General features: G+C 38.3%; 2 protein-coding genes, 1 long non-coding RNA gene and 1 pseudogene across 3 annotated transcripts; 2 read left to right on the top strand and 2 right to left on the bottom strand.

The window, feature by feature from the left end:
• The first annotated feature begins 27,345 nt into the window (after window positions 1-27,345).
• On the top strand, window positions 27,346-27,786 carry LOC143613225 (uncharacterized). Its single transcript, XM_077086993.1, has one exon. It carries the CDS (start codon window positions 27,346-27,348, stop codon window positions 27,784-27,786), a length of 441 nt encoding a protein of 146 aa, XP_076943108.1.
• A 16,699-nt stretch (window positions 27,787-44,485) lies between these two features.
• Window positions 44,486-55,100, bottom strand: LOC143613229 (putative glycosyltransferase 7; annotated as a pseudogene).
• A 6,090-nt stretch (window positions 55,101-61,190) lies between these two features.
• On the top strand, window positions 61,191-61,737 carry LOC143613227 (uncharacterized). Its single transcript, XR_013150077.1, has 3 exons — window positions 61,191-61,342; window positions 61,419-61,507; window positions 61,569-61,737. It is a non-coding gene; the product is annotated as an uncharacterized LOC143613227 (long non-coding RNA).
• Window positions 61,738-63,571: 1,834 nt separating this feature from the next.
• Window positions 63,572-65,795, bottom strand: LOC143613230 (NADH dehydrogenase [ubiquinone] iron-sulfur protein 4, mitochondrial-like). The gene is made up of 5 exons (XM_077086995.1): window positions 65,656-65,795; window positions 65,358-65,438; window positions 65,134-65,263; window positions 65,007-65,036; window positions 63,572-63,625 (listed from the first exon to the last, which is right to left on the bottom strand). The coding sequence occupies exons 1-5, from the start codon at window positions 65,793-65,795 to the stop codon at window positions 63,572-63,574; spliced, it is 435 nt and encodes a 144-aa protein (XP_076943110.1).
• Between the last annotated feature and the right edge of the window lie 6,294 nt (window positions 65,796-72,089).

Raw genomic sequence — 72,089 nt, 5'->3', positions numbered from 1 at the left:
TCTACGTCCCCACTTTTTATTACCAAATCGTCTACATATATTTTATGTTTCACCCCCTTTGGTGATTAAATAATTGATCCATGAACCGCTGGTAAGTTTCCCCAGCGTTCTTTAAAGTTTAAACCAAAAGGCAATTTAGTGTAGCAGAAGGTACATACATTAGTGTAAAATGCCATTTTATTTCTTCGTCTTTAGGATCCATTTGATATGATGATATCCCTTGTACGCATCCAAGAAGCATCTTAGGGGAAACTGGGATAAGGACTCGATTTTCTTTTCTACTTCCGGCAGAGGGTATGAGTCCTTAGGGTAAACTGTCATACCCCAACCTAATGCGGAAATGCCGGGTGCGAACTGATTTTTCACATCTCACAAGGTACTATCATGCAAATTTTAAAGGTGGCAATTAAATAATCTAAACAACCACAATACATAATCTTTAAAATGAAAGCAAACAAATTCAAGTTCAAATTTAATATAAGTCTTGATAAATTCTTCTAATCATAATTCATCAACTTGCAATCAATTCAATCGAAAACATGCATATGCTTATAAAATAGAGTATATTTGTCAACACAAGTTTGAGTGAGTAAACATCAGTTAATTTAAATATAATAATAAAAAAATGCAAAACTATCCTTTGTGAGATAAGCAATAAAGTCAATGAGCAAATAATGAGTGTCGATAAAACCATTGCCTTGCGAAGTGGGCTTTGGCTGCTACAGCGGTCGTATGATCATACAATTAATGTGATTATGATGGACATCTCCGAATGCGATCAACTAAACAATTAGACATGTAGAAAATTAGGCAATTAATGAATATACAGACAAGATTAACAATTTGCTAATGTGAATACTAAATAGTATGTAAATATAATACAACACGCATATGTCCCTAAAATAAGTAAAAAGGGGAATGAGCTACTCACTTTAACAAGTAAGCAAAAAGAGAAACGATTTGATAAAAAAAATAAGATGTCACGCTCTTCGAGAATTACCAAAGGAAAATCCTAATTAAGAATGATTATGGCAAGATAAATATAGATTAAAATGAATTCTATACTTGGTGGAGATTCAGGATTTGATGATGATCGGGTGTGTTTGTGAAATCATAAATTATTTAATTTATTATTATTATTATAAGAAACCAATTATTTACCAAAAGTTAAGATTACTTAATATAAATAATATAATCTAAATAAAATATATTTATAATTAAAATACTTAAACCAAAAATCATAATTTGATACTTTACGTAATAATATTTGTTTAAATATTTATTTTAAATTAAGGAAACATCTACTTTATTATAATTTTTATTTGTTAAAACCTTTATTATTTTAAAATACATTATGTACATATATATATATACTTACATATATTTATACATATATATAGTTTAAATGAAAAGAAGCTGAAAACGACAATCTAAATGAGCCTGCTATATAAAAAAATATTAATTAATTATCCTTTCTGTATAATTTATAATGTATTTTATTGATCAAACATAATTAAAATAATAAAATTCAAAAGAAAACGGACTAAGGGACTCGAACCCGCGCCTCCAGCCGTTCACAAGAACCAAGCCAACATGCACCAGCCAACTGGGCTGGTGTCTAACCCATTTTGTTGGTTAGAAACGATAATTTATATACATATAATCCAATCATCCCCAAATCACATAAACCTTAACAACTACAATCGGCCGAAACGTTTGATGTTTAGCCGATTGGTCATGGGGTTGTTATTAATGGTGTAAAGACGACTCAGAAACATAACTTAATTACCTACAACGATGATTAACTGATGGTTATATTGAACAAAATAGAGTCGGCTTAAACTTGAACTAGGAACGATACTGGCAGACTGGTATAATGCAATTAACCTTAGGGTTTTGATTCGCGAGGTATGCAGGAACGAGTATATGTGTTTAATTAAGTTATTATGATTTCTAAATGGTATAATTCTATATTGGCTTATACCGGTTCGTTAATAATGTAAACCAAATCGTTGTTGATCTTATTCTTCAATTAGAACGTCGGTGTGAGTTAGTTGAGGAAAAATAAACGACTTACAATGATTAATTCCAACTTTAAAACGAAGATCAAGGTGCACGCAATCAAAAGGGTTAGGGGTTAGCAACTGTAGTACGGGTTACAGATCTAGGTTTGGGTTAATAATATATCAGATTTGCAAACAGGTCCCTAAACTTTAGGTATGGGTACAAAAAGGGTTACATCAAATCTTTAGGGTGGAAATTGTATATAATTCAAAGTTATTTTTGATAATTAATTAAATACGATAACAATAATGATAATAATAATAATAATAATAATAATAATACTCGACAAATGTGATATTTTATTGATTAATTTACCCGATCATAGAAAAAGGTCGGGTAACGGCTAACAAAACAAATAAACGAAAAATTCTGATTTTTACACAAACCTTGTTTAAATCCTTAAAATCGATCCACATACGCCAACAGTGGTCGGCTTTTGCTATCATCACTGGATTAAAGATCCACTCGGGGTATCTCACCTCCCGTATGATCCCTACGTGCAGTAGCTTCCAGGTTTCTTCTAGTACAGCCTTGCTTTTGCTTGCAATCTGCCTTCAACTTGATCCTCTTCTCTCATATAAAGAGGAAGAGGATATCCCATCTACCCAATGTACTTCTCTCTTCATTATCTATCGAGTATTGTCCTCGGATTATGTCCTCCTTCATTGTGTCTTCACCTCCCCTTTCTTTATCCAGTGGGCCTTAGTTCGTATCTAGAGACATGTTTGTCTTTGAGCCTCACCCTTTGGTCAGGGGAACAATACCTCATGAAAACCTCCAGACTTGATCTCTCTTTCTTGACTTGTTCAACCATTATTTCATTCTTATTTTTCTTTCTTGGGCTTTCTTTCTTAGGCTTTTGTTGGGCCTACCTTAGTCTTCACCATTTGCTTGGTCATGAGGCTGCCTCGGAAGCCCGGTTACGAATTAGGATCTTCAATCCTCAATAGATGTATGCCTTTAGATATGGTATATGTATTAGCGATATTTGAAGATACTTTTGTGGAAAGGAAAACAATTATTTGTAAAGATCAATACACAAAAATGATGACCATCGTCATGCTTCAATAACTCAAGAATGATGAGATCAGGATCCAAGTCATTTTCAAGCTTATTAGATGACGAAGATCCAAAATGTTAAAGCTTTAAAGCTTTATATACATTCGAGCAAAATATATGAGCTTTAAAGATAAAGAAAAAAACACTAGCGATTACTATTAGGAATGCATTTCATTCTATATAGTCGAATAGAATGTTGTATATTAGGCGTCGTCCCGTTAAGGGCTCTCATTAAGTGGGAGTGTATGGTTTCCTTCATCCCAAGGGGGTTTTCAGTTTTTTCCATGTGAAGAAATCTGTTAGGTTTAATACAATTTCATTTCACATAAAAGGAATGGATGCGGGTGTTTTCCCATTAAAGGGTGAGTAGCTAGTTCTTGTGAAGAACAACTCACGGTTTCAACTCTGAGGATGAATGGATTAAGCCTGTAAACAAATTTTTTTATAAAATCTATAGCTGCAAAATTTCATCATATTAGGTGTTAAAAAAATGATCCAGTTTTCTAAGTTAAGTGAACTTTTTAAATGTTCTTTCTATTTTTTTTTCTGTAGATGACGGCATTTATCATCCAAATATTAAATTTATTAAAAAGATTTTATATTCTCAAAAATCAAACTTGGTTGTACCTAACTGCGTACAGATCCCCAAGTCCACAACTAAGAATAGCACATGTTCAAAACTAAGAGAACACATATACAAAGGGACAAAATAGAAGAATGGGAATCTTATTATAACGGTTTGGTTTCTATCGTATGCTGTTCCAATTTAATATTATCAAAATACCAAAATAGACAAAGAAAAGTTTGCTTGGTCTTAAACTGCGAGCGGAATGAATCTTGATCCGTTAAATATATTTAACTTTTTAGCTAACACATATATTTAGATATATATGTTACTAAAATATAAGAAGGTTTAAATTCTAGATTAGAATTACGAGCCGCTAAAAAGTATACTTAGAATATATTATATTAATGAGAAAACTTCAAGATAACCACTTTTAAATAGCCCTCCCTGTCAATTTTGACCCAAAGGTTAAATGTTGGGTTGATATGGACTAAAAAAAAAAGGTGATCGGTTGTTTTGCGTTAACATATACATATCTAGGGGGTAGAGTGAGCATATAGAAAACTAAATGAAAAACATGCGGGTTAGGATGAGCTTAATCAAGATGGATAATTCTCAAAAAACATACGGTGTTGATGTGGGTTCCAAATAAAAGTTTAATTGAAGCAAAACCGGGGAGTGCACCAGTTCACAATCAGAGGATGCTTTCAATCTTTAATTATAAATCATACCAATCTCATATTCTAATCAACAATGTTATTTCTACTTCATCTTCCTTTTTTCACTTCCTCATAGATCAGCTACGTTTTGCATCTCGATGTCGGAAGTTGTGAGTCATCGGATTTTTAATCTACAAAAATGATTTGATTTATGCATGTATTTGTAGATCGTGGATTTTTAATCTACAAAAATTATTCGATTATGCATGTATTTGTAGATAGTTGGGCTCTTAACATGCAATAAAGGGTAAGCTTGTAAGAATGAGTAGAGAGGTTGATTATTAAACTTTAAACCTCAATTGTATTATTCTTAAAATAGGCACATCTCTTTTTCGTTGACATCAAATGCTTTTTCTTTGAATACCCATTTTAACATGCACCCATTCTAACTCTTTTTAACATGCACCCATTCTAACTCATACCAGCTCTTACGAGCCATGACACCCAACCCAACCCAACCCAATCCACTCGTTTTGCTGGGTTTACTTTTAAACAAGGTTTTTTAGAGCAAAGTGTTATTTTTGTCCTTAAGGTTTAGTCACTTACGCAACTTTAGTCCAAAAAGGTTTTATTTACACTTGGCTTTTTAAGGTTTCCGAATCTTGCATGTAAATCTTGACCAAAAACAATACTCTAAAACTTGCATTCGAATTTGGATTAAAAAAAAATGATGCAAGCTAATTTTCTAGATTTCTCTATAGAATTATCACGTTTTCTCTTTCTAAATTTCTTTTTCTAAATTTCTTGAAGAAAGTGAAATGATTTGGTGATGGTAGCAATTAGACGTGACAAAAAAACAGTTCCGTACCCGAACCGGTGGACTCAATACCCGGTTTGGGTATTTATATAGCCGAAAGTCCTACCCGATTTTACATTTTCCCTCAAAAATCGGGTAGTACCCGGAACCCGGTTCCGGTTCCTACCCGGAATAACCAGTTCCGCTGGGTATTTTGCATTTAAAGAACTGCAGCACAAATAGATCTGTTGGAACCGATTCCAATGGTAATATAGCTGTTTTATAGTTGTTGGAACTGGTTTTTGTTGTCCAAAAACTATATAAATTGATTTCTTATCCATTGTTTTACCAGCAAACTCAAAAACACTAAAAATACTTCTCGGCTTACACTCGTTTTACAACCCCGACCAATCTACGCCTTCGGTATTTTCACTTCCACCACTTGTTACTATGGAAGCACCAACAAGGCAAACAAGAAGGCTTCTACATCTGTTTTTATTGACCCGATTCGTGTTAAAGATGAACCCGAAGTTGTACAGGTCGTCTTGCATACCCACAACAAAGATTTACGGCGGAATTGGGATTTGGTTGAGTTGATCAATGGTGGCCTTAGGGCTCGTTGCAAATTTTGTGGCACTTACTTAAAGCATGGTTTTAACTCTACTTTAAAAAATAACATCGAAAAGAAATTTTGCAAGACGTTGAAAGAAGTTCCCGCAATGGACCAAGTCGAGATGGTACACTCTTTCGTTACAACATGAACGCGGTTCATGATAGAATGGCGAAGTTCGTTATTCAAAAAGGTTTGCCGTTTAACCACTTTGACAACCCTGATTTGACTGCCATGATTCGAGAAACTCTTCAACAGTGATACACCCATGTAAGTCGTACTACGCTTAGACGTCATTGTTTAAAATTGTGGGAGTGTGCAAAAAACGATTTAATCGAGTTTTTTCGAACTTTACAAATGAGTGTGAGTTTAACTAGTGATATTTGGTCGGCACCACACGGGTTACCGGAATCCTACGTTTGTGTCACCACTCATTGGGTCGATCCGGTGTCTTGGCAATTGATGAAAGCACCGTCGCTTTTGAAAACTTTTCGTATCCACATACCGCCGATAAATTGTTTGAAATTGTAGATGAGGTAATAACGACTTTTAACTTGAAAAAAAAATATTTTCTATGTCGTTTAATAACGCAACAAAAAATACAAAGGCGGTAGAAAAAATTATCATAAAAAATTCACCACCTTGTTACAGGAATTTTTTTCATGTTCGATGTGTTGCACATATTATCAATTTGGTTGTTGAACAAGGTCTCGGCAATGAAAACACGAAAGTCGGTTTCAGTTGCTTTAGATTTATGTTACAAGATGTTTTCAAAAGTGGTAAAAGAAGTCATCTTGAATACAAAAACTATTGCAAATCGATTGAAATAAAATATTTGGGGCCGAATTGGGACGTTCCGATCCGTTGGAACTCAACTTGTCAAATGCTCAAGTGTGCTTTTGCCCAACGAGAAACATTACAAAGTTTTCATAACACTCTTATTGATCGGTGCGAAGCCAATTTGGTTCCCGAACGTGTTTGGGTCAATGTTGGTTATTTCTTGGAGTATCTTGATGTTTCCAAAACTGCAACAACTAAATTATCGGGGGTTTATTATCCTACTAGTTGTTGGGTGTTGCAAGAATTATACACATCTCCTTGAATTTTAAAGAGTTTGAAGAGAATAATGATCTTTTCCGTCATATTGTTAAGGCAATGAAGGCCGAAAATATTATGAAAATATACCACCGATGTTTACTTGTGCCGCCGCTTTTAAACCCCTATTGAAATGTTGCCGGGGTTGAGGCATTGATTGAGAAAATTATGACAACATGGGTATGCATGAGATCGACCCGGGGTTGTCGACGGAAGCGAATGAATATTTCAACAAATCCCTTTCAAGAACTTTACGATCATCATTTTCAACTTTATGGTCCAAGCTCAAAGTTGTCTTTTGGGAGGCAATCAACAAAAAGTAAGCCATGCAAAGACAAGCTTATAAATTTTATGAATGTTATTCGTGAATCGGCGGCTAAGCGGCAAATGGGAAAGACACCAACAAGTGAAGATGTCACACCCCAACTTAAGGCGGAAATGTCGGGACGTGAGCTGATTACTCACAGCTCTCAAGGTACTATCATACAATAATTTGAAAATGACAATATCTATTGATTTCAATTAAATAGTACAACAAATTCAAGTAATCATAGTACATACAATTCATAAATAAACAAGTAAAATGTAACATCCTAAAATTTTTATATTGATAAATAAAAGAAAGTTATGTTTAGTAAATTCACGTTTTAGTTATTTAATGTCGAGTAAGGAACGGGTCTTGGGCTTAGTCATTTTATGAACTCGGCCTGTCTCGACCCGTAGGAAGCCAACCCGAGCCTAACCAAACCCGTAGTATATAAACGAAAGTTCTTGACACTTCCACCATTTCACCATCTTCCTTCACTTACACCCACCCAAACACTCTCATTTCTAGAGAGAGAAGCTAGAGAGAGAAAGTTCTCAAATCACAAATCCGAGTCCACAATCTTGTTCCTAATCGTTTTTGGTAAGTCCCTCTCGAAAATCATCCGTTTTCATAACCATTTCGGCCTCAAATCGAGCAAAAACGTAACTTGAGTTTTCGGGTCAAAAACCGCCTTGTTTTGGTGTCAAAATGCAAGCTTTTGTGTTTAAAAGTACTAGGAATCGATAGCCCTTTCAATCCCGAGCATTTCCATGTCAAAAACTTCGATTTTGGGTCAAAAATCTGGAAAATCTGGAAAACCCGTGGGTTTCTCCGTCGCCCAGCTTGAAGGAGTCGAATCAGACTCATTCGATCGAACCAGTCGATCGAATCAGTCCATTCGATCGAATGCGTAGATCGAACAAGTCCAGTCGACCGAATAGGGAAGCAACCGAATGGTCTCCAACTCATTCGATCGAATGAGTTTTGTATTCGATCGAATGAGTGTTGTATTCGATCGAACGTGTTCCTATTCGATCGAACGTGTTCCTGTTTGATCGAACGTGTTCCTATTCGATCGAACGTGTTGTATTCGATCGAACGTGTTCCTATTCGATCGAATCAAGCCAGAACCAAGTTGTTTCCAAGATTCGCCTGAAGTGAAGTTCGTTTATGAAATAAATTAAAAACCTAATGGAAAATGTGTTAAGGCGGTTATCGAAAATGAGTAGTAGTAATAGTAGTAGCAGTAATTGATATGTGTAAATATTATACAGTTAGCCGAGCCCAGTTAAAGAAAGGAATTACAATCAACGGCGAGCGTAACAGGATCCAGGTGAGTTTCTAGCCCCATTCCTTGTTATGTTTTCGGGGCTGTGTGCATACTTGATGTGTTGTTAATACATTTATCCAAAGTGATAAGTGTATGCCATAGGTGATATATGTGATATGTATGAATGATTGCTTGATGGTTCGTGAACGATCTTCGGATATTGCACGTACGGTCAGGTTGTAACGTTATAAATATGGCAAGTATGATATGTATGCTTATGTGTATGAACGTAAGAAAGTTAATAAAAGAAGGAAATGACGGTTGTATGGTTGTATGGTTACAAAAGGGGTACCGAGCCCTAATAATACTCGAGGTATGATGTATGGTTGTATGGTAACGAAGAGGGAATCGAACCCTACTAATATTCGAAAACATGGGACCAGACCCTAATAATATCTGTGATGTTAGGGACCAGACCCTAATAATATCTGTGATGTTAGGGACCAGACCCTAATAATATCTGTGATGTTAGGGACCAGACCCTCATAATATCTGTGATGATAGGGACCAGACCCTTATAATATCTGTGATGTTAGGGACCAGACCCTTATAATATCTGTGATGTTAGGGACCAGACCCTTATAATATCTGTGAGGTTATAGGGCGAAAGGCTCTTTAAAACGTATGATTATGAATGAAAAGAAAGTATGTAAGTAAGAAAGAAAGTATGTAAGTAAGAATGAAGGTATGAGTACTTATGTGTGTATGAAAGAAAGTTATGAGGTTAAGTACGTATGTATGTAACAAGGTATTGCATGGTAGTGTATGTTAACTAGAACTCACTCAGCGTAGCTGACTTTTAGTATGCACGCAGGTGAGTAGGTTGAGACAGCTGGCTTGAGTGGAGGACACATGGCAGAAGACTAAAGCCTGGCATCTGAAGATCCGATATGTTTTATAAGTTACGTTTTGATTTTGAAAGACAAGAGGAATGTTTAAAGACATGATTATGAATTGATATGTAATGTTTTATGAAAGTTTTATATTCCGCGTAAAGTTTTTAATTAACTCTGATATTTAGAACTGTGTTTATGAGTAAATCCAACACGAAAGTAGGGTTACCGGTAACGGGGCCTTACAAGTTGGTATCAGAGCAAAGTTCGAGAGATTTAAGCATCCTACATGCTTAGACTCGAACAGAGAATGGGATTTAAGTAAGAAAGGAAAGAAGATGCCAGTTCAAGAATGCCATGTGTCGCTCAAGCAAGATCTGTGAAGGTAAGGTGTATGATTAAATGATATATATTAATGAGAAAGGAAAGATATGTGAACGTCAGGGATAGGAATAATTGATTGTTTGATTTGACAAACTGCTTAAGTAGAACCAGCACAAATAGACTCATAAAGGGAAGTGTATAGGACACGGAAAGTAACGTGATCAGCTAAACACAACTGGCCACTGTTATTACCTGTTAGCCTTACTATCCTTGTACTAAATAGTTCCTTGAGTGATGATGTTTGTGTTTTCTCATATAGGATACTGATGGCTGGAGCTGGAGAATTTGTTGAAACTGGGGGTCGCACTGGGCGTCGTGGCAGGCCTCGTCTTGTCCGGCAACCCTCGGTGGAAGAAGCTTCCCACACCGAAGATGAGGGAAGCGCAGCTGGAGGAGACCAGAACAACAACGAAGAAGTTCAACTTAGCCCCGCAGTTCAAGCAGCCATCGTTCAGGCTGTAGTTGCTGCTGTGAAGAACCTGAATCCCGAAGGATCTGCTGGAAGCCGTGAGCGAACTGCTGACGGGGCGGGTGGTGATGGTAGAAGGGATGGGGAAGGTGAAAGAGGGGCCTCGAGTGGGGATAAGTCTGTGAAAGTCGATGATAGGAGAGGAGGACAAGGTGGGTGCAGCTATAAGTCCTTCAAAGGTTGTGACCCGCCTAAGCTGACTGGTTTAGGAGACGCAATCGCTACTCTCCAGTGGATAACCGCTATGGACAAGGTTATCCGCATTAGCGAATGCCGTCCCGACCAAGCTGTGGGTTATGCTACTCAGTCATTCGTAGATGAGGCTATGTATTGGTGGGAGAGTGTGGAGCAGAGGAAGACCCGTGAAGAGATCAAAGAGATGAAGTGGGAAGATTTGAAAGAGTTGGTAATGAAGAAGTTCTGTGCAGATGCCGAGGTTGAAAGAACGGAGATGAAGTTCCAGAATTTAAAAGCCGGTATGATGACGCATCGTGAGTATACCACGGAGTTCAACCGACTATCTAGGTTGGTGCCTGACATGGTTGACACTGAGGTCAAGAGAATCAAGTGTTATGTGAGGGGGTTGCCACAAAAGGTCCGCATGTTAGTCAGGGCGATTCAACCTGCTACTTTTGATTCGGCTGTTGGACTCGCGGAAATGGTCTATGCTGACGTGGCCGCGGATGATAGGGTGGAAAGGGACGAAGAGAAAGAGAAGAAAGGGGTCACTCCTGCTAAACGACCCGGTACTCAGTTATGGAACTCCAGGGATAAGAAACAGAAAGTGTGGGAGAAGAGATCGTGTAAGACCTGCGGAAAGAGGCATGGTGGTGAATGCAAGTGGGGTAAAAGTTCTAATGTTTGTCTCAAATGTGGAAAGGCTCATGGTGGAGAATGCAGAATGGGGTCGAATGCCTGTTATAAGTGCGGGAAGGTAGGGCATTATGCCAATGAGTGCAGTGCGAAGCCAACATGTTACAAATGTGGCAAGACAGGCCATATGTCAAGGGAGTGCACTGAAGGTGTAGCTGGAGGTAGTGGAAAGAAGGATGCCGATCAAGCTAGGCCCAGAACTAGAGCCTACATGCTGACCCAGGAACAAGCCAGGCAGATTCCGGATGTCGTCACAGGTACGTTTCTAGTGAACGATGTTTCCGCTTCTGTATTATTTGATTCTGGTGCGAATAGAAGTTTTGTAGCTACGACGTTTAGTAAACTAGCTAAAATGAAAGGCTGCCGAGTGTCTGAAACTTTTGTAGTAGAAACCGCAAGTGACACTTCGGTGAAAATAACAAAAATGGTGAAGAATTGTAAGATAGAGTTAGAGGGACATGAGTTCCCTGTTACTTTGTATGTTATGGCCTTAGGAGGGTTCGATGTAGTCTTGGGTATGGATTGGTTGTCTGAGTTTGAGGCTCAGATAGTATGTAAAAGTAAGATGATAAGGTTAAAGTCATTGGATGGTAGTGCGGTGACGGTTTATGGTGATAAGGAGAGTTATGGGCTTAATGTCATTTCGATGATAAAAGCCGAGGGTTTGTTAAGGCGAGGGTGCGGTGCCTACCTGGCGTATGTTGTCAACGCTACGGCCGAGACGAAAGAAATGAAGAATGTTCCTATTGTGCGCGACTACCCAGAAGTATTCCCTGAGGATCTTCCGGGGTTGCCACCTGAGCGAGAGATAGAATTTCAGATAGATCTAGTACCAGGAGCCCAGCCCGTCGCGAAGGCGCCTTACCGTCTAGCACCGTCCGAGATGAAGGAATTGATGTCCCAACTGCAAGAACTCCTCGACAAGGGTTTTATCAGACCGAGTGTTTCTCCGTGGGGCGCACCGGTTTTGTTTGTGAAGAAAAAGGATGGAAGTATGAGAATGTGCATAGACTATCGTGAGTTGAATAAGCTTACGGTAAAGAATAGATACCCCTTGCCTAGGATTGACGATCTGTTTGACCAACTGCAAGGTTCGAGTTGGTTCTCACGAATAGATCTCAGATCAGGCTACCATCAGCTGAAGGTGAAAGAGGTAGACATCCCTAAAACAGCGTTCCGAACGCGGTATGGACACTACGAGTTCCTTGTAATGTCATTCGGTCTAACAAATGCTCCTGCAGCATTTATGGACATGATGAATAGGGTGTGTCGACCGATGTTGGATAAGTCGGTTATCGTCTTCATCGATGATATATTGATTTATTCAAAGAGTGAGTCTGACCATGCCGAGCATCTGAGAGAGGTATTGGAAGTTCTGAAGAAAGAAAGGTTGTACGCCAAGTTTTCGAAGTGCGCGTTCTGGTTAAGGGAAGTGCAATTTTTAGGTCATGTGGTTAATCCGGAGGGGATTACCGTGGACCCAGCTAAGATTGAAGCGATAACGAATTGGAAGACTCCGCAGAATCCGACTGATATACGAAGCTTCCTAGGGTTAGCTGGCTACTATAGGAGATTCATCGAAGGTTTCTCCAAGATAGCCGCACCGCTGACCGGTATGACCCGTAAGACGATAGTATTCAATTGGGGAAAGTTTCAGGAGGAAGCCTTTGAAGAATTGAAGAAGAGACTCACGCAAGCTCCAATCCTTACTTTACCCGATGGTGATGAGGATTTTGTTGTTTGTGCTGATGCCTCGCATCAAGGGTTAGGTTGCGTGTTGATGCAACGAGGGAAGGTGATAGCCTACGCGTCTAGACAGTTGAAGGTCCATGAGAGTACTTACCCGACGCATGATTTGGAGTTAGCAGCTGTAGTGCATGCTCTTAAGATATGGAGGCATTATCTGTACGGCACTAAGTGTACTATCTATACAGATCATAAGAGTTTAAAGTACTTCTTCGAGCAGAAAGAACTGAACATGAGGCAGAGAAGATGGTTAGAATTGATAAAGGATTACGACTGTGAGATTAAGTATTACCCCGGTAAAGCTAACGTGGTCGCTGATGCGTTAAGTCGGAAGAATGAGGAAGTCCTTGCAACAGTGAAGTCATACAAGTTGATCATGAACTCAAGTCTTTTTGAAGAAATCATCAAAGTGCAGTCAGAAGTGTTAGTAGACGAAGGGTTAGTAAAGAAAGAAAGGATTTATGGCCAGCAAGATGAGTTGATGGAAAACACTCATGGAGTTAAAACTAGATTTGACCGTATGTGGATTCCACGCCATGGTGATCTTAGAAGTCGAATCTTAGATGAAGCTCATAAGTCAAGGTACTCAATCCATCCTGGAGCTACAAAGATGTACCAAGACTTGAAAAGAGATTACTGGTGGCCAGGAATGAAGAGTGATGTAGTGGATTATGTTAGTAAGTGCTTAACTTGCTTACAAGTCAAGGCCGAGCACCAAAAGCCTTATGGGAAGATGCAACCGCTAGAAATACCTGAGTGGAAATGGGAACACATCACCATGGATTTCATAACTAAGCTACCTCGTACAGCTAAGCATCATGATACCATCTGGGTGATTGTGGACCGTTTGACCAAGAGTGCTCATTTTCTGCCCATACGAGAGGCCATCTCGTCAGAAACGTTAGCAAGCTTGTTCATTAAAGAAATTGTAACCAAGCATGGAGTACCGTTATCGATCGTGTCTGATAGGGATACACGGTTTACTTCGAGGTTCTGGAAGAAATTTCATGAAGCTATGGGGACGAGGTTGAACATCAGTACGGCGTATCATCCTCAAACCGATGGACAGTCTGAAAGGACGATCCAAACCCTTGAGGATATGCTACGTGCTTGCGTTTTAGATTTTGGTGGAAGTTGGGATGATCATCTGCATCTGGCAGAGTTCTCCTATAACAACAGTTACCATTCGAGTATTGGTATGCCACCGTTTGAGATGCTGTACGGTAGACGATGTAGAACCCCGGTGTGTTGGGGTGAGATTGGTCAGAAGGAAATGGGAAGTATAGAAGTGGTTCAAGAAACGTCTTCAAAGTTCGATCAGATCAAAGCAAGAATGAAAGCCGCTCAAGACAGACAAAAGTCTTATGCGGATAAGCGGCGACGACCAATTGAGTTTAACGTTGGCGACTATGTGATGCTTAAGGTCTCGCCTTGGAAGGGGATTATCCGTTTTAGGAAAAGAGGAAAGTTGAGTCCGAGGTACATTGGACCGTTCAAGATTGTAAAACGTGTGGGTGAAGTAGCTTACAAACTGGATTTACCCGATGAGTTAGAAGGAATTCATTCAACCTTCCATGTTTCTCATCTGAGGAAGTGTCTAGCTGATGACACGTCTCACGTGCCATTAATGGACATTGAGGTTGATGAACAATTGAACTACATCGAGCAACCGATAAAGATCGTTGATCGCAAGGAGAAGCAGCTTCGTCACAAGATTATACCCTTGGTCAAAGTGATATGGAAACACCGCAAGGGATCTGATGCTACTTGGGAAGTCAAGGATGAGATGCGCAAGTTTTACCCTAGTTTGTTTATGTAATAGTTAGGTTTCGGGGACGAAACCTCTTTAAGGGAGGAAGACTTGTAACATCCTAAAATTTTTATATTGATAAATAAAAGAAAGTTATGTTTAGTAAATTCACGTTTTAGTTATTTAATGTCGAGTAAGGAACGGGTCTTGGGCTTAGTCATTTTATGAACTCGGCCTGTCTCGACCCGTAGGAAGCCAACCCGAGCCTAACCAAACCCGTAGTATATAAACGAAAGTTCTTGACACTTCCACCATTTCACCATCTTCCTTCACTTACACCCACCCAAACACTCTCATTTCTAGAGAGAGAAGCTAGAGAGAGAAAGTTCTCAAATCACAAATCCGAGTCCACAATCTTGTTCCTAATCGTTTTTGGTAAGTCCCTCTCGAAAATCATCCGTTTTCATAACCATTTCGGCCTCAAATCGAGCAAAAACGTAACTTGAGTTTTCGGGTCAAAAACCGCCTTGTTTTGGTGTCAAAATGCAAGCTTTTGTGTTTAAAAGTACTAGGAATCGATAGCCCTTTCAATCCCGAGCATTTCCATGTCAAAAACTTCGATTTTGGGTCAAAAATCTGGAAAATCTGGAAAACCAGTGGGTTTCTCCGTCGCCCAGCTTGAAGGAGTCGAATCAGACTCATTCGATCGAACCAGTCGATCGAATCAGTCCATTCGATCGAATGCGTAGATCGAACAAGTCCAGTCGACCGAATAGGGAAGCAACCGAATGGTCTCCAACTCATTCGATCGAATGAGTTTTGTATTCGATCGAATGAGTGTTGTATTCGATCGAACGTGTTCCTATTCGATCGAACGTGTTCCTGTTTGATCGAACGTGTTCCTATTCGATCGAACGTGTTGTATTCGATCGAACGTGTTCCTATTCGATCGAATCAAGCCAGAACCAAGTTGTTTCCAAGATTCGCCTGAAGTGAAGTTCGTTTATGAAATAAATTAAAAACCTAATGGAAAATGTGTTAAGGCGGTTATCGAAAATGAGTAGTAGTAATAGTAGTAGCAGTAATTGATATGTGTAAATATTATACAGTTAGCCGAGCCCAGTTAAAGAAAGGAATTACAATCAACGGCGAGCGTAACAGGATCCAGGTGAGTTTCTAGCCCCATTCCTTGTTATGTTTTCGGGGCTGTGTGCATACTTGATGTGTTGTTAATACATTTATCCAAAGTGATAAGTGTATGCCATAGGTGATATATGTGATATGTATGAATGATTGCTTGATGGTTCGTGAACGATCTTCGGATATTGCACGTACGGTCAGGTTGTAACGTTATAAATATGGCAAGTATGATATGTATGCTTATGTGTATGAACGTAAGAAAGTTAATAAAAGAAGGAAATGACGGTTGTATGGTTGTATGGTTACAAAAGGGGTACCGAGCCCTAATAATACTCGAGGTATGATGTATGGTTGTATGGTAACGAAGAGGGAATCGAACCCTACTAATATTCGAAAACATGGGACCAGACCCTAATAATATCTGTGATGTTAGGGACCAGACCCTAATAATATCTGTGATGTTAGGGACCAGACCCTAATAATATCTGTGATGTTAGGGACCAGACCCTCATAATATCTGTGATGATAGGGACCAGACCCTTATAATATCTGTGATGTTAGGGACCAGACCCTTATAATATCTGTGAGGTTATAGGGCGAAAGGCTCTTTAAAACGTATGATTATGAATGAAAAGAAAGTATGTAAGTAAGAAAGAAAGTATGTAAGTAAGAATGAAGGTATGAGTACTTATGTGTGTATGAAAGAAAGTTATGAGGTTAAGTACGTATGTATGTAACAAGGTATTGCATGGTAGTGTATGTTAACTAGAACTCACTCAGCGTAGCTGACTTTTAGTATGCACGCAGGTGAGTAGGTTGAGACAGCTGGCTTGAGTGGAGGACACATGGCAGAAGACTAAAGCCTGGCATCTGAAGATCCGATATGTTTTATAAGTTACGTTTTGATTTTGAAAGACAAGAGGAATGTTTAAAGACATGATTATGAATTGATATGTAATGTTTTATGAAAGTTTTATATTCCGCGTAAAGTTTTTAATTAACTCTGATATTTAGAACTGTGTTTATGAGTAAATCCAACACGAAAGTAGGGTTACCGGTAACGGGGCCTTACATAAAATAAACATCCAAAATTAAATGCTTGTATCTTCTTCTCTAATATGCATCCTAAGTTACTTCAAACAATCTTTATAATCATAACATGCGGTAACCTGCATATGCGTTAAAAATACAATAGGTTTTGTCAACACGAGGTTGAGTGAGTAAAACACCATATTTTCATGATTATATAATAATAAATAAGAGCGCAAACTGTGTCAACAATTTAACCAATGAGTTGTCAGTAAGCACGATGCCAGATAAACTGGACAATGACTATTACGATGGTCGTATGATCATATTGTACTGAGATTATGTTGGACCTCTCCGAATGCGATTCCATAAAGCATATAAGCACATAAAAAGTATAAATTGTTAAACACAAGTGACAACAGTTGCAATTTGCGTATTAGATAATAGGGAAATAAATAGTAACGCATACGTCCCCAAAATAGTATAAAATGAGTATAAAAGGGGGGAATGTGATACTCATCGGATGAACGAAATATAAGTGATGATGTGAGAAAGATAAATCCTTTGGGATATACCGTCAAGGATTCCTAGTTAAATATAATAATATAAATTAATTATAAATGGTATAACACGATTTAATAAATTAGGATTTCGATGTGATTTGAGTTATTAATTGTAGTTATAATATTTTAGATTGATCGATTAAATTCTATTGATAATAATCTTGCGATAACAATATTATTGCTTATCATTTGATTATAATAGTAATTACTTTTATATTTTATGATCACATTTATACTATCCATAACTAACATCTAATCCAATTTATAAATAATTAGTTTAAATATATATAAATATGAATTGAGCTATCCTATAACAATAATCTTTTAAATATATATAAAAATATATTTTGAAAATCTTTAACGAATATCTAATGATTTAAATATAGCTAATACGTTTAAAAATACAATTGTTACAACTTTTAAAGACTCACACACGTACATATAATGTATATTTTTATATATATGAACAAATTTATAATGACGTTCATCGACAAGAAAATACCAATAATGATGTCGGGTTTTAATAAAATAAAGTTCATTATTATTATGATTTACTTAATATACTTACATATATATACAAATATATGAAGCAAACTATGTTGAGGGTGCAACGGTCGACGAAATACCCAACATTGATATTTGGCTTGGTGAAAAGGAAAGCAAAACAAATTTCCTATTCTATCCGCCATGGCTCGTGACTTGCTTAGCATCCAAGCTTCAATGGTAGCTTCGGAATCGGTTTTTTCTCTTAGTGGCAGGATATTATCGATGCGAAGAAGAAAACTAACTCTGGAGTTTCTATAGGTGTGCATTTGCCTAAAGAATCATTTGGATACGGTGGATCGTATACAACACAAGACAAACTTTGAAGACGAAATACCACTAGAGCGTCCAATTCATGATGAGAAGGTGGAAGAAGGGATTTCTTCCGGGCTGTAGGGTGGTGAAGAAGACGAAGACTAAGAAGAAGAGTTAGAAGACTTGTAATTTTTATTTTTCTTAGTAATTTAATATGTAGCACGAACCAATCGATCAACTTTCAAGTAATTTTTAGTTTTATTATTCTTGCATTATTTATTACTAGTGGGAGAGCCCGCGCATTGCGATGGGATACAACAGAAATTCGGTCGATGCGTTTATACATCAAAGAAAACATTTTATATAAGAAACTGAACTAATGGAGGCAAACCCTAGAATCCGTAGATGTGATTTGGGAATTGAAGATGAGGTCTTAAAGTAGGCTTCAATTGAAACGGATCTGGGATTCAATAGCGGGTAGATGAAAAGGGTAAAGTATTCATGACTCAAGCAACGAATGTGATAATGACAAAGCAATGAATGGAATTAAAGGTAGCATTCAGTCCAACATTAAATATACACGCGTCTCATGAGAGAGAAAATGGGAGGTGAAAGGTTGTCTATATGTATTATAATGAATTTATTATTAGTCATGTTTTATTTCTTATTAATTATGCTTTATTTTTTATTACTCTTTTACTTGATTGCATTAACGACAAACATTTTATTATAAAAAACACAACATATTACAAACATTATTAAAACTATTACAAACAATATTAAACATAACAACTTAAAATAACAAACAAGGTTCGTTGTTTTAATCTCGCGCTCTACAACGATTAAGCGTTGTTGCCAGCAGCGTAGGTGCTTGAGTTGCAGAGCCGGACGACTCTTCGGCTTCCGCTTTCTTGGCATCCAAACTTTTTTTTCGCGAAAATACCAAATTGTATGTTTTCGGAGCGTTGAGTTTTACCCCGCTTTCAGAAACTTGGCACAATACTTGCACCGCGCCAGCTCCTGTGAGTCGGTCATAACACGCAGATCATAACAAACCCAAACCTCGGGGCATCGTGGTGTGTTGATGACCATAACAACATTCTCGTTAGTTGCCATTGATTGCCAATTTAAGCGTAATTAAGATTTAAAGTGTGTTTTAGAGTTGTAAAAGTGGTTTATCAAGTTTTACACCCAACCTAGCTATTTATAGTATGTGTGTAGTTGTTATATACTTAAAAACAGGTTCCAACGGCTATATTCTTTTAAAAACTTAAATACCCGGTGTACCCAGTTTTTGGGTATAAATCGGATCCGGTTCCTACCATATTCGGTTCCATGGTTCCCAAATTTACCGAGTCAGGTCCAGGTTTTACCTGGTTCTTGACTGGAACTGGTGCCATGTTGTACCCGATCTTAAAAAAAACCGGTTTCTATTTGGTTCTGGGTTTCAGTAATACCTGATTTGTGCTCGTCTAGTATCAATAGTCTTTAGTAGTGTTTCCTCATTAAGCTTTTAGGGTGTTTGTCCATTGACCACTCAAACGTTCATACATGCATTTTTATTACAAACATTTCGTAAAAATAAATACCTTTATTTATTATGAACTCTATAAAACTTCGGGATTTTACATTTTAATTTTTTAATGTGTACAAATTTATTTGAGTATCTTGATTATATTTAAATGTAGTTTCTTATTTTTAAAAATAATGGAAACAAATGAATGGCCTTAATTATAAAGAATGTGACTACTAAAAATAAATGAAAAAACGGTGATATGTGAAATGTAAGCAATTTTAAAATGTTTGTAGGGTAAGAAAAAATAGTGTTTTTAAGCATTTATGAGCATATGATGTAAAAGCTAATTGGATGCTTTAGCATGTTCAGCGGGTTAGGGATGAGCACAGTACCATATCGGTACCGGTATCGAAAATACCGATCTCGAAATTCGGAAATTCTTGAAACCGGTACCGAAATATTCGGTTCGGTACCGGGATAATACCGGTACAGAGGGTAAAATATCAGGAAATACCGGTACCGTACCAGTAATGGTACCGTACCGATCCCGAAACTTAAAACTTTGGTACCGATTCGGTACTGACGGTACCAAATCGGTTCCGATTTTGGTATCGGTACCGGTACCCATTTTGCTAATCCCTAGCGCAGGTGATGGTTAAATACGAACCAAATCATAACTATAAATACACTTCAACCAGATTAGCATTCATTCACTCTTCATTTATTATTTTTAACATGCACTATATTTATTCTCACGCCCGATGGTGGTCACATGATTAGTGGCGAAGCTTAGACATATACGTCGAGGGGCCAAACTCATTATTTATAAAAATTTCATAAATTAGAGGAGTCTGGTCTCAAAATGTTAGCTAAAAAGGGGTAAAATTACGCTATGTATAAAATTTTCGACCGACAAATATAAATTTACACTACTGATAAAAAACGTAGAAGGGCAGGGTGGACCTGGCCCCAACTAAGTTTAGAAAGACGTTCATCTTAGCAGTTCCAAGTTTAGAAACTCTCTCATCGCTCGACGTCCTTCCAAGTTGATCTGGAGTCTCCCTAACACCTAGCTTTAACACTTTCCTATATACTTGGTTATCAGTTTGGGGGACGAACGGGTATGAGTTTTCGAACCGTATTAATTAAGATTTGTGAAGACTTTTGGGCTTTCGATTTGGGTCGACAAGATGGAGCATTGGGCCAGGTTTAACTATTTTATTAAAGGCTCATTTATTGTTTTTGTTGACTAAGTTATTAACCTTAGTCCATCTCCATTTATGTTATTGCTATGTAATCGTATTATTTGTAGTATTTTATCAATGAAATAACCTAGTTGCAGCATATGGATGTAGGTCCCCCACTAGGACCATACCCCGTTAAATATCTTGTGTCATTTACGTTTTTTATTTTTCTGCGTGTATAATCGTTTGGGCATGTGTGGTGTTTCCATTGTGTACTGCTTTGTTCCTAACAATATCAATATTCAAATTTCCCATCACTTTGTTTTAATAGGAATCACAATATATATATATATATATATATATATATATATATATATATATATATTATAATAAAGTAAAATAAATGAGACACATGTCACTTAGAGATTTATTCCTAGCCTCAATTTCTCGCTCAAGTTAATTTCTAATTTTAATAAAATCATATTTATGTCAGTGTAATTAAAACATATCAGTTCATCTTTTAATTAAATAACTAATTACCTAAATTATAGAAATTATAAATATGCAGGTATTTATGTAAATATAATTAAATTATTTATCTCTTTAATGAAATCAAATATGGGTCTAAAATGATAGGAAATACATTTTAAATGAATAAAAGTTTTATTCTCACATATTTATTCAACCTAGGGGTGCTTCGAGTTTGCCTTTTGGGTTTATGGTTTCTCGGGTCGGGTTCTTCGACTTTCAAAGTTATAATTTAGAACCGAAACCCAACCCAAATATGTCACAGTTTTTCGGGTTCAGGTTGTTTGAGTTTGTGTTTTTCAAGTTGGGTTACTTGAGTTTCGAGTGTCTAACAAAACAAAATGTAAAAAAAGTAAATAAAAGCTACAACGTGAAAACTAAAGCAGCATACACTTTTTTTATTCTTATGTAAATAACCAAATAATAAATAAACATAACCGGGTAAAATAAACATTATGTTTTTGAACAATAAGTAGTCGACCAACCATAATAGATGGAATAAGAACAAGTGAAATGTGTAGAGTGTTCCATATACCTGTAGATACCTAATACTAATATTATGTTTTTAAACAAATGGTTTATTCGGGTTTTTAGGTTGACCCAAAACCTAGACATCAAACCCAAGAACCAACCCGGATTACTTAGGTTCCGGTTTGGTTGGCTTTTTCTCGGGTTCGAGTTTTTCGAGTCAGGTTAGTTTTGGTTCGGGCTCGGGTTTTATCGGGTCGGGTTTCAAGTAAAAGTGACAACTCTATTTCAACCTCCATGGATCCATGGAATTTTCATCTATCTATTTCGAAACTATAGTACAAGCGTGTTTTATTCATTCTAATTTTATATATGATGTTTTTTTATGTCATTATTAATGAAACATTTTATCATCTTTTGTTAGAATTTGTTATTTCATTAAAAAAATATAATTACAACTTATAAAATCACTATGTGCGTATTTGTTGTGATTACGAATGAACTGTGTAAAAGTCCACCACGTATTTATATGAATATTCAATTAGAAAATATAAATTTGTACTTATAAAACCATTTACTTGATAAAATATAGTTTTATTAGTTTAAATTTAATCATTTAATTTTATAGCTTAATAGTATTTCTTTTAAGCGTCACGTATGTCACACAGACTCTAAAACTAGTATATATATATATATATATATATAGAGAGAGAGAGAGAGAGAGCAAGGTTATTATAAGAAATAGATTTTTCCTAAAAAGTGTAGAAAGTGTGTTTTCACCGTTAGATCTAATAAAACACACTGCACAATAAACACACCACAACTAAAATAAAGCGCACTGCACAATAAACACACATTCCATATCCACCGTCTGATCAACATATCTAACGCATCGGATTACTTCTTACACTTCTTACACACACTTCATTTCTTATTTTAATCTCACCATATATATTTATATATCTATAATATATATAAACGAAGATATAAAAATCCTAAGTGTCGTGATGTAGTCGCTCCCCCTTTTTTTGGAGTCACCAGATTTGCTTGATTTTAAAATGGAGGCTTCTCATGCATTTGACCCGAATTCATGGGTATGAGTCTTACCAAACTCATATATTTCTTAAACGAGTTATAAAATCTAATGAAATTAAAAATTATTCTCACCAAATTATTGATGTAAAAATCCTATAAAATAAGATATAATAAAATTTAATATCTTATTTATTTTAAAAAGATATATATATTATTTAAATTAAAAAACCAATTTGATGGTAAAAAAAATATACGGGTCTTGGGTCTCATCAAACCATAAGTATATTATTAACTTTCATAAATATTATTTATAATTAAAAAAACAATTTTATAGTAAATAAAAATAAACGAGTCTTGGGTCTCATCAAAACCATATAGCTTTTAAACCGGGTTATCACATCTCATTTATTTGTGAAACAATTTATCACCAAACCATAAGTATATTATTAACTTTCATACAAAAAAAATATAAATTCAAAAAATAAATAAATATTAGAACAAACATTATAAAACAACCCCCGTAATTCGGGGGATAAAAACTAGTATATATATATTAATGTTTTATGCGAGAAATGATATTATAGTGAGAAGTACGAGAAGTCGATCTCAACCATTGATGTTGTTAATCAATTATTATTAACCAACATGACATCTTTGCAATTAAATAAGAATTTATCATAACGACTCTTTTTAACTAAAAATGATATAGCGGTAATTTGTTAGGCAAGTGTAATAAATGGGGGGTTATAACTCCTGTTCTCTATTTCACTTTTAATCTAAAGTTTTAAACAAATGGTAATCATTTTTGCCATCAAATTGATTTCCTTTAATTTCTATATATTTGTTGGTTTATATGCCAACCGAGAAATGATATGACAGTCTATTTCCTTGGTTCTTTTTTATATGTAATTTTCATACTAGTTTGTATATTTATGACTCCTTTTACAACTTTGTTGATGATGACTTTTTTTTTTAATTTTTATAGGTTACAATTTTCAAAATATTAATCTTATTGTTACAATTCAATCATTTGTGATGGGTATAACAATTTGTGTAGGATACATAATTGTTGTTTGTTTGTGTAGGATATATACTTGATTGTTTGTTTGTGTAGTATATTTAATTGGTGTGTAGTAATATTGTAAGACAATACTTTATTTGTGATACATAGAGTTTGTGTAGGATACATACATCCACGTTGTTTATGATATAATAATTTGTGTAGGATTCATAATTTTTTGTTTAGGAATGACATAGAATTTTCCTTTGTGTAGCATACAGTAACTGATGTGTAATAATGAAAGACACTATTTTGTTTGTGAAATATATAGCTTGTGTAAGATACATATATGTACGTTGTTTGTGATATAACAATTTGTACACTATGTTGTTTGTGATACATAGAGTTTGTGTTGGATACATACATCTACGTTGTTGTGATATAACAGTTTGTGTAGGATCCATAAACTGTTGTGTGAGAATAAAAAGTGATCTGAGTATTTACGAATTAATAACATAATCAAAATGTTTTTAATTTTAATTAACACATATATAAATTAATAAAGAATAAAAATTTAATAAGTATTTGAAACCTCCTACAATTAATAGTTACCAGAATATAAGATTAAGATAGGTTACCGATATACCATTACACATATAAAACGAAAATAAAAAAAAAATTCATGATTAGTTTTAATAATTTCTCAAACTAAAAACACTTTTGAAATTAATCTAATCATATACTCCATTTATTATACTTGCTAGACACAAGTTACCACTATATCCTTTTTAGTTAAAAGAGTCTTTATGATAAAGTCTTATTAATTGCAAAAATGTCATGTTGGTTAATAATCATTGATTAACAACATCAATAGTTGAGATCGATTTCTCCCACTTCTCACTATAATATCACTTCTCATATAAACCATTCATTATATAGGGGATGGCTCTTGCGAGAAGTGATTTTACAGCGAGAAGTGAATGTATAACTCATTAATTCCTAATTTCACTCCCTTTCTTATGAAGTTACATACATATATGTAGGTTGGTTGTATTTATGTCTTAATTACACATTCAAACCTATCCCTACACACATACAAACATACATACACATATACAAACATACGTACCTACACACATACATATGCACCTACACAACGCACCTACACATAAGAAATGGAGTGAAATTAGGGATTAATGGAGTTACACATTCACTTCTCGCACTTCTCGCTGTAAAAAAACTTTTGAAATGATCCAATATATATATATATATTAAAACTTTCTACTTTGACCGCAAATTCAAAAGTCAAATTAAGTAGTTTTAAACTTCTAATTTTGGCCATGTAAGTTATTTGTTTTCTAAATTATAGCCATCAAAGTTTTAAGCTTCTACACCTTTTTACACGAGACTTTTAGCATTTCAAATTTGGTCATAAATCTTTTTTTTTTTTTTGCATAAAACGTAAGACGCCGGGGTCGATACCAATTGATTTATTGTTTCGTCCCTTCCGCAACACGCAAGTTTAAAGCATCTATAGAGAGAGGGTTTCAATTCTTTCAGGTTTTCAGCGATTGAGTTATCGTCGTGTCCCCGCTGCATTGTGCCAGACCAAAGCAGTTATAGAGAGAGTGTTTGGATTTTTTCGAGTTTTCTGGCTAGGTAACCGGCAGGGCCGGCCCTATAGTGTAATCGAGTACAGCTAGTGCTTTAGGCTCCTAAATCGTTGCGGCCTCGTTTAAAAAAAACAAAATTGTATAGATAAATTATATTATTTGAAGTTTAATTCATTTAACATATCTCCTTGCTGTTGTGTAGTGGTAAGAGTGGTCAGTTGTGATTGTGAATGCCCAAGTTCGAAACCTAGGAGTATCTCATTTTTTTTTCCTTTTTTGCATTTACTTGGCAGTGTAAAGGCTCCTTTAAACTCAAGAAATATCTAATTTAATTACTTTTCAATTTTTAGGAGATTAATTATTTTGTTTCTTGTGGTCATTATCTTTTATTTTTTTCCCATGTCATGCATTTTTTTTACTTTTGTTGTTTGTGTTATGTGTAATTTTCTTTCTAACATTTACATTGTAATGGGATATTTTTTTTTGTTACTAACATTATTGTGTATTAATTAAGATATTGTTATATCAAAGTTACGGAACAAAACATGCTAGAACTTTTACCAACAAATTACTTATATTTTGTAGTTTGGCCTGAAAAAATAAAATTTAGATTGTGTTGTATAGCTAAGGATCAAATATTGTTAATGGATCTGAATAATTTTAAAGCTACTAATCAAACAAAGACAATACAAATGGCCTCTGATTTTCACTTCGCTTTAGGCCACCTAAATGGTTGGGCCATCACTGGTAACCGGTATAGGTTTTAAGGCTCACTCGCGAACCAAGTTCTAACCACCGCAACACGCAAGTTTTCTAACTTGTTATATAAAAAACTCGAAGGGATATGGCTTAAAGAAACTATTTAGACACAATCTATTTATGCATGGATACGTAATTAACACCGGCAAAACAACATATACATGATGTTCATTTCTAGAAATGGACTTCCAATTATCAATTATATAACCTCTCCACAAAAACAAACAAACCATCATCACATGAATAAAATATTAACTACATCGATATATATACTTAAAATTAATACCACTAGTTGCTAACGAATAACTCCAAATCATATTATAAGCTAACCTTACAATGATCTGGTTTATTATGCTTTAATTTGACATATGGGCAGCCGGAAAGACAGGAGAATCATATGATACTTCAAATGTGGGATGAAAACCATGGCTTCTATATAGAATGAAAGAGAAAAATGCAAAAAGATAGACCGACATCTATTTTATTAAAGAACCATTTAAAGGCTACGATCAGAGGGTTTTTTTTTTTTTTTTTTGCAACAAGGTATTAAGGTGTGCGAAAATATGATCCTCTTCAATTGATTATATATCGATTTAAGGGTATGTTAGACGAGTGAGCTTGCCTGTCTTAAAGATACAATGTCGTTTAAGTACATATGCTTATCACATAACGTGGAAGCATCTTTCATTACTAGAAAAAGAGATTTTTCTACAACTAAACTCGTAGGTGAAAAATTCAGTTTCTAACAGTTTTCTAATAAAAACTTACGTTGGAAAAACACATGCTTGAAAATCATTTTCATCCGTTTTTCAATAAATTTTCTTACAGAATTGCTACAAAAACATGTAGTTGTAAACTTCCTACAGCTTTCCTATTAAAATTGTTTTGACTTAACATAATGTTTATTAGATAATATTTTAAAAAAGTTAGAGCTTATTTTTTTTATACGGAACTTAAAAAATTAAGACATGTGATTATATGAGTTCTGCATCAATAATTCATCGGTTTGACCATTTCTATATATACCCTCTCATCACGGCAATTAATAATTTCCAATATTTTAATACGTTAGACTTTCAAATTCAATAAATCCCACCTATAAAAAAGCGATCTTTAACCAAACAGTTTCATAACCCAATAATCATTATTCAACAACTCATCTTCTTCAAGAAATGGATACCAAAAAATCCCAAAAATCCTCTTTTGCATCCAAGGTTCTAAAGGCACCAGTAAAAGTCGTATTCAAGATCCGTGAATTGTACATCTCCAGCATGTATTCATGTGCCTCGGGCGTGGGACGTGGTCCAACCGGTCCTTACACGTCTAGTCTGCCCAAGAGCTACAGCTCGGCATCTTCAAGAACGAATGATGATTATGCCGAGCTGATGCGAATTGCTTCAACCAGAAGTGCGGGTGGCCGGTTGGACCACCCAGACTCTCTTGGCAGGCAAAAGAGCCCGGTGGTGCCACGTAGTCAAAGCGCGGCGATTGGTAGAATCGATGAAGAGGGGAGTTTTCATTTCAATGATGATTTCAGAGTGGATACTTCGGAGAAGTTTCCGAGGAGTAGAAGTCATGCAGTTGTTTCAAGAGTATCTGCATTAGAATCATAGGTTTTCTCGATCTTTGTTTGTTTGGTACTTTTATTAATCTGAATGTTAAGAATCCTTCTTGTGTTTTTAATTTCATTTTGTACATTAAGAACTATTCATCATTGGCATACAAAAAACCGGTCTTTTCTATGTAGACCGGCGATTATGTGCTGTTGAAATGTGTTTTTCAAACTTGATAATTGGTTACATTAAGAACGATTAACAACCACCTTTTTGTCTATATTATCATTTTATAATTTATAGTTGAATGATTCATAGTCATACGTTTGTTAAGTGCTTATAATTCATACCTTCTTTGTCTGTAGTTGATTAATTTATAATACGTTTGATGGATATGTTTATAATTTTATAATTGAAATGTTAATGATAATGGACTTGGTCTTATCTCTTTACAGTCTTTGGCATCATAAACATAATTAAATATTGATGTCACATGTAATTATATTATAGATCATCCAATAACGAATTTTTTTTATTTAGGTAAAAAAACGGAACAAAGTCAAATGTTCTTATAAAAAATTTGAAAACACAAAATAATTTTCATATAAATTGAAGTTCTAGTCTTTTTTGAGCTTTCATAGTTATCTCTATAGTTTAATTAAAACACAATGATTAATTTTCAAATATCTTCTACATTCAATTCTCTATCTCAGTATTTATCTTAATAACAAACACTATAAGTTTCAATAAATTGTTCTATATTATAGAGAATTCAATGTAGTGATGTTTTAATTATTTTTTTTATTTTTACCTCTATATTATATAGAAAGTATAGATATAGAGGTTTCAATTTGAATTCTATAGTATAACTGGATGGTAATATTATTATTTCATGCGGGTTTTTTTTTCATGCTTAGCATACATAAAACTATATATACACATGGGTGATTTATAACTAATTTTTATATATATGACTTTAACTATAAAGTCCTGATTTATCGAGGACTTTTGTTTTAACCATAGACGCCGTTGGAGGAGAGATGTAAATGTGCAAAGGTCCTCTCATGTATCTTTGCCCCTAGCGATTATGTACACACTAGAGCAACGAGACAAGTCAAGCTAAAGGTCCAAGAAAATTAAACCCCAACTAGAAGACACTCCAAACATGGGACAAAAAGGCTCCAAACTAGCATACCTAAATGTCAGTATGGAACGAAGCCCAACTATGAGAATTATGTCTATATAGAACATGATTCATGTAATAACCCTTTTAAAAAGACAAGATAAACTCTTCTAACATTGGATCTTATGTAATATGATTGATTACTCAGTCTCCAAATGAGTAATTCAATAGGTACATGATTCATGTATGGGGGTGGAAAAACCAAATTAGGCACAAAGCTTGGTTAGCTATTTCCGTATATGCATTAAAAACTTTGGGCACAAGTCTAAGTCACACTACCTCCGAGTGGAGTTCTCCGTGTCACAAGGCACGGCAACCTGTCTTTGGACAAGCATTAAAATACTTTGGTTACAAAGCTAGGTCACTATCTTTGGGTGGAACGACTTACTTCGCAAGACTTGAGTATTATCTTTGTTTCCGAACAAATTTTAAAAAACTTATGCTTACAAGTTTGGGCCACTACCTACGTGTGGAATGGCCTTTAAGTCACTAGTCTAGATTCTAGAACACCAGTCTTCGAGTGTGTACTAAAAAAGATTTTGGGTACAAGTTTGAGCCACTACCTCCAGATGAGATGACCTCTAGATCCTAAGGCTTGCGCGTGTGACGCTTAGGATCCTCATGACCCTAAATTCTCTTCTTTTCTATCTTTTGCTAGTAGAAATTTCAATTAGCCCTCATTCTAAGTTACCTCTTATCAAATTATCAAAACGTCCAATAACTTTATACCTAGTATTGAGTACATATCTTTTGTTATCTATACATTCATTCACTTCAATACACATGCATTTTGTTTGTCGATGTATATTGTGATTTAATAGTTTTTTAATGGTACTAATTGCATATATTAACCTGATTATTACTAGATTTTTTAATCACTCTGTGGTGTTTGCCTGTTTGGTTAGTTTACTTGTAATTATGCGTTGGCATGTTTTGGTACTTTTGTTCTGCAAATATTTAAAGTAATTAATGAGTAGCTTGTGGAAAAAAGACGTTGATTAATGACAAGGCTGCCATTGAACGCCTTCTTTCCATCAAGTAGGTTAATTGAATTTAGTTTTACTTGAGCGTTGATAACTATAATAACATTCCGTTTCTAATTCTTTTTGCCAAAAAAAAAGTTAGCTAATCAGGTTGTAGAGTAGGTTTATTGGATTGGTTTGTGGGCTATTCGGGTTACTCGAACCAGTTTATTCAAATTTGAAGATTTTTTTAACTGAATTTGAGTTAATTAGAGTCTAGTGCCATCAGAGAAGACTTGTCAACCACTGGAAGGAACGTCGGTAATAATCACTAAGCTACCTGTCGTAAATATCCTTTATTAATCTATCGAAAACAAAATTACTTATACATACATAAATGGTGGAGATTAATCACAGCGGATTCTTGAGGGTAACAACTTTCGGCAACGGATTTTCGAATATTTGTTTGTATGTTATACTCATTTGTTTATTACTGTAGAATAATCAATTTAAATACGAAAATTCGAATTGGTCCAAATTCGGGTTGGCTAGAATAGTTATGATATAAAAACAAATAAATTAAATTTTATATATATATATATATAATAAATAATATAAATATATGTAATTTTTATGTTTAAAAATAAAAGTTATATAAACCAAATTCTAATAATAGGGTCGGTAGGATTGAAATTTATATATTCATATTCGATACGAAAACCAATACAAATTCAATTCGGTTTAGTACCCGATTCAAATAATCTTAATACAAATTTGAAATTCGATTCGAAGTTTAGTTATTTTAAGTCTGGTTAATTCGAATAATCAGTACACCTTCTACAGACACAACTCAGAGAATCAGTACACCTTCTACAGAACTCAGAGAGCAAGAGTTATCTCCAAGACTGTAGACTTGCAAACTCCAACATGTACATACGTGCCTCTGGAATGAGTGGTCCAAGGATCCTTACACCTGTGGTCTGCCCAAAAGCTACAGCACCGCTTCTTCAAGACCGGCAACAACGATTATGCAGAGCTAATTAGGACTGCTTCTACTAGAAGTTTGGGTAACAAGTTGATGCCTCGTAGTCAAAGCAGAAGGCTGGTCACACAATTTCTATAATATATGCATTAATTAATCAGTTATATCTTAATGATAAAATACGAAAGCGGGTTTCTTGACCGGCTGTTTTTTATACATGAGTTGACCATGAATTTGAAGTTGATAGTTCATAGTTGGTTACACGTAAAGCAGCCAACATATTTTTGGCTTTAGGGTCTAGTCATGAATGATTCACGCGTCTAATATTGTTGGACTTGGTCTTATCTGTTTATTCTTTTGGGCAATCAAAGTTTGTATTGTATGATGGTGTAACATTTTTCCTTTTCAAATTAACTAAATATATATTCTTTTACATCAAAACAAAACGTCAATGATCAACAAGTTGTGTCGCTAGTCATTAATGTCTATAGTTACATTTTAGTAGAACAGAGACGGTTTGGTTCTATATTAGTCCATTAATGGATTGTTTAAGTGATATGGATGAGATCCAGTACAAATGAAAATAGCATACAAATAACTAAAGTAATTATGCTATAAAAAATACATTACTCTATTGTTAACATAATTACTCTAGTTATTTGTACACTTTTTATAATAAAAGACATTTATATTTTATTCAAGCCCTATGTGATAAACAAAGCAAGGAACAATGGATTTTTTTATTGTAGAGAAAGATTTCATGAGAGATGTGTGGGCAAGTAGGACTTTGGGTTGAAATTTAAAATTATGCTAGACGTGACAACGGTCCAAGGAAGATTATTTTGTATAATTTAAGTCTTATTAAAAATGGTAAAACCGTGGGCAACTTGGACTATTTGGTTTGAATTTAGCAATTCTTTTACATGAAATCATTTTGCACTAAATTAGCAATGATATTGAAATTATCATTTCGCTTATTAGTAGACGTATTTGACTGTAGAGTTGATACCATAAAATTTTAAACTATGGACTGTTGCCGACCACGAACTAAGGTTTTGGCATATATAGAGGGTTGTCGCTCGCAACATGAAGACTAGCAATGGGCATTTCACAAGACTAGGAAGCACCAACAAGACAGCTAATATTGATCGGAATGTTGTGCATACTCAAAAGAAATGAATAAACCCTAATTACAAAAATACTGGAACAACTTTTTACATAGGTTTATATAAAAAATTCCCAATTTGATTGTTCGGTACTTGAGATTCGCAAACACTATGATCAATGGGGTCATGTGTTGGATATCTTATCTTCTAGGCTTAATAAGTATGTGAGAAGATTTGGTTTCATTCATTTCTTAGGGTGTTAAGGATGTATCAAAGCTAATAGAAAACCTTTGTACGGTCCGGATCAGTTTGATCATTTATTTGAAGATCATGACATGTTCGATATTAATTATTCTCCACCACAACCTAGGCCACCCACACAGACTGTTGTTCCTAGATCGTCTGATAATAGCATGTTGTATATGCAAAGGTTCTAACTGACGATTCTAAAGGCAATAATGGTTTTTCTACTTCTAAACTAAAGCTCCGATCCGGAACCACTTAGGAAACGTGTGGTTATTCCTCAAGCTTAATGTCTAGATGCTAACATCATAAGCTTGGTTATGTGAAAGGCGGGGGGGATGTGTCCGGTTTACCAAATATTCCAGCCTTGTTTGCTAAAAAAGGATTTAACGACATGTCATTCAGATACATTTGTGGTAGATAGATCGGTTTGGGCTTTCCTTCTCTAGAATTGGCTTTGAAATTTAATGAGTACACCGTGCTTAAAAACTATTTCACGAATATTCAACTTATATTGCCTTCAGGCCCGGACCATGGGCCAGCTAAGTCAGGCCATTGCCTTGGGCCTCCAGCCCTCCACCTTTGTTAGGCCTCCAAAATATTGCAGCTATATACTATATGTTTTTAAATGGGCTAAAGCCAGACCCAATTCTTTGCTTCTGAATTATGTAAGCCTGGACATAACTCAGAACTAAATTTCATATAATATATTTACATACAAAGAAAAAAAAAATTAAATCCGCCAACTATAAACTTAATAGTTTATTGTTGCCGATCCCAAGCCCGGGTAATGGAGGAGGGTTTATATCAAATTGTTTTTTTAAAAAAAAGCCTCAACATTTTAGTTCGCTTTAGGCCTCCAAGAACATTGAGACGGCCCTGATCGCCTTAGTATATCCTAGAAGAGAGCTATTTGGATAGATATCATAGGGTTACTGGTCGTGGCATCTACCCCGGATTCCCTAAAAAGATTATTGGTCGATTATGGGAGGGCTGGACTTCATATTCTTCGTGGATGATAAAGATGAACTATGTCTGCATGTAAAATTCATATTCCTTATTCCTCTATCAAACTAATTTTTTAAGTTATTATGGCCGAGATAGAAGGAACAATCTATGAAGTATGGGTCCAAGGAGTTCGCTAATCGGGCTCATTCGCTAGTTCATATCACCATATCGGTGATGATGACTCTCTTTACTCATAATCAGATCATGATGAGGCTTCCTTTTCTGATGGTGATGTGAGTGAAGTAGTGAAGGTGGGGAAGTTCTCCTCACGTACTGGATGACCCCTTCTCTATTCAAAGAGTAGTTGACTAATTAAACGAAACGGGGAAGAAGGAGGAACATTGAGACGAGGTGGTGGGCGACGATGGTGGTAGTCAATCCATGCAATCCTTGGGGCCATCTAAACCTCGGGGCTTTGAGGAGTACTTACATTATGTTTCTCAATCTATTATGGTGGGTGAGTCATGTGGTGAAGGTGCTCCAAATCATACACGGCTTCAAAACGATTAGAGGATCCTTGCTTAATGATTTTAAGAAATTTATTCAGATGTCGGATGCTTGGATTATGGGTTTGGACATGAACGAGACTGCTATTGATTTCGAGAAATTCATTACTGGGATCAGTGAAAGGTGGTGGGATAAATGAATATTATGTCCATTAATATATGTGTGGGAGCAAGAGCTCACTAAGGGGGTGTTTGGGATTCCTTATTTTTATCAACTTATAACTTGTAATTTTTTTGAAAAGTTAATAAGATGTAAAAGGTGTTTGGCAAACCATAAGACCTTTTGGATTTTAACTTATGGAGAAGATAAATAAAGGAGTTTTGAAAAGTTACGAATCTCTAACTTATTAACTTAATGGGTTTGATATTCCCATTAAACCCTTACATCCTCACTTCACAACTAAGCAATCTCAAATACTTTTTTAAAAAACAACTTGTTGATTTATAAAAGAACGTACTTTTTGGTCATTTTACATGAATAAGCTAAATCAAAGACTTCTTAAAAAACAACTTATTGACATAAGATAATCAAAACACTTTTTTTACAAATTCCTTTTCAAAAAGTCATAAGTTAATAATCATTTTACACAAAAAAGTCCTTTAGACTTAAATAAGGAATCCCAAACGCACCCTAAATATATGGTATCAGTTTTTTGAGTGTTCAAGGGACACGCATGAGTTCTTCGGAGCTTGCTTGAGTTAGAAGTCTTTGGGAAATTTTCACTATGAGTTTGCTTTCTTCGCGGCGAGAGGCTATTCCAGTGGTGTGCTCTCTTTTTGGGACCCAACTATTAAATAAAAGTGCTTTTGTTTCTTTAGATTTTATTCTGATTATTCATAATAAATGGGTGGTGAGTAAGATTCAGGTATGTCTCTCGAGTGAAACCGGAGAAGTCTGCTTTCTAGAGGGTTTTTCTTTTGGGTCTTTATGAATCATTATCGGGTATGTATATAATCTTTTAGTGATTTTAAAGTGGTTAGTTCTGAGTCCGAAAGGCGGCTTTCATCGGATTCTCCCGTATTAATGCAAAAAAATGATAATGTCTAAATGGGAAAATTCTTAAAAACGGCCATTTAAGGAGAGAGAAAAAAATTACTAAATTAGCACTTAAATATTCAAGTTTTCCAAAATGTTCCAACAAATTTGGACTGGACTGGAACGACATTTTGGTTTTCCTTCCGACGAGATCTCTAGCCCAATTAAAAAATGACACGTGGATAAAGACTGACACGGTCGTCCATATTTTTGAAAATCTTGAGGGTAACGTCAAAATTATTTCATTATATCTTTTGCTAGAAAACAGTCTACCTATACAGTTTTTTATGTTTCCTACTTGATCCGTACAAATTTTAATTTTTTTTAAATCTCTTTTAAATTTCGTCTGCCAAGACGCATTTCAAAAGAATTTTCTTCCAAGAATCGTCTACTTGGAACAAATTCTTCGAAAATGTGTCTTAGCAGACGGAATTTAAAAGACACTTTTTTCAAAAAAAAATATATAATTTGTATGGACCAGATAGGATACATAAAAAAACCGTCTGGGAAGACTGCTTTCTAGCAAAAGATATAATGAAATAATTTGTAAGGAACCCTCAGGATTTTCAAAAATATGGACGGTCGTGCCAGTCTTTATCCACATGTCATCTTTTAATTGGGCTAGAGATCTCGTCGGGCCCCAGTCCACATTTGTTAGGACATTTTGAGAAACTTGAATATTTAAGGACAATTCACTACAAAAGAATTAGCCTAATGCAACATTTATTTCACAAAAAAAGTTGCATTTTGTGAAGTTGCATTAGATCTAGTGCAACTTTTTTTGTTAAATAACGCAACTATTTCTTTCAAATGCAACACTTTTAAAGGATTGCATTTGAAAGAAACAGTTGCATTATCTAACAAAAAAGTTGCGTTAGGTCTAATATAACTTTACCTAATGCAGCTTTTTTTCTGAAATAATGGTTGACTTAGACCAATTTTTGTGTAGTGATTTTTTTTCTCTCTTCTCAAATGGGCCTTTTTGATAATTTTTCATGTCTAAATGCCTCAAAATGCAAATTGGATAGATGTCTTATTTTGAAGTATTTACTTCTTGTATCCAACTTGGAAGCATGTGCACCAGGAAGATCGATTGTTGATTGCTGGCATATGGTTTTGAGTCAAAAGATTGTGGATTTTGGTTAAGTTATGTTTAAATTCTATAACTCTTGGTTAAGGTTTGAGGGTTTTGATGAGGTATTTTCGACTTGTTGGAAGGAGGACATGCATTCAGGTAATGGGTCCAAGTTTGTCCTCTTTAAAAATAAACTAGAACTTGTAAGTGCGGTTTAAAATTTTGGCTCAAACTTCCAAAATTGGCCAAATCTTACAAATGACTTTTTTTCTTATTTTAATAAAAAGGAAAATCCTCAAAATAACAATTCTAACTAAGTCAGTTCCAACTTTATTCATGGTTTTAAGAAAATACACCAAATAGTCATCTTGATCCGCCGGGTCCAACAGAAGCACATCAGCCTTCGACGGAACACGACAACCATTATAAACTCTTCACGAGTCAACATATTAATGGATCCGACGAAATACGCAAGGGATTCAATGGAATATGCAAAGGATCCGATAGAACGTTAAACCGTCGGACTGACAGTGCAGGAGGCTGCTTCCATCAGGTCCGACGTTTTCACCCACCCGTCGGATTTTTACACTATGAACTCTAGGGTTCGTCACTTTCTTGTGCGGATTTCACAACAACATATGCGATTTGTAGAAAAAAAACACTATGGTTGTGTTCTCCTCGAAAAACTAAGCGATTTAGACTATGAATTAGCTATATGATGTGGAGAAATAAGAAAGTTGGAGATTGAAGTTAGTTATGGAGGTTTAACTTTGAGAGTTAGAAGATAAAGTGTTTATTCGGAAGACGAAACAGGTTTCTTCGGATGATGGAATAGTTTTGTGTTTCGTCGGATCCATTAGTACGTTAACATGTGGTGAGTTTTTAATGGTTGTTACATTCCGTTAGAGGTAGATGTGCTTCTGTAGGGTACAACGGAACATGACTACTATTTTAGATATTTTCTCAAAACCATGGCTATTTTATCAAAATGGCTATTTTAATTAGAGATTCTCCAATCCATAATCTTTATGTGGAGATTGATAACTTGAATAACCTTCATTCTCTTAGCTAAGAGAGATTGGATCTTTAGAAAAATGTGAGTTATCAAAAAGCAAAAGTTAAGTTGTGCATCAAAGAAGATGACACTATAAATATTTTTCATGCTTTTAGGTTATTTTGAAAGTGGGAACCTGCTTGGTTTTATGACACTGTATCTGCTTGTTGATCACATGGATGCTAAAATTACTTAACTCTTTTTTTAAAGTTTGTCTGAAACACTTGACTTAAAGGTCGTGCTATAATAAAAAACAAGCAACTAATATCTTAATCACCTATAACTAGTATGGGTAAGTAAAGTCGTCTTCACATGGAATCAGTAGAAAGTGCAATTTGTGTTCATTGTTTATTAATTAATTATACTCGATGGGCAAATGATGTCAAGCAGTTTAAATGATTTTTTTGTAAAACAATTTGATTTAATAGTGACAACACTTCAGGTTCAGATAATGCAATTAACGATAATTGTAACTTTTATCAATTGGTTAATCACATAGACATGATTTAGTCATATAAGGTTGATAAATAATTACTAGGCACAATAGTTTAATCATGTTGATTCAGAGAACCTAATATGACGAATTGACACAACTGAACTTTGTTTACCTAATTACCAATTCGTTAATATAAAACCTACAACTTATCAATGATTAAATACATGGTTCACTAGCGATAAGGACTTAATCCAAAATGTTGTTGAACTCAAATCAAATAATTTATGACAAAAGTAAATCCCAAAGAAACAATTATTTATTTAAGTTATATAAACGTAAATGTTCAATTAAACGTAATCAAAACTCAATTCAAACATGTAACGTCACGTAAATTTCGGGTCAAAAATGTCAATTTCCAAAGTGAAAGGACCAATTCTGTCAATTTCTAAACTCCAGAGACTTAAATGAAAAAAATCTGTTTTCTTAACCCATCGCGCTACGCGATGGATCAAGAGAGAACCCCATCGCGATACGCGATGGGGTGACTGACACGCAGTGACACGTGTGCCACGTGGCACACGGTGGCAACGCCTGCCGCCACGTGTCGCCACGTGGCAGGTCTAGGTATTGACTCAGCAAGCCTACATCGCGGTACGCAATGGGCTTGCCAAGGGGACCCATCGCGTACCGCGATGAGGTCCAATTTCAGCCTATAAATAGGCAGCTACGGGTTTGAATCCCTCACACCTCAAAACACACACATTACTCTCTCACTACTATCTCTCTAAACCTCGAAGTTCGTGCCATCGATCCACCTCGTTTTGCGTACCCGATTCTCGTAATTCGTGCTATACTTCGATAATCGTGCCACCTCCCAATAATGTTAAGCAAGAAGATGGTGTTGGAGTAACGTCCCGACAAGATATCTCGTAAAGCGTGCTGACGTAGAAGAGTGTCTCGATTTGCGTGCCGAAGTGGAATATTGATCAAGTAAGAGTGGAAAAGATCAAGCGGCATCGAAGTGCTGCCCAAGTGTCGAGGGTTTTTCTAAGCCAAGCAAGGTAGGCATAATGTCCGACCAAAATAATATAAAGCTTAATACCCCAAGTCGAAATTATACACAATACCCAGAAAATAAAGGAAATACATATAACAAAGAAAAGATAAAAAGAAAAGGAAATATATATAAGTATTCTTTGTTATAAATATTATTAAGTGTAATGAGTATACTTAATTAATAAAGAAAGAAATACGTTTCTGAAAGAAGAAGAAACGTAAGAATTTATAAATAAACTAAAGGTTTATAAGTTACTATTAAAACTAAAGGTTTTAAAGTAAAAGAGAATTACGAATTAAAGGTTCGTCGAGGTAGAGTTTATAAGACTAAAGGTCTTAAGCCGGATCGTGTATCTGACTAACAAAAGTTATACCCGTACTATAGGTGCGAGATAGCAAAGGAAAGAACTCAAGGACGGTGTTGGAAGTCGATCCCATTTTAAAGGTGAATACGCCCCACTTTTACAAACTTGTTTTCAAACAAACAAACGTGTTATGTGTAAAACTTTACATGAGATTAAGTGTCTCTAAAAACATTGTAAATAAGAGTATGAGCCTAGCCCTCGGGCTGTGGTATACCTTTGTCAGGATCCTTACATATATGGAACGCGGTGGGCACATCGCACCACGCTTGGTCACGACCTCCAGCCACGGTGGGGCGAACCAAAGTATGTTCGAGTGAGAATGATCTTGTGTATATTTATGGTACCTAAGTACGTCGACACAATGCGGTGTACTTGTAACATCCCGAAATTTCTAAAATAATATTAATTATATTATTTAATAATAGAGGGAAAGTTTACTCGGGTTATCGAAAAATAATTAAATAGAGTAGGAGTTGGTATGGGTCGGGCTAGTGTTGGTTAATGGATATGGGTTATGGACTTGGGTTATGAAAGAAGGAAGGAGAGTCCATGGGCTTGAGCCCATGATCCATAAATATATAAACCTTTAATATCCATTTAATCCTCATTCACACATATTCCATACACCACCCAAAACACACACTTAAGATTTCTCTCTAGTTCTTCCTTATCTCTCGCCGAAATCAAGAAGGAAACCGAGCACCAACCCGAGGTAATGATAGTTTAATATTGTACGAGCCTAAAACGTTAGTTATAGTCGCGTAACGACGAGCCGACACCGTTAAACCGTTTAAATCACAAGATCCGGGTGGAATCGGGTATAAACCGGACCTAATATGAGTTTAGGGATCACCCTAGCTCAAATCTGGATCAAACGGGACGAAAAACGATGAAAACGGTGGAAAAACGAGTGAGATCTCGTTTTTCCAGCGAAAACGCGGTTTTCCGGCGATGACGGCGCTGGAAAGGCGGCTCCGGAAAAGATAAAGGTGTCAGGGAATGTTCCCTGACCTAACCCTAGTTCGCTAAGGAAACTTAGAGAACTAAAGGGTGATTTTTTAGCTAGTTCGCTAAGGTAACTTAGAGAACTAGAGGGTGATTCTTTAGCTAGTTCGCTAAGGGAACTTAGAGAACTATAGGGTGATTCTTTAGCTAGTTCGTTATGGGAGCTTAGCGAATCAGAGGGTGATTCGTTAGCTAGTTCGTTTTGGGAGCTTAGCGAATCAGAGGATGATTCTTTACCCAATTCGTTAAGGGCAAAGTAACGAACTAGGAGTTTAATATAAAAACAGAATGGTCCCTGGACTTAGAAAAGAATTATATAATTACATAACAGCCCTTGGAGTTTGGCAATTTATGAAAGATACCTTTAAATGTTAATGAGTAACGATTAACTAACCAGGTAATGATTTAATGAAGTAAAACAGCTTAGACGTGTAAGACTAATTAAGTAGCAATGAGATGACTAGAGCGGTACTTAATAGTGTAATTATTAAACAGTTAGACGCGCACAGCTCAAGAAGGAGTAACCGTTAGCAGAAGAAGTAACCGAGTTCAGGTGAGTTTCTAGCCCCATTTCCTTGTTATGTTTTCGGGGCTGTGTGCATACTCGATGTGAAGTGTGAATACACTTATCTTAAGTGGTAAGTGTATGCTATAGATGTTATACAAGTAGCTATTATATAATGCTTGTCGGTACGTGAACAATCTTTCGATATTTCACGTATCGCCAAGGATAGTGATTGACAAGTGGTTGTTAGTGTGTATGTATTCTACGATGTGACTTGCTTATTATGTAAATGTTGTATCGGTATAAAGTGTGTTGTAGACAAGTAGAGGTAGAGTGTGATAGAAGCGGTAAGAAGTATAGTAAGAGTGTGTTAGAAGTGGCAAGAGTCTAGTAAGAGTGTTAGTGGCATGACGATAGTACGTGGTAGGGTAAGCCTATATGTGACTACGTCATTAAAGTGGCAAAGTGGCAAAGTGGCATAACGTTATACGTTATTAAAGTGGCAAAGTGGCAAAGTGGTAAGTGTAAATAAGAGGCTAAGTGGTAAGGTGAGCATGTTAGATAGTGGACTACGTGTCTTCGGATACGTATATGATGCATGTAGTGGTTGTATGATAAGTTGCTTGCTTAACTAGAACTCACTCAGCGTAGCTGACTTTTAGTATGCACGAAGGTGATCAGACCAAAGAACTAGCATGAGGATGGCACATGGCATGGATTGAATGGCTGGCATCTTAAGATGGAAGAAGAGATGTTTTAATTATAATGTTTTGTGTTATAGTATCAAAGAAAAGATTTAATGTTTTGTAATGAATTATTTAAGTTGACGTTTCCGCGAAAGTTTTAATTAACTCTGATTGTAAGAACTGTGTTTATGAGTAACTCCGACGCTAAAGTAGGGCTACCGGGTACGGGGCCTTACAGTTTTGCTGAGGTGACCTTGTAGAGACTCGAGTTTATAATGATTGTTTAACTTAATTATTCCTAAGCCAAGATGAGCCGAGGCTTACGTGGTCTCGAGGGATGATTAAGTAAAGAAAATATTTTTAGCGTTAGCATATTCACCAGCATTCGTTGCTGACGTATTTTATTAACATTTTGCAGGTAATCAAGATTAGAGCTTGTGATGACGAAGAAGCTCAAGAATCCGATGGCTCGGATAATTTTGTTTAAATATTAAAATATAATCGTTTTGTAAAACATATAAACAAGTAAATACTAAAAGAGACTTTCGTCTCGTCTTTTGTAATGTAAATATTTATAATATCGATCCTTATGTTTTATAAGTCTTCCGCACTAACCCGCTACTCTGATTTATTTACAAATGTGGTACCAACTATTGATCATACTCCTAGGCCTAAAATGGGGGTATGACAAAACACATATATAGAACTCATAAAATAATCTCTTCATACAAAATCTTACACCTGAAGTGGTTACGAGAGGTTTAGCTTGCCTTTGCATCATGATTAGCTCGCTTATGGATTGGGAGGATTAAACCATAAAAGAATTGATGATTGGAAGGTGTTAAGATGGTTAACAATTGCTCCAAAGTCGTCTCTAGCAGCTAGGATATGAAGATATCTCGACCTAGTGTTAAACCGGGCTTAAATAAGGAAGATAATCATCAAACACCAACTTCTTGCGTCAGGCATGTCGTACGCTACGATAGGCAGTGGACCCAGGTGCTACGGTGGTTGAGCTCTGGCTTACGGTGGCATTTTAACTCTAGCGGCTTCGTAATCTACAATGACAGGCCGTAAGCTAAGGCATGCCTCGTACTCATTCTCTCGTTTTCCATTTTCTTGTTGCTCGATGGTTGTTACAACCCCCACCCCCAGTTGCTACCCTTCATCAATAACTTGATTCATTATTATCTTGAATGCTCCAAACAAGTTCCTTTAAGCTCCAAACACCTACATACATAAAACCAATCAAGGTAATCGTGTTCGATAAATACAAAGAACTAACACACACAATATTTAAACATTAAAAACATATTCTTTTATCTATTCATCAACACACTCCGGAGATAATGCAATAGTGTCTTGGAACATTCACAATAAGTTGTTCATAACTAACATCATCTCTAAATTTTAAGAGAATAATGAAAAGAAGTATTATTTGACCAATTGTATAATATCCTCTATTTTCATTTCTCTCTCCTAAAATTTTAAGAAAACAACACTACTCCATTACATTTGAGGAGTTATGCCATAACATTTGGGGAGGCTGCAACAAACTAGAATGGTCATGTTACCTTGTAATTTTCTTTTTAAACTTGGTTTTGTTTGTTGGTTTTTGGGTGTTTGGGCCTAGCTGCCTTTGGTCTAATTGGGCCGGGCAACTTAGTTTCTGTTTATAGTATAAGCCGTTAAAAAAACAATTCATGCTATAACCAAATTTTTTATATGTGAGTTTATACGCGGAAGAAAGATGAATAACAATAAAGTTTAATAAATAAGAATGACAGAATTCAAATTGTGTTCTTTAAGAAAGGGATATTAGTTTTTAATACTTCCAACTTTCCCTCATTGGTAGATAATACTTTCAACTTTTGATTTGTCACTCACCACTCCCAACTTTCACTCTATTTTCCTGTACCACTCCCCGTCTAAATGAACACTAGCCTCGTTAATGTTTTGGACTAAAAATGTCATTCAAATTAGTTGAGGGGGTAAAACAGAAATTTTATTTTTAACACACAACCTCCATTTTCGGTGACCTCGTTTTTTCGGCGACCTTTTTTTACTGGCGAACTTGAGTTTTTCTACTATCTCGTCTTTCAGAACACCATATCCGTCATTTCACCAAGCTTCACATATGATATGATGAAGATGGTGCTCGCCGGAAACCTGCAACTCGATTTTCCGGCACGCAGGCGATCCCGGAAGGTGGCTGGGTGAGACACGGGTGGTGGCGGGGGGCGGGGGTTGCAGCTTTGAGGCGGTGGTCGGTGAAATGATGAATATGGTGTTCGCCGGAAACCTGCTTCTTGCCGGAAAAATCAAAGTCATATGTGAAGCTCGGTGAAATGATGGATATGGTGTTCTGAAAGACGAGATAGCCGGAAAACTCAAATTATCCGGAAAAAATGAGGTCGTCGGAAAAACGAGGTCACCGGAAATGGAGGTTGTGTGTTAAAAATAAAATTTCTGTTTACCCCATCAACTAATTTGAATGACATTTTTAGTCCAAAACATTAACGAGGTTGGTGTTCATTTAGACGAGGAGTGGTGCAGGAAAATAGGGTGAAACTAGGGAGTGGTGGGTGACAAATCAAAAGTTGGGAGTGCTATCTACCATTGAGGGAAAGTTGGAAGTATTAAAAACCAATATCCCTTTAAAAAAAGTCTAATTACGGTTCGTGTCCTTTTTATAGTTTCTTTGCAGACGGTGTACTTTAAACATTTTTTTCTTACACGTTATGTCCTTTACACTAACTGGGTTAGAAAAACTCAGTTAAATACCCTCATGTGAGGCGCATGTGAGGCCATTTTGGTCTTTTCGTCTGTACCTGCAAACAAAAATGTCTATTAAATAGTGTGTTTTGTTTGCGTGTACAGACGAAAAGACCAAAATGCCCTCACATGAGGGTATTTAACTGAGTTTTTCTAACCCAGTTAGCGTAAATGACATAACGTGTAAGAAAAAAATGTTTCAAGGGCAGCGCCTGCAAAGAAACTGAAAAAAGACATGAACCGTAGTTTTGTTTTTTTAGAGAACAAAATTTATAATTCTATCAATAAGAATTATTAAATTAGAATACAATATACATGAGAAATGAGATGTGGAAGGTTTTGAAAAAATGAGCGATAAAGTTAGAAGATTGTGACTTTTAACTAGCTTGGTTTTAACAGCATTAATTTACATGTTTGTTTCTGTTTGGTCCTATTGTATTACATTCTTGTGTTTACATTCTTGGTCTTTTAAAACCTTTTTATAACATTCTCTTAGCTTGGTCTTAGAAAATTAATCTATTTGAGGTAACTTTTAAAGTGTTTTTTAATTACTTGGATCACGAAGTATTACAAACTATTACGGTACCGAACACAGCATATCTTCTTACTCGTACATTTGTTTCCTCATCATAAATAATAATCGAACCAGACATGTGGCTGCTTATATAGCCCCCAAACAACTATCAATGACTTTTACCAATAATTAATCGATTCAATATTCTCAAACCAAAACATAACCAAATCATTTATGTAGCACTCAACCATGCATTCAAATCATTTATTATATTCATTTCATAAACAAACATTTTGACACATCATATACCATAGTTTTCTTTTACAATTAACTTCTTCACTCTTAACTAATAATCATTTTTAAAAACACATAGTAAAATTTTACCAATTATTACTACTACGCAGGACAATCAAACGGCAGAGGTCGCACGGACCCAGAATCCCCTAAACTCGGGTGCACAAAACCATAGCTACGCAACACCTGATTATCCCCGAAGTTCAACACCTTCTGCATTGCGTCCCAACAACTCTGCCTAGAGTACAACTCGTTGTGCGTACCACTACACGGCTGACACCCCGTGAAATGCGTCATAAAGAGCCGTCTCCACCCCTCCCTCCCATAACCCGCGCCTCTCAAATACTCGTCCCACGTACTAACATACGCCTCCCTCACCTTCTCCGCATGCCTCCTCCTTAACTTACGCACCCGCCTCTCAACGCCTTTATATTTCTCCGTTATGTTCTCCAACTTCCCAATTATTTCCATCCAATACCCTTCAAAATAATACCCATCTTCCACATATATCTTATTTCCCCATTTTTCTTTTTCTTTTAGTAATAAGTAAACCAAACCCGTTTGATCGTCGGATTCGGGGAAGAATTTGTCTTTACAAGTCTCCCTTAATAACTTGCCCCATTTCTCATAATTCGGAGTTTGGGGGCCCATACCCGACCAAACATCCATGAAATCAAGCGCCCATTGATTGTTTCGGATCAAGAACACACCCGCGTTTAAGCTCGTCCAGCTTTTCTTTTTTGAAGAAACACTAATCGACCCCGGGCAGATTACGGATAATCTGGGGGTTAAAGAGATGTTTCACACGAGGGGTTAGACCCGGCAAAGATGGTTCTTCTGATAACCTGCAAAACAGACACCGTGAGCTCGTCACTGAGAAGGGGGGGGGGTTCCTCCTTGTGACCACCCTCCGGCGTGAGAATCAGACTAGATTGCTCTTGAATATAAGTGTATATTAAGAGATTGCTAGAGCAGATATCAGGTATAAGATATAAGATACAAGATAAGATGAGATGATCATACCATTTGGGGTATTTATAGCCGAAGGTAGGTTTCCAAGAAGGTATAGCCGGCTGAATAGTATTCCTGTTCTACCAACTGTGGCCTACGCACGTGCCATGCTGGTAGTTGGTGGGTAGGCAGCGGCTGACAGTGACCAGGCCTGCTGTGTACTATTCCTTTTCCACCAACTGCCGGCTATGCACGTGGTATGACAGGAGTTGGTGAGTAGGCAGCGGCTAATAGTGACATACAGTACAAGAGCATGCTGCTCGCCATACTGTTGTCAATGAGCTGTCGTATCTCTGGTCAGATCTTTTGCCCATACCTCATCAGGTACAGTACAAAAGATCCTCCAGTATCTTTTGGGCGGGAGTATTCCCCCTCCCGCCTTTGTGCGGGATTGTTCCCGGCTTTGCTCATTCCTTCTTCAGGTGACTACTGAATTATTGAGAGCTAAGTGCCTTGTGCGTGTAGCCTTGCTGCGCGGGTGGCCTTTCCTGATGGCTTGTATCCGCAGCTGCGGGAACAGGCGGAGTACACCATTGGGAGGCATTTCCAGCGGGAACAGCTTGCGTACTGCGCGTAAGGACGTCACGTCTCTGAGCATGGTGGGTCCTGCGGATCCAGTTGGTTTCTGCGCAGACGTCTCTCTTCAAGGTGAGTCCTGCGGGTCCAACTGGGCTCTGCTGGGACCTACCTCTTCAAGTCCCCCCAGTTCAATGTTCTTCTCATGAATGTTTAATAAAGTGAGGTGAACTTTTGGACTTAAGCAAAGGGTTTTGAAAAGGGTTTAGTTTTAAGGTTTTCCATGGGGATTCTTCCCGCGGAAGTCCTAATGTCACTTGCAGAAATTCCCGACTTTCCTGCTTGATCTTTGGGTATGATGCGGGTAGGTCTGTAACCTCCTCGCAAGTCAGGAGCGTTGAGTCCCACTTGTGTAGATTCTCCATGAGGTTTTGGTAGTTTTGAACATAGTGATCAATTATGTTAAAACCACCAATTCCATCTTGGAGCTTCAAACAATGTAGTTCTCGACGTTCCCGCTATGCGGGGATGTTATTCCCGTTTCCGCAAGCATTGCCCAGAAGATCCTTCTTGGTTTCAATTCCCTGCGGAGCGCTAGGTATGTGAAGGGTTTTGCCTTGACACTGTACCCGCACTCGTCTTACGGTTACTTTACTTCCAAGGTATTCCTGGCGTCAATTCCCTGCGGGTGCTCAGTATGTGAAGGGTTTTGCCTTGACACTGTACCCGCACCCGTCTTATGGTTACTTGGTTGCCGAGGTATGGGGTATATTCCCGCTTATTTTTGAATCTTTTTGAAAATTTGAAATTCGAAGAGTTGGTGAAAGGATAAGAACAGTCCAAACTGTTGAAACGTCGTGCGACGGTTTCTTCTGACTGTGTCAGGACGTGCAGGAAGTTATGGTGACGTGACAGTACATGGTCATTCCAGACGCTTTTTCAGGCGCGTGGGCGCGATTTTTCGGGCGCGTGGCCGCGAAATTAATGGCACGCGTCCTTTCAACAGCTGTTGCCAGCTTGCTCTTTGCCACGTGTCATAGTTTCATTGCACCTGCGATTTCTCTTTCTTCCGCATTAAATTCATCGCATTGATTGCGATTAGTATATAAAGGGGGAGAGGGTCCTTTGTAATCCACACTTTCACTTTTCATCTTCAAAACGATTTCCGGCGAATACTCACCTTTTCAGTCGAGCATTCTCTTGAAATCGTTCTCTTCTTTCATACCTGCAAGATGTCTTCTGCTCACGATCTTGAGGCTACAGCCGAGGAGGCTGTGGTGTACGCCGAGAACCCGTCATCCACGTCCGATAAGGATGACAAGAGTACTGCTGGCGAGTGCCAGTGTGCTCTGCCTGTCGATTTATATCAGTACATCGTCAGGAAGTTCATGCTCGAGTCTTTCGAGCCTGAGTTTCCTGAACCTCACCAGACGGTGTATGATGCCCCCAGAGGCAAGATCGGGGTATATGCCGCATTCTTTGTCTATGGGAATCTTAGGTTCCCCTTGACGAAGTTTGTGTACCGTGTTCTGGAGAGGCACGGTGTACACTTGACCGAGGTACACCCGATGGCGATCGCGAAGATTCGCCACTTCGTGTGGGTGTGCTGGATTCTGGGCGTTGAGCCCTTCGTCGACCGCCTGATGACCTTCTACTCTTGGAGGTGCATCCAGGGGTGGTATACTCTGATAACCCGGATCAAGGGTTTGAAGATTTGCGCAACCGAGCGCAGTCTTCGTTCGTGGAAGCGGGAGTTCTTTTATATCTCCGCTCGCGCCATCCCCCTTGCCATGAAGTTCAAGAATGGGCAAGCACTCCCCAGCCTTCACGCCTCCAACTACCAGGTGGCGGAATGGTTCTCAAAGATTTCCCGAGTCCAATATCCGGTTTACCGCTTTGCGGAGTCCGGGATGGTGATGCTCGGGATGAGCCGGGTGTGGAAGGATGCGGAGGCACAAAAGATCCCGATCGTCCTTGAATACGGTTTGAACTCTGTCCCTTACGGTATGCTTCATTTCTTTTTGTTGATTTAGAATTTCTTCTAACTTCTTTCCTGTTTATTTCAGAGGGGAACGACTTGCAGTCTCTCCTGCAGCAGCGGGAGAGTGATGGTCCCGCTCGGATGGGTACTCGTGCTCTCGATGAGAACGAGTTGCCCATCTTGGAGCAAACGCGGGATCGGTTTGTGGAGGCCTACCCGCCAGGCCACCCTATTCTGAGCGCCACGCGGCCAGGTAAGGCGTTATTCAACCCTCGACCTCTCAATGCTGAAACCTCTGCTGGAATTCCTCTAATCTTGTCATCTTCTGAGGAATCCGCAGATGGTCCTCCGTTGGTGCGGAAGAAGAAGGCTGTCGGCGGGAAGGGGAAGGCAAAGGTTGCCTCCACTGCCGATCCGGTGCCTCGGTCTGATTCAGAGACCGAAAGCGAGGAGGTGGCGGGGAACCCTGGTGGTGCTAAGACCACTGCTCCGGAGGCTGAAATGATCGTCACCTCCGAGCAGCCCAGGACAACGGTGAGCGGCGTGAAGAGGCCGGCTCCATCGGGTTCGTCCCCGCCTGTTCGCACTTTTAGGCTCAAGAGAACCCGTAAGTACAAACTTCCTTTACTTCTTAAACTTCATATCTTTCCGCCAATATACTTATATCTTCTTTGTACAGGCGTGGATGCTGCCGCATTCCAGGGTGGAGCGGGGAGGAGTACCTCCGGACCCATGACGGTAGGCTTGGTCAACCTACCTGAGGCGATGACCCAGGCGGCTGCGCCTGCTTCAGTTGGTTCAGTTGCTCACCCAGTTGAGCCAACTGTTCCAACTGTGATAACATCTCCGCCGGCTGTCAGTGCCATATTTACTGAATCTTTCACTGAGCCAGCGGTGACTATTTCTGCGGGTACTTCCGCAGCGGCGACCACGGCTGTGAGTTCACCTCCGGTGAGTTCACCTCCGTTGGTTTCTACCGCAGCGGCTTCTATACCTCCTCCGACGTCGGCCGATCCTTCAGGTATGCTTGGGGCTTCTCGCCAACCTCTGCCTCCTTCCCATCTGCCTGACCTCTTGGATGGATTTCCCTTGGGTTCAGGTGATGGGTTTGGCGGCTATCGGCCTGTTGTCGACCCTACAGGTGCGTAGGGTTCTTTTGGCCTTTTTATATATATATCATATTTTCCTAACTGCTTTTTGTTTTTTGTAGTGTCGGATTCCAATGAAGTGTATGTTCCACGATGGAACATCCGCCGAGGAACAACCCTTCGCACGCCTGTGGAGTGCGTGGAGTGGGCTCGTCACGCAGCTCCCAGCGGTGCGTTGGGGGAAGCTATGGCTAGCTACCAGGAGGGTAGGCTAACCAATGAGCTTCGGATTCTCCTGGCCCGGATGCAGCCGCGCGTCGAGCTGCTTTGTCGTGAAAACGACAAGTTAAAAGCAGCTCGTATTCAAGAAGTAGCTCAGGCGCGGGCTGTCCGGGAGGAGAACATAAGGCTTACCGCAGTGGCTGCGGAAAAGGAGAAGGCCTTCAAGGCCCTCGAGGTTGAAGTTCAGGCCCGGCTCGAGGCCCGTTCCAAGGCTGCCCAAGCTGTTAACGAACAGCTTCGGCTGGCTAAGGAAACTGCAAGGAACGCAACTGAGAGGGCCACCAAGGCTGAAGCTGTTGCTGAGCCTTTACGCCTCGAGAATGAGGAACTTAAAGCCAAACTAGAGGCGCTCCAACAGGCTCATGATGCCTTGGCGATGGAAGACGCCAAAAAGCTCCAAGAGATCTTGGACCAGAGGGGGGTGCTTGACCACACTGAGCGGAAGCTAAAGGGCGTTGAAGAGGCTGCGGCTAAAGAAGTGTTGCTTGCCAACCTCAACAAAAGTGAAGCCGAACGCGCCCGTAACCAAGCTCAAGCTGCCCTCCAGGAGGCTCTGGTTGCCAAGGAATGGCTTCTTCGAGAAGCGTTGTCTCAGGTATGTTTAATTTCATTATATCTTTACGCTTTTCTTTGTAAATAGAAAAGGTTTTGATACTTGTATTTTTTCTTGTAGGTTGTGCATCGAGTCTTCACGGACACATCATACGACGATGCCATGAGCGCAGCCCTCAACGCTTCTCACGAGGATGGGGAAAAGGCCGGCTTCCTGCTTGGTCTAGGGTTCGTTGAGAAAGGCATCCTGCCTTCCAACTTCCCTTTATATGACGTTGATACTGAAGCTGTATATGACCAAGCAGTGAATCAGTATGCCGCCTTCCCGCATCCGGTGGTGGAGAAGGTGAACGAAGTTGCTGTTGCTGATGATGGGCTAGCTATCCTTAAAGCTTTCCTTGAACCGTCACGTTCTACTGATGGTGCGGGTCCAAGTGGAAGTGGTCCTGAAGCCTGATTCTGAAGATCCCTTTCCACCATTATAGATTTTTATTTTTGTATAGCTTCTTTTGTATGCGGGTATGTACCCAGCAATTTGTAATATTTGAATTTCGATGGAATAAAGATTATTTGCCAATTCCTTGCCTTGTTTATTTCACGCATATTTTGTTTTAACTTGGCAATTTCTTTAGTACTTAGATAAGTTAACTTTTCAACGTGGTAGATAATAAGTTAAAAGTTTTGCGTCCTTTTTCATGATTGTGCGGATAAGACCGTCACTTGCACTTAGGATGGCTAAACTTTACCTATTTCTGACCTGCGTGGAAGTTTTCCTCATCTTTTCCTTTGAAATTTTCTAAGTGTTTAGAATAAGTTAACCTTTGAACGTGGTAGATAATAGGTTGAAGTTTTGCTTCCTCGTTCGTGATTGTGCGGGTAAGACCGTCACTTGCACTTAGTAGGATGGCTAAACTTTGCCTACATCTGACCTGCGTGGAGGTTTTCCTCATCCTTCTGTTAGAAATTTTCTAAGTGTTTAGAATAAGTTAACCTTTGAACGTGGTAGATAATAGGTTGAAGTTTTGCTTCCTCGTTCGTGATTGTGCGGGTAAGACCGTCACTTGCACTTAGTGGGATGGCTAAACTTTGCCTACATCTGACCTGCGTGGAGGTTTTCCTCATCCTTCTGTTTAATAAGTTAACCGTTCGACGCACGGTTGTCAATAGGTTAGTTTGGTTTCCTCTATCATGATTTGTGCGGTTAGGACCGGCACTTTCATTTAGTGGGATGACCAACGTTTACCTGACTGACCTGCGTGAAGGTTTGCCGTTTTTTGGGTTTATGCGGGTTTTTCCGCCTTCCCCACGCAACGACTTTCCACGTAATTATGCGGTGAAAACCGGCATCAGTGTTTTGAATAAATTAACCGTTCGACGCGCGGTTGTTAATAGGTTAGTGCAGTTTCCTCTATCATGATTCGTGCGGATAGACCGGCACTTTCATTTAGTGGGATGACTGAACTTTACCTTTAACTGACCTGCGTGAAGGTTTGCCATTTTTTGGGTTTATGCGGGTTTTGCCGCCTTCCCCACGCAACGACTTTCACACTTATGTATGCGGTGAAGACCGGCATATCCGTGTGGAAAGTTCATAAGTATAAATGTAAAATCATCAGCGTCAATGTGATAAGGAGAATCATTTCCATTAGAAGTGGCTCTGGGCCTTTTCTTTACAAATTTGGAATTGATCCACATGCAAACTGTGTAACTGAGCTCCCTTCCATGTTGTTGGGATGGGAGTACCATCGAGCCGATATGCACCTGGTTCGGGATCTCGTTGTTTACGCAGTATGTGGTCTCCAACAATTGAAGCTGCAATTTTATTCGTGTTTTCCCCAACTGGGGTTCTACACGCATCAGCCTGCTCAGCGTTCGTTACGCCACGAGGTGCGCGAGCGTCCCATCTCTGACAGATGCTTCGACGATGTCCTTTACGTCTGTGCATTCTTCAGTGTTGTGGCCTTTTGTCCTGTGAAAGTCACAGTATTTGCTCCGATCAGCATTGTGACGATGTCGGATTATTGGAGCCTTTGGCCATGGGAGCTCCTCAGTGGCGAATATCTTGGTGACGCTTTTGGTGAGTGGCGTCCATCTGGAGTTATGGTTCGACTGTACGTTATCTCTTCCGCCTAACCGATGTTGCAAGCCGGATGAGGTGTCAAAGTTTACCCTTGACTGCCAAATGCCTAGCTTCTGCTTTTTGTTTAGTCGGGCGGTAAGGACGTTGTCTTCTCTTGTTTTCTGGGTGTAGAGGTTTGTGCTCTGGGGGAGATCTCTACCCAGTTGCTTCTCCGTTTCCGCAAAGCGTTTAGCTGCTGTCATGATGGCATCCCATGTGGATGGCATGCCATCTTTACCCGTTAAGGTGCGGATGAGCTCTGGGTCGTTCGCGCCCTGGATAAAGGCAGCGCGAACAAGATCTTCGCTGATATTACCCATACTTAGCTTCTTTGAGTTGAAGCGAGTGATGAAGTCTGGCAAAGATTCATCTTTTTCTCGAATGCAATTGAGGATTGTCCATTGCTCCTCGGTATACTTTCTTTGTTGGCTGAAGTGTTGGCTAAACTTCTGCTGGAAGTCTTTCCAATCGTAGATGTGGTGGACCGGTAGACGATCGAACCACGCTCTAGCTGCCCCAACAAGCGTCATTTAGAACATGTAACACCACGTAGGTTCCGTCCAACTACTGACGGTTGCCCCCGCTATGAACCTGTTCAAGTTATCATCTTGATCAAATATACCATCGTAAGTGCCGATGTTGGACATCTGTTTGGCACTTTTCGGGACGATTGCTTCCGCAATGTCCCTTGCAAATTTGGACGTTCTCGCCTTTGCAGCAGTTGGTGTAAATGTCTTGGAGAAGTCACGTGGGTTTCCACCCGCGTTTTTTGGTTTGAAGGTTTCTCCAAAACGCCTTCTCGGTTGGGAGTCCGTTTCCTTACGCTTCCCTTTCGCCCTATGGCGAGGGTTTGCGTCACTATCGGATTCCTCCGAATCATCGTCAAAGTACTCTACGAATTCATCAGCCTGTTGGAGTAAACGTAAGCGTTCATCCAACTCAGCTTGGAATTCTTTTTGACGTGCTTCCGCCCACGCTTTAACTTCATCGAGTGTTTGGCGAGGGAGCCTCGTTCGTTGTTTCTCTAACTGGGTATCGGTGAATCCCAGTGAGCGATTATTTACTGCACTTGCCCCAGCTTGGGTAACTGGGGTAGTGTTCGTAAAATTTACTGCACTTGCCCCGGCTTGGGTAACCGGGGTAGTGTTCGTAAAAACTGTGTAGTCGCCGGTACTCCCCCAGTAGCTGGGGTTGTGGTTACCGGAGCTTCTTTAACCATCTTTCCAGAAGTTTGAAAAAACTGTAAAGAAATGAAGTTCTAGCTTTTATGCACGGATGGCGCCAATGAAGAAACACTGATCGACCCCGGGCAGATTACGGATAATCTGGGGGTTAAAGAGATGTTTCCCACGAGGGGTTAGACCCGGCAAAGATGGTTCTTCTGATAACCTGCAAAACAGACACCGTGAGCTCGTCACTGAGAAGGGGGGGGGGGTTCCTCCTTGTGACCACCCTCCGGCGTGAGAATCAGACTAGATTGCTCTTGAATATAAGTGTATATTAAGAGATTGCTAGAGCAGATATCAGGTATAAGATATAAGATACAAGATAAGATGAGATGATCATACCATTTGGGGTATTTATAGCCGAAGGTAGGTTTCCAAGAAGGTATAGCCGGCTGAATAGTATTCCTGTTCTACCAACTGTGGCCTACGCACGTGCCATGCTGGTAGTTGGTGGGTAGGCAGCGGCTGACAGTGACCAGGCCTGCTGTGTACTATTCCTTTTCCACCAACTGCCGGCTATGCACGTGGTATGACAGGAGTTGGTGAGTAGGCAGCGGCTAATAGTGACATACAGTACAAGAGCATGCTGCTCGCCATACTGTTGTCAATGAGCTGTCGTATCTCTGGTCAGATCTTTTGCCCATACCTCGTCAGGTACAGTACAAAAGATCCTCCAGTATCGTACGGACTGGCTTATTTGGGCGGGAGTATTCCCCCTTCCGCCTTTGTGCGGGATTGTTCCCGGCTTTGCTCATTCCTTCTTCAGGTGACTACTGAATTATTGAGAGCTAAGTGCCTTGTGCGTGTAGCCTTGCTGCGCGGGTGGCCTTTCCTGATGGCTTGTATCCGCAGCTGCGGGAACAGGCGGAGTACACCATTGGGAGGCATTTCCTGCGGGGAACAGCTTGCGTACTGCGCGTAAGGACGTCACGTCTCTAAGCATGGTGGGTCATGCGGATCCAGTTGGTTTCTGCGCAGACGTCTCTCTTCAAGGTGAGTCCTGCGGGTCCAACTGGGCTCTGCTGGGACCTACCTCTTCATTTTTGTAGATCAACTCGGGCCACCCGTGGACCACGAAATTATGGTTTTTGTAACGGTGTAAAGGTAGCTTGAAATCCATGTCAGTGAAGGTAGCATCCGAGTCTACCCACCAAATCCACTCGGCTTCCGGGTGGGCCAGCATTTCGGCCCGAACCGACGGGATTTTGGCCCAGTAGGTGAACATTTTCGGGTGGAGGAGTACGTTGTTGTAGAAGATATCATACCCATGGATCCGACAATAGTCAACTTTGTTTTTGAAGAAGCGTAATAACAAGTGGTCCCCGATTGGGTTCAGGCACGGGATAGACTGTGACCCCGTGACCAGTAATACCCGGTTTTCTAAAGCCATAGCCACTCCCGTCTTTTAGCATTCCAGTTTTTTATTGGTTTCTCAAGGGTGTATGTAAGTTCCGGGTCGTCGTAGAATGTGGACTCTGGGGGGCCGTGGGTGAGGTTACCCCACCCACGACCAGTATCACTCATCCGGAGTGTGTTGACTCCGGTTCGGAACTTGAAGTTCGGGTTAAGGGAGTTAAAACTGAAGGTGAGGATCGGCCAGAAGGCCCAGAGGAGCGACAGGCCTACGATGACTCCACCGATGATGGGGATACCAGTGGAGACAAACGACGATGAGCCTGATCTCCGGTGATAAGGCATTGTGGTTGTTTGAATTGAGAGTTGTGACTAGAAGCCATTTTAAATGCATGGAAGTGATGAGGATTATTATGTCAGCATTGAACAAGTGGGTGCTAAATTTGGGTACTTCCAGATGGTTTGCTATATTAAGGATGGATAGGCTGGATACAGTGGTTGATGGTGTTAATGGTGACGGTGATGATGATAAAGTTTTGTGGTTGTGGAACTGCATGTAATTATAAAGCTTTCGGCTAGTCCTTGGTTTCCAGTCTTCATACTGTTTTTAGGAGGTTGACTGTTGAGTGCATGGGAACACGTCGGTGTATAGCTGGACAGTGTGTTGACTTGGGTTAAGACAAGGCGAATGATTTAGTGAAAAGTAAGTTTTAGAGTTTAATAACTTCATTTAGTGTGTCCATGCGTTACAAGACACTTTGCATGATTTAGTGAAAAGTAAGTTTTGTTCAATAACTTGCCATTCAAAAAAAAAAAAACAAAAGTTTTATAATTTCATTATTATTACCTATGTGTATCATTCAAATCAATTCCTACAAGTTATTAAGGTTCCAACTTCCACATTGGTCGCAAATTAATAAGGTCATATATCAACAAGTGCGGGTCATTAACGCCTAAATAACAGATTATGTCATATCCTAATGCAATCGGGTGTAGGTGAAAAAAACTCCATAAAGCATAATCTGGCCTGTTAAGGCCAGTGTCGTACTTAGTATCATACAAGGGTCATTAACACCTGTAGAACTTGCAATGACCAAATAGTATGTGACTGTATAGGTTAAATACACTCGATAACACATGACAAGACCAATTAATGGACTTGTCTTGTAAGATAGGTCATTAACACATAAATGACTTTTACCTAAGGTGACTAAGTGTAAGCCTAACGGTAACGACTCAAGCCATCCCCAAGCTTGACTAAGCTCCAGCTCGACTCGTTTAATCTACAAAGAGGTCAAGCTTGACTTGTTTTGAGCTTTATTTCTAAAGCTTAGGCTCGTCACTTTTAATGTTTTTTATGTTAGGCTCTTTATACCCCCTACATGGTTGGGCTTATTAAGGGCCGTTAATAGACTTATCATCTAACATACATCATTACACATAAATAACTCGCCATGAGCTAGTGTGACTATATATTAGCCAAAATAACTCGTTAACTAACTCATGTCTCTTGACAAGGCTCCTTAGGGCCCATTGGCAGAGTTATCATATAAGTCATTACCTAAATGACTTGTTATGGCCATTAATTACAATTATAAGTTAAAACAACTCATTAACATATGAGAAGGCTCATTTGAAAACTTATTAACATATGAGAAGGCTCATTAGCAAACTTATCATCTAACAATTAGGCTTTGCCCAAATACATGTTACCACTACTAGAAAAATGGGCAATTGCGACCAAAACTTGCTACCGAAAAAAACGGTCACAAATTTAGCGACTGATTTGCGACCGAAATGCAAATCAAGAGCATTTTTTATACGGTGGCTAAGCGGTCGGAGTTTTTGCGATTGTTTATTTTTCGGTCGGAGTATTTGCGACCGTTTATTTTTCGGTCAGATTTTTGCGACCGTTTATTTTTCGGTCAGATTTTTTGCGACCGTCTATTTTTTAGTCGGAGTTTTTACGATTGTTTACTTTTTTGGTCGAAGGTTTTGTAACCATTTATTTTTCGGTCGTAAGTTTTGCGACCGTTTATTTTTCGGTCGGAGTTTTTACGGCCATTTATTTTTTGGTAGGAGTTTTTACGACCGTTTATTTTTAGGTTGGAATTTTTTAGACCGTTTAAATTTAGGTCGCAATATAAGTGAGAAAAACTTGATATGTTTGATTTGAGAGTCTTAGCGGTGGGAAAGCATTATATGTTAGAATTGCTACCATTTAAGCGGTAGCAGTAGATTAAAACTGAAAATTCAAGTGGTTGTTTTTTTTTTTCCACGGGTCCACGATTTGGTTATAATCATATTGTTTTTTTTAGATGAGGGTGAAAAAGCTAAATATCTTTTTTCCTCATCAGATCCATCCAAATCCAACAATGCCGCTTCACCTAGATATTATTTTGATCGATAAAAACCCTGGCCAATCCATTTTATTCCAGTCCTCGTCCTGCTTCTCTAGTTCCTTGGCGATCTGGTTTCGGTAAACTGCTTCTCTATCGCGATTAGGTTTTGCTTCAACATCCAGAGATCAATTCGATTGGAATCTCTTCAGTTTAGCAAGCATCTGTATATCACGAAGATCAATTCACTGAATCAATGGAGGTATATTTGTCAATTCGATTGATATTTAAATACCTAATGTTGATTTAATACTTCGTGTTGAATATGTATTCGATTAAGAGTTTTGGCTAATCTAATTTACACTTTAATCAAATTGCCCTAACAGTAGACACATTATTAGCTTTAGAATGATAAATCTATAGAACCAGTGATTACAATTTTTGCTGGAATTGAAGGCAAGTTTGCAGGTGGTATTAAGCAATAATTGTCCTAACAATAGACACATTAGCTTATGAATGATAGGTCTATATTATGATTCTTCACTTGCTTTTTAGAACCAGAGATTACATATTATTTTCAGCTCTGGTTGCAATTTAGGGCAAGTTTGCAGGTGGTCTAAATGAATCATAGTTCTTTTAATAATGTTTGATCTCATATCATTTGGTCTATAAAACTTGACACCAATATTAGCACATGTTTCATTTGGTGTATAAAAAACAACATCTAAAGTTCAAGTTTGGCTTGTGAGTTGTTTTTTAAGCTCGCAGTTGGCTCGTTTATTATTTATTTATTATTTGTTATACATTTTTTATAATTTTTATATATTTTGGGAAAAGCTTTAAACGAGCCAAAGCTCAACTTGAGTGTATAGTACCTTAAACGAGCCACAACTCAGCTCAAGCTCGTTTCGTACCTTAAACGAGCAAAAGTTTGGCTTGAGCTCGTCTGTGAAGTGTTAGCTTAATATATAGAAATCCAAAAGAGGTGAAAGTTAAAAATACAACAAGGCTTGGCTCGAGTAACTCGCTAGCAGTTTAGCATGTTTGCACCCTATTTGTTTGTTTACTTTTTGCATTTAAATGTGACAGATAATGTTGCTGTGTGGAATTAATTTAATTTTACTCTGTAGAAATTTCAGTGACCTCTATTTTGATATGTTGTATGCATGATCAAGGATACATCATATGATCCAAACACGCTGATTGGGTTGTCATGGCCGGTCACCGCAGGTATAGAAATCGTAGACGAGGCAATTTTAATTATAAATAATAACAAAGTGTTGACATAGTTATGAGAACATCCAATAATTTAAAAATATTTATACTGTTTTTCTAGAATAAAGTTGTGTTGAAGTGGTTGTAAGATTTTAATACTTTTGGCCCTTTGCATTCATTCAAATCAGCTATTTTAAAAAATAAACGGGTTGGGTACTTAGTACTTATATGAAAAGTGATTTGTTGACCATTACTTGAAAGTCACACTCGTTAGTTTCAAGTCAACTAGTATTATCCATTGTCTCAGATTACTAGTAAGTTCATAATCTCTTACATGTTTATGTTTAATCCTCATAAATCAACCCTAATTCCATTATTTCCTGTAATTCAGGGAACAACTGTGGCGATTCTTTATGTTTTCAAAGGCAAAGGTTTGTACTAGTTAATCACATATTTGAATTAAACATTTAATTATTTAAATCTATTTCCTAGTTTGTTATGTTTGTCATGTAATTGTTGTTAATTTTTTGAATTATATGCATATGCGCGTGCCTGAGCTTTGATGTTTATGCGCACATTATAGTTTTACCATTTTAAAACCATTATAGTCACTTTATGCTTCTTGTAGTTTAATCTTATTCATAATTAAAAATTCACTTTTAAAATTCATAATCACTTTGTTGCTAGGATTCTGATGATCATTTTTTATCTCAAAAGTCAACATTTGACTGTAAATTGTTTAAAGAAAATTCTGTTTTTGACAGAACTCTTTGCCTTTGGAAAGTTTATAGGTTAGATTGTAACAACCCAGCTACCACCGCACCATAATATTGTCCGCTTTGGCCGGGACGTACCACCATCGCCTCACGGATTTGCTTTTGGTTGCCCAGGTGGTCACCCATCCTCATACTTCTCCCACCTGAGCACGCTTAACTGTGGAATTCTCCTCTCATCCACTGCCATTAAGCGCCCAAAACGCGTTATGATGGGGAAGGTATCCACCTCCTTATAAAGAAGGCTTAGTTCTCCTTCCCAACCGATGTGGGATGTCACATAGATACTAATTAAAGATTAGTATTGAGTTGTTTTTTAAAAGCTCAGCTCCTTTTGAGTTGTTTTTCTAAAGTTTGGCCCATGAGTTGTTTTTTTAAGCTTGGGCTCGGCTCGTTTATTTATTAGTTAGATTATTAACATTTTTTAGTTTTTCTTTATATATTATTTTTAAGAACAACCTTAAACAAGCCTATGCTCGGCTCAAGCTTGTTTTGTACCTTAAACATGCCAAAGATCGGAAGTGTTAACTTAACATATAGAAGTCCAAAAGAGGTGAAACCTAAAAATACACAAGGCTCAAACTCAAACACGATAATTAACCGAGTCTTATCTAAGGCTCGAGCTCGAAAAAGCTCGGCTCGTCTCGAGTATTCTATCAATTTGAGCCCGAGTAGCTCGTGAGCGGCTCGACTCGTTTGCAACCCTCTTTGTTTGTTTACTTTTTTCATTTAAATGTGTTGAATTAATTCATCTTTACTCCATAAAATTTTAATATTATCAGTGACCACTATTTTGATATGTTGTATGTGATTTCATTACTTGCAGGCAGTAGCAACTATATACACTGTTTCTCAAAAGTTAGAGATTGCGGTTACACGATCAGGGATACATCTTGTAAATTTCCGTATGATAAATTAAAGGTTTGTGTCACATGCTCTTAAATTTGATTGTTTGTATTAATTGTTTACACACACACACATATATATATACATAGGATCAGGATCATGAGAGAACCTTTTTGAAATTGAGAACTTTGAGAACCATTTTGAACCATAAAAAACCTAAAAATAAAAAAAAATCATAAAATAAAAAAAAACACAAAAATGAAAAAAGTAAAAAAAAACAAAATTCTTATTTTAACATCCCGGTTTCATAAAAAAAATAAAAAAACAGATCAGGATCATGAGAGAACCTTTTTGAAATTGAGAACTATGAGAACCATTTTGGACCACAAAAAACCCAAAAATAAAAAATATCATAAAATAAAATAAAACACAAAAATCAAAAAAAGTAAAAAAACCAAAATTCTTATTTTATCATCCCGGTTTCATAAAAAAAACTCGGTTTAGCTAAATTATATACACATATGTATAACACATACATATATGTACATTTACATGTTTTTTTGTACACGTGTGTATAATTTAAGATATATGATGTTGTACATATGTGTATATTACGTAACTAATGATTAAATAAAATTATACATATGTGTATAATACAACGTTTTTTTATTTTTTTTAATGAAACCGGAATGAAATATATGAATTTTGGTTTTTTTACTTTTTTAAAATTTTTATTATTTTTTGTTTTATGATTGTTTTAAATTTTTTTTTTAAATGTGTTATTAGTGGTCCAAAATGGTTCTCAAAGTTCTCAATTTGCAAAGGGTTCTCTTAGGATCCTTACCCTAGTGAAATCCAATCCACGAAATAATTTGATCTATGGACAGCATCATCGTGGTAAAGGTCGTAATGCCAGAGGAATCATTACCGCAGGGCATAGAGGGGGAGGTCATAAGCGTCTATACCGTAAAATAGATTTTCGACGGAGATATATATATATATATATATATATATATATATATATATATATTATGAGAGGGGTATGAGGTGTTACTACATAGGTGATATTGGGTAGTTCTATAAAGATGGCTGATAATTGACTCTAAGAAGGATATAGTTAAACTTCAATATCGATAATAGTAAATAAAACGAACATATGCTCATAATTTAGTTTTCAAATAAAAATCAACCCTGAATGAATTTAACAAAAAATCCATCTATAAGAGTTAAAAGATTACTCTTGCTATCATGTTTCAGTCGTTAACAAGATAGCTATTCTAATTTTTTATTGTAACCCTCATCATTTCATGAGAGCACAATCTGGCTTCTTGCATAAAGGTTTAAATCAAGATTTTCCATATGAAAATAAATACAGAAAAGAGCACACTACGACTAATAGAAAATAAGGTGTGACTTAATAGAAATCATATTCATTTTTGTTTTACAGGAACTTTACTCAAATTGTTACTATTGAGAATTAAGAATGCACTTGATGAAAAGACATTCAATGCTCTTCTTCTTAAGGTACATGAGTGATTAATGTCATTTTGTTGATGGCTCATTTTAGCAATTAGTTGAATCATTAACTTTTGGTGTATAGGATAACCAAATTGAGACTGTTACTGAGAGTATTGAAGTTGAGAAAATGTCCAAACATGCTGGTTGGGGTGTCATGGCCACTCAACGCAGGTAAATCACACATTTGAATTAAAAATTTAATTATTTAAACCTAACTTGAACTTAAATGCAGGTGGTTCAGGGGATTCAGTCGGGCATGATCAGAAGCATCAATGATAGTAATTATATTACTTCTTTTCAGTTATATTCATTTGGAGGGGTGAGAGTGGAAAATAATGGTACTTAAGGGTCATATAACATTTTCTTTTTAAGTTCTGGGTGTTTATTTGTTTCTCAAGATAAGGCAGAAGCCGCAGAACAGAAGAGGGAGATCTGAAACAAGAAAAGGGATGCCGACTGACATTGAAGACGAGAAGAACCCTCCACTTGATGAAAGAAGATATCACTTTCCTCAAGACTTATGTCAGTAAATCTTTCTCTTGCACATTCGTACTATTAATTAGATTCTCCTATCTATCAATCAATCAAAAGCATAAACTTAATCGTTCATCTCATCAAACTTATACTATATTAATTAATGGCTAATTTTGCTCTCAGATTTATTCTCAAGAAATTATCTAGTGTCATCTTATTAGTTATTACACTTTTCATACTACTGAACTGTATTTCATTATCTATATATGTTAGATATATTTAGCTTCTGCATTTTTGGTTAAAATTCCCTGCTTTTTTTCCTTCAAAAACTTGTCTATTAATAAGAAGCCTAGGTAATTATTGTTTTGTATGCACATATGATTGGTTAATGTGGAGCCTAGATTCATCCTAACCTCTACTTTTGTCTCTCTTTGATAGGTATTAAGGAGTCCGACACTTTTTAAGAGGCACCTAGCCAGTGGGATCTCGGGATCTCGTTTCTAATAAACAAATGATGCAAGAAGAATAGCTTTTGCAGGTTTGACTGTTGAGAATTCTCCATTTTAATGTTCAAGATGACCCAAGATCGAAAGTTATATTTCGGATGATGAAAACCGGCACACATGTGTGCAATAGTGGCGGTTGATGGTGCTTTTGCAGTCACTGACTTGGCCTAACCGAGGCTGCACAAGTGATGTTCTTTTTATTTCTTTTGTTAGTTTTCTTAATACTAAACATCTTTGATAGAATTTTTTTTAGTTTGATTTGTGTTTGCATCTATATATGATTTTGTAAATATTTTTATATATATAAATAAAAACATTTTAATAATTTATCTAAGGAAATTGTGATTGCAATGAACCAGAATAGTGGCATAAAATAACGGTTTCAAATAGGTGGAAAAAAAGATTGCGACTGCAGAGGTGGTCGCAAAATCTGCTACTGCAGCATTGGTCGCAAGATCTGCACCTGCAACAGTGGTCGCAAATTCTGCAACGGCAGCAGTGGTCGCAAGACCTGCGACTGCAGCAGTAATCGCAAGATCTGCAACGACTAGTCGGTCGCAAGGCTAAAATCGGTCGCAAAACAGTCGCAATAGGTCAATTGCGATGTGTGTTTTTCTGACCACATTTTTCGTTGCAAAACGGTCGCAATAGGGCAATTGCAACCGTTTGCGACTGAAAATGTGGTCGCAAATACTCATTTTTCTAGTAGTACACTAACATGTGACAAGTCTAATTTTTCTTTTTAATGTATGAATTCGTCAAACACATACGAAACACATACCGCTTATAACATACTGCTTATAATCCAATATTAGATAAAGTCGGGCACTTTTTAAGGCTAGCCTACTTCAAAGCTAGGAAACCCCTAAGGGTGTGACTAAATCGGTTTCGTTCTACCTGTTCTGGTGTTCTCTGTTACATTAACATGATTTGTGGTGTAAAGTTGTTTTTTAGCTACTCAAGATTGGCTTACTACAAACTCAAATCAAGTTGAGCTTAGATGAGCTCGAGATTATATTACAGTCACTATCTCGTGATGCATAGACGTGCTTTTTACAACACAATATGAAACGTCTTTTTGAGTTGATTTATTTGTAGTAGATTCAAATATATATTTGACTCTGGGGTTGTAATGTAAATCAAATGTTTCAACCAGCGTTAGAATCATCTTCATTAATCATACAAAGCAGCGGAAAATAATTGAGAGAAAGTACACCAGACAGTCTGACTTATTCAAATGAAACAAGCAGCAACCTCAGGCTGTTTTCGGGAGTCCCTTCCATTTGAAGTTATCTGCATATGCTTTTGCCTACATTTGCCAATAAGATAAAAACTTTCAACAACAAAGAAGATGACATATGCAATTATGCAGTGGATCAGTAATTAGTGTTTAGAACCAAACAGTAGAGACAATGATTTGAGCAAAAAGGTGTGACAGTAGACCCGTAAACAAACCAGATGTTTAGTGTGCTGTTGAACGGAAAGTTCGTTTATCTAAAAAATGAATGTGCGTGAGAAAATTCTTTAGTTTGTTTATATAAAGAATGAACATGAACCTATGCAGTCAATATCAGTGAGATATCGGTTATCGGTCCCCGTGTAAATTATATCGGTACCGATAATATCGACGATAGACATATTTGACCAACATTTGACCAATATAGCACTGATTCTCCCTATGTCAGGACCTTCTTAGTTGTTCCATTCGTCTTTCTTCTTATTGAAGCTATTAGTGTTTTAAGTCTTAATTTTCAATTGTTAGTATTTACCGTTAGTGTTTTGAGTCTTAATCAGTTCATGCTTGCTACAATGTGTTTTGCAAGTTGCAAAAGGTTAATTTGTTAATGATGCGAGAGTATATTGAATTGTTAGTTTTAAATTGCTATATATATAAATTCTACATGATACTAAAATTACAGATAATCCACCGCAATAACCTATATCTCAAATATCAGTCCTCGACCGATATCCGACTTTTTACCGCATAAACTGCATAGAAGTGAGCATACGTCCCGTTCGTTCATATATGTTTGTTAGGCTATGTTTGTTTCAGTTCAATCTTTTATGGACATTTATATATTCATTTAAAATTTTAGACCCATTACTAATGTAGTGTAGTTTTAACTATTTAGTATAGTTTTAATAACATCTTAAGCCCAACACATTGTTCATATTCCTTTAATTGGCTTTAGATTGGTTATGTTGGTCTATCTATGTTATATTATGCACATTCTATTACGTTCTTGAACATGAACTATTCATTATTTTGAACTATTAACGAATAAACACGGACACGAGCATATCCATTTAATTAACAATTGAGCACGAACAAGAAAACTCGGCTCATTTATTTGTGCAGTTAAAGTTAGACGAACGAATGCGAAACTGCTCCGTTCGTGTTCGTTTACAGGCCTATGTGAGAGCAGTGCATATAGTCTCTAACCTTTGGGCTAGTACAAAGGTGGCAAACCATGCAAGTTTGGCAGCAGGTCAAAACGGGCTATAAATAACTGATGTACCAAATGTGAATATGAGACGTATCATACATGATTTTTTTCTAGCCAAGTTTTTTTTTCTACTTGACCTTTTTGTATAAAGCATACCATGTGATTATGCATAATGAAAAAAATCTACTCTTTTACACGTAAAATAATTAAACAAGTACATAGACTTAAAGTTGAGTGACAAACCTTCAACAAGGGTGTCTGGTGCTTCTTCACCTGCAAATAACAAATCACTTAAACAATTAAGTAACAAACAAAATGAATAACAAACACAAAGTTAAAATTATTACAATATATTGTATACAATTCTCACCGTATAGTCCCAACCGTGCCTTTCTGCAAACGCTTTTGCATCTTCTTCAGTTTTGAAACTAAGCGCTGAGTCACCAACATTTGCGTACGGATCCCCTGTTGATGTCCAACCCATCAACGGATTTTCCCATCTACATAAAACAGAACAACCATATGCTCACTATACTTGTTCAAATTAAGAATTGATAACTGTGAAGTATTATTGTAGATAATAAAGAATCATACTTTTGTGTGGACATAAAATTGATGTTCCATTTTCCAACTTTACCAGCACCTTGCAGTGAAGCTGTTCGAATAGATAATAACCTGACATTAATAAAAAAGTTATAACATTATGTTATCAACACAAACCCTAATTTGGGGAACTTAGTGTTAATATAACTTATGCCTAACTTTATCAAATTAACATCGTAATGAAGAAAACCCTAGATTCGAAATCGGTCAATTGACAAACAGAAATTTATATTTTAATTGGAGAAAGTAAGTGGGTATCGAAGGAAATGAAGGATTGATCGGATGTTACCCTTCTACGAAGATGCTCTTCTGGAATACCGGAGACGGTGGTTTGTACTCGACGGACAAAGCATCTGAAGAGAATCGATTGAGTAATTGAGGAAGCACAGATCGATTGGCAGCTGTATGACGACGGAGAGATGTCGCCATTTTTGTTCGATGGGAAATAACTAGAGATCAGAAATGATACCCTTTAAATTGCATTACAGGGTTTTTTTTTTTCTTCTCTTCTCTTACAAAGAAAACAAAAGTCCGGTCGACCTTGTACACAAAAAAGGGTGGGTATCTGTTTTCGTTCAAAAATTCGAGCCCCCGGGTTTTCATCCAAAAATTTGATCCCGGCTCTCCTGCGTTTTTGTTTAAGCTTCGCCACTAAATACATGGATATTCATTAGGAAAAGGTCGTCCACGCTCACGATCGCAAATAGTGCTGGTGGACCCGGCCCGGTCGTCCTTAGACCCATTATGGTAAAATTTATGGCTCGCGCTACATTTTATCACGAACGAGGTTTAAACCAACAACGTTTCCTAAAGAAAGTCACTGGGGCACCGCTAGAGCACTGCTCCTTTGATGTTAATGCTTTAACTTAAAACGAACGATTGTTAAAGTTGGTTATTATTTAATGAATTTGTTTTCTTTACTATTGTCTCATAAATTAGGTTAAAAAATAAATAATAATAATAATAATAATAATAATAAAAGTTATAATCAAGATTCATAAGTGTTTCAGTTGTTTTTGTTAATATTTTTTTTAAAATAATATTTTTAAAATGTTTATACAAGATTGAAACAGCTTTTAATAGCTTAAAGACTTTTGAAAAGAAAAATAAGCCTTTCGGTGGCATTCTCGAAACACTTCAAAATAGCAAATAAATTTATGTGAAATATACCAAAAAGATTTTAAACATCTGTTGAATTTATTAAAATCAACAAATTCATTCCTTTAACTGTTTAATTTTGTTTGTTTGTTTTTTTTTTGTTTGAACCTCTTTCGTCTTGTTAGTGAAGAGGTAGGTCCCAGCAGAGCACAGTTGGACCCGCAAGACTCACCTTGAACAGGGACGTCTGCGCAGAAACCAACTGGATCCGCAGGACCAACCATGCTCAGAGACGTGACGTCCTTACGCGCAGTACGCAAGCTGTTCCCGCAGGAAATGCCTCCCAATGGTGAAGGACTCCGCCTGTCCCCGCAGCCTCGGATACAAGCCATTAAGGAAGGCCACCCGCGCAGCAAGGCTACACGCACAAGGCACTTAGCTCTCGGTCATTCAGTGTCACCTGAAGGAATGAGCAAAGCCGGGAACAATCCCGCACAAGGGCGGGAGGGGGAATACTCCCGCCCAAATAAGCCAGTCCATACGATACAGGAAGATCTTCTGTACTGTACCTGACGAGGTATGGGAAAAAGATCTGACTAAAGATACGACAGCTTATTGACAACAGTATGGCGAGCAGCATGCTCCTGTACTGTGTCACTATTAGCCGCTGCCTACTCACCAACTCCTGTCATACCACGTGCGTAGCCGGCAGTTGTTGGAAAAGGAATGGTATACAGCAGGCCTGGTCATTATCAGCCGCTGCCTACCCACCAACTACCAGCAGGGCACGTGCGTAGGCTACTGTTGGTTGAACAGGAACACTGTTGCAGCCGGCCACACCTCCTTGGAAACCTACCTTCGGCTATAAATACCACAAATGGTATGATCATCTCATCTTATCTTGCATCATCATATTATACCTGATATCTGCTCTAGCAATCTCTTAATATACATTTATATTTAAAGAGCAATCTAGTCTGATTCTCACGCCGGAGGGTGGTCACAAGGAGGAACCCCCCCTTCTCAGTGACAAGCTCACGGTGTCTGTTTTGCAGGTTATCAGAAGAACCATCTTCTCAGGGTCTAACCCCTCGTGGGAAACATCTACCTAACCCCCAGGTTATCCGTAATCTGCCCGGGGTCCGGTTAGTGTTTCTTCATTGGCGCCATCCGTGCATAAAGCTAGAACATTTTTCTCCAGTTTTTTCAAACTTCTAAGATGGTTAAAGAAACTCTGGTTACCACAACCCCAGCTACTGGGGGGAATACCGGCAACACAGTCCTTACAAACACTACCCCAGCTGGGGCAAGTGCAGTAAATAATCGCCCACTGGGATTTACCGAAACCCAGTTTGAGAAACGAACAAGACTCCCCCGCCAAACTCTCGATGAAGTTAAGGCATGGGCGGAGGCACGTCAAAAGGAATTCCAGGCTGAGTTGGACGAACGCTTGCGTTCCGTCCAACAGGCTGACGAATTCGAAAAATACTCGGAGGATGACTCGGAGGAATCCGACTCCGACGCGAACCCTCGCCATAGGGCAAAAGGGAAGCGTAAGGAAACGGACTCCCAACCGAGAAGGCATTTGGGACAAGCCTTCAAACCAAAAAACACAGGTGGAAGTCCACGCGACTTCTCCAAAACATTCAGACCAAACGTTGCAAATGCGGGAAAATCCAAATTTGCAAAGGACATTGCGGAAGCAATCGCCCCAAAAAGTGCCAAACAAATGTCAAGCATAGGTACATATGATGGTAAATCTGACCCCGATGATCATTTGAACAGATTCATAGCGGGGGCAACCGTCAGTAGTTGGACGGAACCTACGTGGTGTTACATGTTCCAAATGACGCTGGTGGGGGCTGCTAGAGCGTGGTTCGATCGTCTACCGGTCAACCACATCTACGACTGGGCAGACTTCCAACAGAAGTTTAGCCAACACTTCAGCCAGCAAAGAAAGTATACCGAGGAGCAATGGACAATCCTCAAATGCATTCGAGAGAAAGATGAATCTTTGCTGGACTTCATCACTCGCTTCAACTCGAAGAAGCTAAGTCTGGGTAACATTAGCGAAGATCTTGTTCGCGCTGCTTTCATACAGGGCGCGAACGACCCAGAGCTCATCCGCACCTTAACAGGTAAAGATGGCATGCCATCCACATGGGATGCCATCATGACAGCAGCTAAACGCTTTGCGGAAACGGAGAAGCAACTGGGTAGAGATCTCCCACAGAGCACAAACCTCTACACCCAGAAAACAAGGGAAGACAACGTCCTTACCACCCGATTAAACAAAAAGCGGAAGCTAGGCATTTGGCAGTCAAGGGTAAACTTTGAGACCTCATCCGGCTTGCAGCATCGGTTAGGCGGAAGGGATAACATACAGTCCAACAAGAACTCCAGATGGACGCCGCTCACCAAAAGCGTCACCGAGATATTCGCCACCGAGGAGCTCCCATGGCCAAAGCCTCAAATAATCCGACATCGCCACAATGCTGATCGGAGCAAATACTGTGAATTTCACAGGACAAAAGGCCACAACACCGAAGAATGCATAGACGTAAAGGACATGGTCGAGGCATTCGTCAGAGATGGGACGCTCGCGCACCTCGTGGCGCAATGAACGCTGAGCAGGCTGATGCGTGTAGAACCCCAGCTGGGGAAAACACGAATAAAATTCCAGCTTCAATATGGAGACTACATGCTGCGTAAAGAACGAGATCCCGAACCAGGTGCGTATCGGCTCGATGGCACTCCCATCCCAACAACATGGAAGGGAGCTCATTTACACAGTTTGCATGTAGATCAATTCCAAATTTGTAAAGAAAAGGCCAAGAGCCACTTCTAATGGAAATGATTCTCCTTAAAACATCGATGCTGATAATTTTACATTTATACTTTATCAACACGAATATGCCGGTTTTCACCGCATAATTACGTGAAAAGTCGTTGCATGGGGAAGGCGGCATAACCCGCATAAACCCAAAAAACGACAAACCTTCACGCAGGTCAGTTGAAGGGGAAAAGTTTAGTTATCCCACTAAATGAAAGTGCCGGTCTATCCGCATGAATCATGAGAGAAAACTGAACACTAACCTATCAACAACCAAGCGTCGAACGGTTAACTTATTCAACACTAATATGCCGGTTTTCACCGCATAATTACATGAAAAGTCGTGCATGGGGAAGGCGGCAAAACCCGCATAAACCCAAAAAACGACAAACCTTCACGCAGGTCAGTTGAAGGGGAAAAGTTCAGTTATCCCATTAAATGAAAGTGCCGGTCTATCCGCATGAATCATGAAAAAGGGAGCTGAACAACAACCTATTGACAACCGCGCGTCGAACGGTTCAAATAAAAATTTCTAACAAAAGGATGAGGAAAACCTACACGCAGGTCAGATATAGGTAAAGTTTAGCCATCCTACTAAGTGCAAGTGACGGTCCTACCCGCACAATCACTAAAGAGGAAGCAAAACTTCACACCAGTTATCTGCCACGTTCAAAGGTTAACTTATCCTAAACACTTAGAAATTTCATAAAAAGATGAGGAAAACCTACACGCAGGTTAGATAAAGGTAAAGTTTTGCCATCCTACTAAGTGCAAGTGACGGTCATACCCGCACAATCACGAAAGTGGAAGCAAAACTTCAACCTATTATCTACCACGTTCAAAGGTTAACTTATTCTAAAACACTTGGAAAATTGCTAATTTAAACTAAAGTATGCAAGTCATACAACGTTTACAAAGCAAGGAACCCAACGAAAGTAGCGGTCTTACCCGCAAAAAGATTTATATTTCACAATGGTTGATTACAAGAATGGCCGGGTAACTACCCGCCTACAAGAAAATAAATCTATACAAGCTAAATCTATCCTAGCAGCGGGAAGGGATCTTCAGGATCAGGCTTCAGGGCCACTTCCACTTGGAGCAGCCCCATCAGTAGAGCGTGGCAGTTCAAGGAAAGCTTTGAGGATAGCTAGCCCATCATCAGCAGCAGCAACTTCGTTTACCTTCTCCACCACCGGATGCGGGAAGGCGGCGTATTGATTTACTGCTTGGTCATATATGGCTTCAGTATCTACATCGAATAAAGGGAAGTTGGAAGGCGGGATGCCTTTCTCAACGAACCCTAGACCAAGCAGGAAGCCGGCCTTTTCCCCATCCTCGTGAGAAGCGTTGAGGGCTGCGCTCATAGCATCGTCGTAAGATGTCTCTGAGAAGACCCGATGCACAACCTACAAAGAAAAATACAAGTGTCAAAAACTCTATTTACAAAGAAAAGCGTAAAGACATGAAAACATACCTGAGACAACGCTTCTCGAAAAAGCCATTCCTTGGCAACCAGAGCTTCTTGGAGGGCAGCTTGAGCTTCGTTACGGGCGCGTTCGGCTTCACTCTTGTTGAGGTTGGCAAGCAACACTTCTTTAGCCGCAGCCTCTTCGACGCCCTTTAGCTTACGCTCGGTATGGTCAAGCACCCCCCTCTGGTCCAGGATTTCTTGAAGCTTCTTAGCGTCCTCCATCGCCAAGGCATCATGAGCCTGCTGGAGAGCCTCTAATTTGGCTTTAAGTTCTTCATTCTTCACGCGTAGAGGCTCAGCAACAGCTTCAGCCTTGGTGGCCCTCTCGGTTGCGTTCCTCGCAGTTTCCTTAGCCAGCCGAAGCTGTTCATTAACAGCTTGGGCAGCCTTGGAACGGGCCTCGAGGCGAGCCTGAACTTCAACCTCGAGGGCCTTGAAGGCCTTCTCCTTCTCCGCAGCCACTGCGGTAAGTTTTTGGTTCTCCTCCCGGACAGCCCGCGCCTGAGCTTGTTCTTTAGCGCGAGCTGCTTTTAACTTGTCGTTTTCACGACAAAGCAGCTCGACGCGCGGCTGCATCCGGGCGAGGAGAACCCGAAGCTCATTGGTTAGCCTACCCTCCTGGTAGCTAGCCATGGCTTCCCCCAACGCACCACTGGGAGCAGCGTGACGAGCCCATTCCACGCACTCCACAGGGGTGCGAAGGGTTGTTCCTCGGCGAATGTTCCATCGTGGAACATACACTTCATTGGAATCCGACACTGCAAAAAACAAAAAGCAGTTAGGAAAAGATGATAAAAAATATATGTAAAAAAATGGGCCAAAAGAACCCTACGCACCTGTAGGGTCAATAACAGGCCGATAGCCACCGAACCCATCACCTGAACCCAAAGGAAATCCATCCAAGAGGTCAGGCAGATGGGAAGGTGGCAAAGATTGGCGAGAAGCCCCATGCGTACCTGATGGACCCGGCCGTCGTTGCCGGTGGCGGGGGCATGGTAGCAGCCGCCGCGGTCGCCGCCCGCGGAATCCGCAGCAATAGTAACCGCCGGCTCGGTAAAGGATGCTGTAAAAATCGCACTCACGGCCGGCGGTGACGTCATCTCGGCTGGAACAGTCGGCTCAAAGGAGTGAGCAACTGAACCAGCGGGCGCAGGCGCAGCCGCCTGGGTCGTCGCCTCAGGTAGGCTGACCGGGCCTACCGTCATTGGCGGAGAGGTACTCCTCTGCGCTCCACCCTGGAATGCGTCAACATTCACGCCTGCGTAAAGATGATAAGTGAAAACGATATTAAACTATGAAGATAAAAGAAAAGGAAATTTGT

This window comes from Bidens hawaiensis, unplaced genomic scaffold (genome assembly GCF_021521415.1).
Source record: "Bidens hawaiensis isolate Kalapana, Puna unplaced genomic scaffold, B.hawaiensis_p1.1 tig00036831_1, whole genome shotgun sequence".
Taxonomy (NCBI): Eukaryota; Viridiplantae; Streptophyta; class Magnoliopsida; order Asterales; family Asteraceae; genus Bidens; species Bidens hawaiensis.
The sequence above is the reverse complement of the archived record's forward strand: the minus strand, read 5'-3'. Positions and strand labels throughout refer to the sequence as shown.

Excerpts from the sequence above, each read along its gene's own strand:
- LOC143613225 (XM_077086993.1), top strand. The coding sequence starts at position 27,346 with ATGGATACCAAAAAATCCCAAAAATCCTCTTTTGCATCCAAGGTTCTA.
- LOC143613230 (XM_077086995.1), bottom strand. The coding sequence starts at position 65,795 with ATGGCGACATCTCTCCGTCGTCATACAGCTGCCAATCGATCTGTGCTT. Across the intron at positions 65,037-65,133 it reads GGCACGGTTGGGACTATACG|GTGAAGAAGCACCAGACACC; the intron begins GTGAGAATTGTA and ends TGTTATTTGCAG. Across the intron at positions 63,626-65,006 it reads ACCAGACACCCTTGTTGAAG|GCAAAAGCATATGCAGATAA; the intron begins GTTTGTCACTCA and ends TGGCAAATGTAG.